The sequence below is a fragment of the Centropristis striata genome, chromosome 2, assembly GCF_030273125.1.
Source record: "Centropristis striata isolate RG_2023a ecotype Rhode Island chromosome 2, C.striata_1.0, whole genome shotgun sequence".
NCBI lineage: Eukaryota > Metazoa > Chordata > Actinopteri > Perciformes > Serranidae > Centropristis > Centropristis striata.
Window position 1 is genome coordinate 13,061,936 of NC_081518.1, and position 72,089 is coordinate 13,134,024.

At 41.0% G+C, this 72,089-nt stretch overlaps 1 protein-coding gene across 1 annotated transcript; it reads right to left on the reverse strand.

Moving 5' to 3' along the window:
- Positions 1–7,154: 7,154 nt before the first annotated feature.
- Positions 7,155–41,376, reverse strand: tle3b (TLE family member 3, transcriptional corepressor b). Its single transcript, XM_059347044.1, is given in 23 exon segments — positions 7,155–8,570; positions 9,174–9,250; positions 11,169–11,319; positions 11,461–11,608; positions 11,777–12,024; positions 12,848–13,097; positions 13,188–13,264; positions 13,881–14,053; positions 14,651–14,786; positions 16,194–16,349; positions 16,752–16,802; positions 17,874–17,996; positions 21,009–21,025; positions 21,738–21,882; positions 21,884–21,943; positions 24,291–24,326; positions 29,197–29,301; positions 30,453–30,515; positions 36,821–36,865; positions 38,970–39,033; positions 39,248–39,348; positions 40,147–40,375; positions 40,927–41,376. Coding segments are annotated over 22 exon segments (2,358 nt in total). The 5' UTR covers positions 40,171–40,375; positions 40,927–41,376; the 3' UTR covers positions 7,155–8,462.
- Positions 41,377–72,089: the final 30,713 nt, after the last annotated feature.

Here is a 72,089-nt window from a genome sequence, read left to right on the forward strand (position 1 = left end):
TGTTGGATTTTTGGACTCTTGCTTGGACAAAACAAGCAACTGAAGACTTCACCTTTAGCTCTGGAAAATTACAGTGGTCATTTTTGCAATTTACTACTATTTTCTGACATTTATAATCTTTCTATTTTTATTCCGAACATGTTGCTTTTCGTAATTAATTACAGAGAAATTTAGATAAGTGTTCTAAAAATGTGTGTAAGCTAATAATTACCCATACATACTGAGCCCGACACAGAGAAACATCTCACTGGAGTTGTGTTTCACTTTTAGCTCTGTTTTGGCCTCCACCAACTCCTGTTAAAAAAAGTCAGGGTTTGTCACTGCTGTGGTTTAAATGTTGAGGTTGATGACAGTGTTGAGACTCAAGGATACAGTCTGAAGAGCTGGAAATCCAACAGAATATCATATTATGTACATATCATTATATACAGAGGGTAAATATTACTGTTAATAAAAAATATTGCTTCAGGAGCTTGGGTTCTTGAGGATGATATGGAAAACATGTCGTGATAATGTGAAATTAACAGTATTTTTAAGTAAACTCATGTTCCACTGTACAGAACATCTGAGTTTCTCTTAAGTAGCTTTTGATCCGTGCTCCTAATTATCTCTGAGCACCTCCTCGTTACAGCTTCAGCTGATGGAGAAGGAAGGAAGGAAGTTTATAATCATGTTCAATTAGCGGTCCTTCACATTTTATCTGAGCCTTTCCACTGTGCTAATGACTTATTTGTACCAATTATTTGCTTTGCTGAGCTTGTTAACCCTCGAGTTCACCTTGGCAGTTAAAGTGATTGCTGTGAGGAGCGTTTCACAGTTTCCCTTTTTACACGTCCCGTGAAATGAACAAGTGATCTTTCTGTTTGTATCTCTTACTGTACAATGCATCTTTATCTATATGTGTGAAGTCATGACTCAGCATCCTGTCTGCTGAGACTAAGACTGTTACTTCCTTCACTTTTTATCATCAAAAACCCATTGTGAACCCATTTCCTGAATATAAAATCCCCAAATCTTCCTAATCACACGTCCTGTATGTGATTTAATAAAATCACCAACATCATGTTTATTTCTCTCCGTTACAAAAGGCAAACAAACAAAACACAGAATAAAACATGTTCCTTCTCTTTGTGTTTTCCACCTCCTCAGGATGAGTCGATTTATCCTCTGAAATAAAGGCAGGCTTTGTTTTTTTGTACCAAACTTTTGAATCCCATTTCTCCTTGAAATTAGAGGAATAGTTTAACATTTTGGAAAAGGTGACATCACAGATACAAAATCACCCTACAAAATATTAGAGTGGTATCAATCTTCTCATCTAATGTTTCGGCTAAATTGAATGCGTAAGGTTTGTAGACAATTTGTGAGGCTGATGAATCATAGAATGAACTTGCTTTCTTGTTTTTGTTTTTGTTTTTATTTCGTCATGTTGTCTGTTAAGGTCAAGGTCACAATGATGTCACAAAATACGTTTTTGGCCAAATAAAATAATATGATGAAGTGATGTCATGTCATGTTATATTAAAAAGGTCAAAGGTCAACTTCACTGTGACATCATAAAATTCTGCAAAAAAAAAAAAAAAAACACTTTTCTGGCCATTATTTATCACCACAACTCAGGAAAAGAAGGGGAAACGTTTGGTGTGTTACTGAATTGTTGACACTTATTTTGTGTGTCCACCTTGGTGATTGTTTAGATGAGCTGCCCGGGTTGAAGAGGGTTGAAGTTTTAGAATTTGAAACTTCTTTGAAGCATTGTCTAGTGTCATGGCTACATATGAGTCAGGACAGACATGGGTGTAAACTGCAACTTAGCTGGTTTGTGGAGGTGTACAACCGTAAATCCTACATAGGAGGCAAATAACTGATGTTGCAATGAAAACTATAGACTGTAGGATCAGTTTATTAATCATTATAAAATAATTTGGAAAGTGGATTTAGAAATACAGTAAATTACTTCTTAACCCTGGATTCTAGTTTGTGTAGTATGAAATAATTCCCTGTTGATTAGCTAGGGAGAGTTGGAGTTACATCAGTAGTTCCTTCAACCTTAACGAACTGAAACATTGCAAAGGTTGTATTTGTTGCAGATCCATTGTATCACACTGTGAAGTTTCTGTTATTCTGGTCACCTGCTGTATATATACAGTCAATACAGACATACTTTATATTCAGTATACAGAGTGTTGTTATTTTGCTGCAGGAAGCCTCCTCCTCTGTTTTGTTTTGGGTTTTTTTACCTGAATCCTTTCAAATCCCCCTCCAGTGTCTCCCGGACAAATAATTTAGAGTTTAGGCATTGTTTCACCGGTCTGTTTGATCAAAGACCAAAAGGAAGGCTTTTATATCAGTGAAAGCATTGAATTATACATAACTATGAAAACCCAGCACACAAACACTCTCACACACAAAGCTCTTCTCTAATTTGTGCCCCTGATCCTGAGTGGGCTCTTGTGTCCGACGGAGACTGATGAAAGCTTCTAATCTTAAGGACAGGTCAGAAGATGGAGCGAGGCCTGAACACTATCAAAGGAACCAAAATGACCTCTGGGAGCTGAAGCACCGGCGCTTCCACACAAGCTCCCTTTAATCTCACACTGCTCTTCGCAACCACTTGGTTATCCAGAGAGTGAGAGAGAAAGGAGAGCTTCTCATTTTTTATTTCTTTAAAAAAAGGGGAAAAAAAGATTCTGCACCATCATACACTCTTCTCTGTTTTCCTTCGGGCTACTTGGTTCAGCCCAGTCGATGTGGATACACAGAGAAGACAGATGTGGAGAGGGGTGTCACTGCTGAAATTGGGATGGAGGAAAGGAGCCGGTGGAAGTGGAAGATGAAAACATAAAAGGCCTGTCTCGGTGGGAAAAAAAGAGAGAAAAAGGCTCATCATTTTGCCCTCCATTTCTTCTCCCGGTGCTATAAGAGAGAGATGAAATCAGATGGCTGTCAGGTAAAAGGAGAGTAAAACCTTTGCCTCCCAGCTGAAATGGACCGAGGAGAGAAAATGGAGAGGAGCGAGGTAGAGCGCCCTGCATCACTTCTCCTTCACAGCAAAAGCTCTCGACTGTCAAGAGAACAAAAAAAACATCATGCATCAGGATTTTACAGGCCGAGCTTTTCGAAGTGGAAGCTTTTTACTGAAGCACAGTCGGCTTTTAGCAGACGTCAAGGGAAAGTGTTTTTATTAATTGGGTGAAATGGCTCTTCAATGGAAAATAAGACACATCAAGATCTTTTCATTTCATTTGTATTTTTTGGAAACACCTCAAATATCAAAACACTGATACTTTTCAGTGTATAATTTTTTTTTCTTGAAGTGTGTCTTTAAACCATACTTGCATGCCCCATATGTACACTGAAACATCCTGTTAAAACTGGCTGTGAGGGGATCCTTTCCGATGTCTCTTCAGCGCGGTAGACAAAATCCTCACAGTCCTCTTTTAGCAAAGTTTAACCAAAAGTAATTTGAGGCTTCGGCAGTTGCCATTAGTCAAATGAAATGACTATCTTCCAAATTTTTCACACTTTTTTGTTTCCCTGCAGCTCTGAGAGAACATACTGACTGGGGAAACAGACAGACAAAAAATATAATTCTACCTAAATCTCTGGAAAAAATAGCCACTTAATATGATTAAATCAGCCAGTCGAAGCTTCAAATGTTTTTCAATTGAGTTTGCAACACTGAATGCCCCAAGAAAGCCCATGCTGACATGGGGAGAACGTGCAATTTTCACACAGAAATACCCCCCATGACCCTCTTCCTATGAGGTGAAAGTGCTAACCATTACACCACCTTGTAGTGTCATAGTGAAAATGTCACAAAAAAGTCAGAATAAAGAAATATCATAATATGTCATCAAAATGTCACTAAACACGTAATAATAAAATATGACATCAAAATGTTGCAAAAAAACAACAACAGCCTGATTGTAGAGTTTGAAGTCAAATCTCATAAAAAAACTTAATAGTATAGTATATCATCAAAATCCCATAGAAAACATCATAGTTTGTCAGAAAATTTGATTTAAAAAAAAGTCATAGTGTACTGTGACAACAAATGTCATTAAAAAACGTCATAGTGTAGTATGTTGTCATAATTTCATTAAAAAAAAAGTCATAATATCGCATATATAGAGTATGTCGTAAAAATATCATAAAAAACATTGTGGTCTGTTGATACAGGTAGTAGTATAGTTTGTCCAAAAAAAGTGTAAAAACACCATACACGGGATGTCCAAAAATGACCCCCTCAAAAAAAAAGTCATGCTATAGTACTGTATGTCGATTTTGTCAAAAATGGTCAAATTTTAAAATGCCTAAAATCCTAGAAATGTGTCAATTATAGTCTGTTGAAACATATTGAGTATGATATGGCCAGAAATAACAGGAAAACAACATATTATGGGATGTCCAAAATTGACCCCCTTAAATGAAAGTCATAGTATAATATGTCGATTTTTGTCAAAAATTGTCAAATTTTAAAATGCCTAAAATGTTAGGATTGGCCCAATTATCTCTTGATAGTCTGTTGATACATATTCAATTATATGTCCAAAAATAGTGAAAAAACACCCTTATGGGATGTCCAAAAATGACCCCCGCAAAAAAAGTCATAGTATGTTGATTTTTGTCGAAAATGGTCAAATTTTAAAATGCCTAAAAATGCTAGTAATTGCACAAATATGGTCTGTTGATATGTCAAAAAATAGCGAAAAAACACCATAATATGGGATGTCCAAAAATTACCTCCTCAAAAAAAAAACATACTATATGTTGATTTTTGTCAAAAATTGTCAAATTTAAAAATGCTAGAAATGGGTCAATACTGGTGGTCAAAAATGTTAAAATGAAAACCTTGATAGATCAGCCACAAGACGCTGCGAGCCGCACAGTACTGGGTAAAGTCAAGTCAAGTCAATTTTATTTATATAGCCCAAAATAACAAATCACAGATTTGCCTCAAAGGGCTGTACAGACTGTACATGGTACGACACCCTCTGTCCTTAGACCCTCACAGCGGCCATGGAAAAACTCCTCAAAAAACCCTTTTAACAGCCGCATGCGTCTTGCCAGTCACGGGTTCGCCACCCCGGTAATGTATACTGTAATAGTGTTTCTCAGTATTTAACCAGAACCACTGTTTTTCTTACCTCGACTTCAGTTGTTTATCCACCTTGTTATCACTCGTATGTACAGAATATGTACATGTATGTACGTATGTATGTATGTTTGTATGTATGTAAGTATGTATGCAGAGCTCAGCCATACTGTATGTACTGAGCACAGTTAGGTGAAATGCTTGGCAAATACATCGCCTCATATTCCCTCCCTAACCACCCCCTCTCCCCCCTCTCCCCCCTCTCCCTCCCTCTCTCTCACACACAGTCAGAAATCACAGCCTTACAGCCAGCACCCCCACAAGAGTGAAAATGAATGCACTCACCCCCTGTGGTGGGAGCAGAACAAGAGAGTGAGAAAGGACGTGGGAGAGGAAGACGGAGAAGACATGGCAACTGTTCAGGGAGGTGAGTCAGGAAAACAGAGACACTTACATTTATAGTATATATCATGACTAAGCTATGGAAGGAAATACATGACAGGGAAAGCCAAAAGTTGCAGTTTCATAATCACGTTGTCCGTTATTGACATGTTTTTAATTTTATCTTCAAATCCTGTTTCATAATCATCGGTGAGATCAGCACAAAGCCACAAATTCCCAAAGTAGTTTGTCAGTTTTCTAAGGTGTGTGTGTGTGGGAGTGTGTGAAATGTGAGTGCGACTGAATGTGTCTGCTGGTCCTGTGATTCAAGTGTGTGAGTGTGTGTGTGTGTGTGTGTGTGTGTGTGTGTGTGTGTGTGGTTTGGCAGGCCGTACAGATCCTGAGCTGTGTGTCTCATCCCTCCCACCATTACTCCTGTCAGCAGGCCCAAAACCACAAACCATCCCGTCTGGAAACAAAAGCCATTAACTCGAAACAACCGTCTCGGTCTCTCTCACACCCTTTTTACTTCACTTTAGATCTCCTCTCACTCGGTCACACTCTGCTTGTTTCAAATCAGTGTGTGTATGTGTGGTGACAAATATTATTACAAGTTTGTGTGTCACAACCATGACATTTAACAGTTCCAATTACCAAAAATTACACCCACAGAAACAACTTGATTTCTCTGTCATTTGGTTCCTGTTTTTGTTTTTCATAACAATCAAATTTTAATGTGTGAATTAAGTTAAATTTACCAAACCAGACCTGTTCCTGGATCCAGTACAGAACCAGGCTGGTGGTTGGACTGGCATTTACACTGATAGGGAGATAAATGAAGACTCTCTTGAGTCAACTCATTACAGATTTTTGTTAACCTGTGAGATGGTTATGAAAAATGTGTTAAAACTCTCTGCAGCAGCCTTGTTAGTCAACCTGTCACACTTTCTTATTTCACCTTTATTTAGGTTTAAAAAATAAATACTTCACTGATTCAGATGTAAAAAGTAAAATATTTAAGACATGCATCACTCCAATTCAGCTCCAAAATGAGACATTATAACATTCATGAATATTCATACAAACATAACTTCTAGTTGATAAGATTTGATTAAACGAGTCAATCAACAGAAAAATATTCGCCAAATATTTTGATAATTGATGTATTTTAGTTTTTTATGCAAACTGGCAGAAAATGCAGCATTCAGCCTATCAAATAAAGTTGTTTTGATACTTAATTTGTATTTTAACTGATTTCTGGACAGCTGCTGTAATTACAACACTTACATAACAACAATTTGTTTCTATTTAATCAAACATTTTACTAGCTTTTGTTGGGGCTGAACACATGCCAACAAGTGCCAAGACTAAACTGTTGTTAAACAAGTTTAAATTTCTTATTTATTCAGCTCATTGCTCAGCTTTCCTTCCTCTTCATATTTAGTGAATATGAAAGTCTAAATGCAGAAACCCTGATTTATTTATTATTTTGTTACTGAATTTAAATGGGGGGGAAAAAGTGTCATTCAATTTTCGTCAGGAAAGTAAATAAACCTATTACGCAAAATGTGTCATTCCTTTCATTGTTAGATGTAAAGTTAGATACTACAGCCGACTTTTCATCTTTTCAAAGCGACTGAGGAAACGTCATCAGTGGGTCAATCACAAGGAAATGGGCCGTTCTACAAAAACCGTTTTATTGATTTATTAACAACTGTACATTTCTTTTCAGTGCTGACAGCATTTGCTACATACTTTGGTGTGATTGGTGGCGCATTTCGCCGATTTTTATCTTCTTGTGGGAAATGCTGACAGGATCCGGAGCACAGTGTACAAACCAGAATTATTCACTGTCTCCTTAACGGCAACATGGGAGACACTTGATTCACTCATTTTTTGTTTACATTTAAGTGCCGTTCCCTCCGTCCTCGTGAGCATTTACATGTCCCCGCCAACCAAACATGTTCCAGGAATATTACGATACAAAGGGCAGAAGATTCCAATAGCGCAGATTGAACTGTTTGAGTTTAGCCAAGAAATCAATGGTGCAATTCAACAACATCCATGTTACGTCATGTTAGCAAAAAGCACATTTTCATCCAGTTTGTGCCTGCTGCAGTGCGTCTGCTGCCAACTGAGGTCCAAGGGTTAGGCTAAACATTAAACGTTCTCCATCTCCCATCATCTAACAAGGTAAAACAAACAGGGAGAAGGATAGCACAGACAGAGCAGTACACTTTAAAAACGTCTTTTTTATATATATGAATTAAATTTACATCAATCTCTTCCTGAATCATAGTGTCCCGCTCCGTCCTGCAGTGGTCCAAACCAGCCGAGGCTCTGCCGGAGTCAGAGGACTCCACGTGTTCATCGTCCGGTAAGAGCACTGTGACAAAAGGCCATTTTAAAAATCTCCAGAAATCGTCTTTCTTACAAGTCTCATGCTCCTCTGTTTGATTTCTGAAAAGGTCAGCGCGGAGAATGTGCTTTAAGAAAATCAACAAGTAAAATTGATAAAAAGTTCTAATCTATGTTCGGTTCTCCCACTCAGATATCATGGCATAAGACAGAGTGGGCCAAAAAAAAAAAATCATCACAAGTACACCCAGGACATGAAAATATATATATTTTTATAATATATATAAAATGTCTTTTATTTAATCCGATATGTACACTTTTCACAAGACGTCAGGGGGAACGAGGTTCTCAGAAAGAAGCGCCACTTATTCGGGTCGCACCCAAAAATTCTCAAGGAAAACAATTCAGAAGTCACAAAAAATGTGTAACCCAAAAATAAACCCTCCAAAACAAAAAGGGCAGAAAAAAACGTCTTTCCAGCACAAACATCCTTTGTCCAACAGCTCCATCGATTTCTGCCAAGTTCAGATCAACAAATCTGTAGTTTCTCTCAGCGTGGTGTAGTCCACAGACGGACGGAAAAGTCATCTCATGTGAAGTGCTGCAGCGGGAGCCTCGTCTCTCTCTAGTAGATGACCTCGTAGACGGTGGCCTTCTTGTCACCGGATCCTGTCACAATGTATTTGTCATCTGCTGAGATGTCACAGCTCAGGACGGAGGACGACTCCTTCGACTGTGGAAGGAAGGAAGGAACTCAAGTTAGAGGAGTGCACATTTTCATTTATACATAGTTGTTGTTTTCTTGATCCTTTCATTAGTTTCATGAAGGATGCTTAATAAACCTCATGAACATGTGTATTTGTCCGGAACAGTTCAGTTTGGTACACAGCTTTATTTAATATAATTACTGATGAATTAGCTTGAATACAGTCTAATTAGGCCTTTGTCTCAAAACATGCAGAACAAAAACTCAAGTCTTTCTGGCAGCATTATAGTTCAGTCTGGTCCAGTAAGTAAGTATGATATTGAAAAAATTGTCTGTCAAAAATCTTAAACTATACTGCTGGCTCTGTTAGATTGATTTATGGTCATTATAAAATCGCTGCACTTAAAGCTCAGAAAAAGCTTGTAAATGGACTTTAGGTGAGATCATTTTGTCCCAAGCACAGTATAGTTGGAGGGTTTAAGAAAAATAGCATTTGTGCTTCTATTTTCTATGAGACAAAATAATGTCTGTTCAATCATACATAATTCATAAATCACCTCCTCCATCTTGATGTAAGACCACTTTAAAGTACTTTTTAAATTTAACTGTGTATCTGATTGTTGTAGTTACCTGGAATATGCTGGCACCATAAGGAGTCCTCCATGCGTTCAGCAGATTGTCTTTTCCTGTGCTCACAAACCATTTACCTGTAAACACACAACAGACATCATGAGAACATAATCTGAACACACACACACACACACACACACACACACAAACAAACACGCAACACACAACACACACAAATAACCTCATCAATGGACATAAAAACCTTATTGAGGAAAATGGCATTAGACCAACAATCAAAAATGAAGAAGACTCACACCATTTCCACTCTGATAATTATTTAAATCACCCTCTGATTAATTACCCAACTCACTAGCTGGCTAATGATTTAATTAGCAGCAGCAAGAGCTCTGAAGCAGCGAGTTTCATTTGAATTAACCAGTTCTGCGGTGGCGGTGATATGAGACGGTGCTGTGGGGGGTCTCGTGAGGAGAAATGAACATTGACATTTCCGGGGGAGAAAAAAAAGTGAGGCGATAGTGAAACCTCATTTGTCTGAGCCTTAAACTTGACACCAGCTGGTCTGCCCAGCGGGCACAATGATCTGAACTGGAAAAGCAATGACAAATTTAATGAGCAGATTTGGAAAATAACAGCTTCCTTGTTAATGCGTGCAGCTACAAGCCTTTGTTGAACTGCAGTGTAGACTGAACAGAGTGACGTGAGCGAATCTACATTTGATATTTCACAAATTCTCACAAGTAAATGGCAGTCATTAAGAGGACTTCAGATAAAATATGTTGTAGAGCAAAAAATAATTTTATTTGCACCCTTAAAGTGACTAAGTACTAGTCACTGGATGTTTGAATAATGTCAACATCTACAGAAACTGTTGCTTCCTCATTTCTTCGTGCAGAGAAGTAACCAAACCGTAGCAGCTAAATGTCCACATAAATACTGATGTGACAGCTAATACTCATGTGGACTCCAGGGTCAAGGATCTGGTTTCTAACAGACTGCCTGTCAAGATGATTTTTTATTGATTTTGCAAGACAAGACGGTAATAGAACTGGAGAAATCCATGTTCACCACATTTAAAAGCAGGATGGTAGCTAGGATTTTAGATCAGAAGTCAAATATTCCCTGAGTATAACTTCACCCACCGGAGAAATCCCAGACGAGCCAATAAACCGACCATTACAAGTCCACATTTATTTATTCCCCTGGTGAAGCCAAATAACAACCAAACAGCTTCACACTCAACAATATACCTGTCATGGCTCAGTTGTGTCCACTAGAGTTTCTAAAGTATGTTTGCATTCATTAACAGCTATTTGGGAACAGGTTGTTTTTGGCAACTAAAACTCATCGCTGATGAATGAAATGTTTGCCACAACATGTAACATGTAATGTATCCCAGCATGCCGTTTTAACAGTTAATAGTCGTCCCCTCTCAATACGCTGCAATGTGTGTACATAGTGCACTCTAATACACTTCACCACACTGCACTTCTTTGTGTTCTTGGCTAAACACCCGCTAAGTGTGAATTTAATCGGATGAGCTTTTGACAAGACAATGACAGACCTCTATGTTCAATGTAACTGCGATGTTCTAAGTGTTGTTTCAGAAACTTTTCTACGTGCCGTGTTTGTATTGTTTTGGACAAGTCATTTTTATTTTGGCCTCACAACAATCACTTTTTAATGATTTTTAGTCTTAAACATAGTGTTAAATCCCCCAACATATGTAACATGGGTGTTGCGGTGAAATGTTAATTTTATCTCAAGTCATTAAATCCAAGAAATATTACCAGGGACATGACCTCTATGTCCTCCTATGACTCACTTCGACTGCCCCATGTAAATGACTCAATGACCAAATAAGTGCTAATATATTTTGGTCTGACGTGACTTAGAGATTCCTGGTCAGAAATCATTTAAAATCATCAGTCAGAGTGAACCAGGAATATTAACGGCAAACATAATGGCAGTCAGCCAGAGTTGCTCTAGACTGAACATTCCCTTACAAGGTAAAAAACACAAAACCCCGTTACTTACCACAGTAGGCGAACTTGAGTGAGAGGACGCAGCTTTCGTGCAGGTGCAGCTGGTACTTGTCAGGCTTGGTGTGGTGGAGCACCTCCACGTTGCTGCTCTCCATGCCGACAGCAAGCCACTCTCCAGTGGGACAGTAACCCAACGAGAAGATCTGCAACAAGAAGACAACAGAGATGGATCAGACACCAATTCAACCAGCAATCTCTTTAAAAGATGCACTGAATGCATTCGTCTGTGTGTCCTCAAGACACCCTCGATTTAGTTTGGTTGTTTTCTACAGGCTTCTCTCTACCTGTGAGGTAAAGTCGTGTTGCTGGAGCTGCCGTCCCTCCCTCAGATCCCAGGAGCGGACAGTGTTGTCGAGTCCTCCGGTCCACAGTTTGGTCCCGTCATGGGAGATATCGATACAGCTGGCTCCATCTGTGTGGCCCTGGAACTGCCTGAAACAACACAAAACACCAAAACAAAAAGTCAGCAACAGATTCTAACAATAAGATGCTCTATTTCTCTATTTTATTCTTCAAACACAACAAGCTGTGTATTAAAGAATGCCTGTAGCACATCCAAACTATGTGCTTAAAGTGAGCATAAAAACACAAAGTACTGACCTAACGAGGGTCTGGTTGTGGAGGTCCCACACGGCAATGTTTCCATCCGAGCAGCAGGAGAAGCAGACCTTGGCGTCGGGGCTTATGGCCAGTGCGTAGCAGGCCGGAGCGGAGGAAGTGAGCTCGGCCTTTATGCGTGGCGTCTGTGAGGCCAGGTCCCATATGGTCAACGTGCTGGCCTCGCCACCCACTATTAGGGTGCGGCCGTCAGGCAACAGCTTGCAGGAGCGGATGTAATTGTCCCTGTTCTGGAACAAAAAAACAAGTATCGTCATGATCTTGATGGCATTTATCTTTAAATTTATCTGTAAACATGAAAAGGACAATTTGAGGTGAAGTCGATTACAATTCTGTTGAGATTAGCAGCAGTGTGTCCACGTCAAGATCGGCTCTACTTAAACTCGAGAGGAGCTCTTTGACAGGCTGCTGCTGTCTCTTTTTCGTGTTATAGTAAAGATGTGGATGTCAGCTTTAACAAGAGATGCAGCGAAAGAGAGAGCATGGGGCTGCAGCTGCTGGCCCGGCTCCAAGAGAGCAGGAAGACAAATCAATAGGACTGTGGAAGCTCTTGGTCGAATTAAAACAGCACCCCGATGGCTTTATAAGACCCAATTGCACTCTGGACGCACCTTAAGGGTGTTGGAGGCCATATGAGTTGAACGGCATGAAGCAGCAGTATCAAAATGAGAAATGGGAGGCAGTTGGGAGGAAGTAATGAGCTGGGTAATGGCAGACAGGGTTGGCCAATCAGAACATCATTACTCAGCAGGCTTTTTTTTTTCTCACCGCGGATTATTTCAGCACAGCAGTGAGACACTTTGCTGAATTATTCACATCTCTGTCTGTTGGGATCCGGGGGAAAGCTACGGTGGGATGTGGAGTCAGGCTACATTTGATGCTCAAGAAAATCTTAATGAAGGAGGCCGATCGCAGAGACCTCATGAAACATGAATACATTATGCTTCTGTTCTGGTCGGATGCCTTTGAAACATCCACAGTAATAGCACAGATCTGAAACTCTTGAACAAACACACTTCTTGTTTAAAAAAAAAAATGATGGTGACTAATTACCAGGCAGTCGAGTTGGGACACTGGGCTCTTGCTGCCTGGTTGGCTGATGTCCCAGATCTTGACACAGCCCTTCCCGCCGGTGTAGACGTGGCGTGTGGGGTTGCTGATGGTGACAGCACACACCACCTCCCCGTGGCTCAGCGTGTTGATCTGGCGAGCGTGGCGCGGGATGCCCGGGCCTATCAGTGCATCTGGAGGGAAGGGCACGGGCTGCATCTGACCATCTGCACTCACATGAAAAGAATAAGCTCTGCAGGGGACAAGAGGGCGGAGAAGATGGTCAGTTTGAGCCAAGACCTATATTTGTCATAAAGTTAAATCTAGAAGTCCAGATACTCACGGTTTTCCTCCAGAGATGGACGTGAGGCTGGCTGGCAGGCCGGGAGCTCTCATGTGAGGATGAGGGTCGAACCCCGCCTGCATGAGCAAGAACAGTGTTAACAAACAACTGATAACCTGCAAAGATAAATTAGGCTAAGCTAATATTCAAATTAAAAACTACGCTTCACTTTATCTGCCAACACCCTGAGGAACTCTCACACCATCGTTTCCAGGCAAATCCCTTGAAAGGCGCAGATTCAGCTTCACTGCATACAGAGAAGCTTTACACGAGGCTACAACACCCCACTTGCTAATGCTAATGAAAGCCTGGGAGATTTTTAAACACGGAGATGCATTTTCGGGGAGAGCTTTTTTTTTTCTTTTTTTTAAGCCTTTAGAATGCTAACTAACTAACATCAAAGTAAAGGAGCTCGGCCGTCTTTGTACTTTCTCATTATGTACACACAACAAGCTGCAGCCAGCCGAGCAGAAATATTCACAACGAGTTATGGAAATACAGGATGAATGCTCAAGTTTCTCAAAGTCATTTTGCAAACTGATTCTACAACCTACAGCTGCGGAGGATAATTCATACGACACCAGCGAGGGCTTGTGGTGTCAACCTGATGGAATATATGAATGAAGATGCTTCATTCATTCATTCATTCATTCATTGGAATCATACATTCTGTAAAGAAGCTGGAATACTTACAATCGGTGAGCGTCCATAGGCGGCTGCAGCTGCAGCGCTCATCTGTGGCGAGATCAGACCCGGGTAGACGCCCGGGCTCGTCAGGGATCCGTTCATCTCATGATGGCCCATCATCGCAAACGGGGAGGCGTAGGAACCCGCAATGGACAGAGGCGTACGCAGCGCTGGGGCGGCTACAGAAGAGAGAAGAGCAATACTCTAAGATCAATTTGGAATCATGCAACTATGATTCATTACAGAACATGTGATATGATCCAAAGCTCCTGAAAAGAGCATGGATGGAAGAATGGATGTTTTGTTTCCAAGGTCAAGAACTACAAAAACTTGTAATCTCAAGTTTATGTTATCATATATTAATCTTTTTCTGGTACAATCTGGTACACTTTCTTGCAGTTTTTTATGACATAAGGAGAACAAAAGCACATTGTCTACTTATTTGGAGAAGCATAATTTCATTAAAGGCTGGAGTACGCTGATATTATTGGCATTATGGTGTAAAGAAATCCATAATTATCTTCCAGCATACAGTCATTTAAGTGGTGGAGAGAAAACTAGACTTCAGCACCTCCACTTGGCTTTGTTTTTTAGCCTTTAAATCTAGCTTGTGGAGGGAGACTTTGGCCAAGGTGGGCTATATTTTCAAATTCTGGGATTCTTTCACCTTTTCTAAAAAATGGCTTACTCAGCATTATGTCATTTTCAAGCAAAAATACTTAATAACAAAAATAGCTTTTAAATAAATGACTGAATGCGTGCACTTTTTTACATACCTAATGCCTCCATGCCGGGTGGTTTGCCCATCGTAAGAGGTCGTAGTCCTGGAGTGGTGCTGGTTCCGGGTGTAGGTGCCTCGTTCCTCGGTGTCGGTGTGTTGGACTTGAGGCTCGGTGTGGACGACTTGTCATTCTAAAACAAGAAATAGCTTATAACCTCTGGGTGAAACCTTATTTTGAATCCGCTTACTGAAAGTTGTAAATTCACTCACTCTCAGACACACACGAAAAAATGTAACATGCCAGAATTGGAAAAAAGCCCCCAAGTGAGTCAAAAATACCCCCACTAGCAGTGAAATCCAGAGTGACAATCTGAGTGGACGGCTCAAGGTAATCCAATCTAACACTGACACTTCATTACAGCCTGTGTGTGTGTGTGTGTGTGTGTGTGTGTGTGGTGGGGGTATAAACCTTTGCTTAGAAGTCAAGCTTGTTAAGAGCAGCTAGACTAGCGAAGTGGTGGCTGAAACACTTCTCTCATAATTAAACCACCTTTCTTCCTGTGCAGAGTTAGAGGAGTGTGTGTGTGCATGGGGGGTTAGCCTAGTGACACACACTAACAAGGGACAGCGCAAAGCTTGGTGTAATGGGAGGTGAAGGGTAGTGACGTGGACTATAAATCTATGTCTAGGTGAAACAGTTTCATGTAGAAGTTAGTTTAGGTTAAGTATCGCAATAGTTCATTTTTTAATGCATGCATCGATATAATTCAAATTCATTTAAATTTTAGTCCTTGCAGAGGTTGAAGGACATTTTGTTTTATTGTAGTAATCTATAAGTAGTGTGACATCAAATCCATTTGAAGAAAAACAAAGCTTGAAAAGCAGAGAAAACTCAGACTTCACTCTGACTTTGGCCACTTTAATTTAGCTTGAACATCAAAAAATTACGTAGCAGTTAATTGGAAAGAGAATTTTCTTCTATGCAGTATCTGTATAATGCTGCTGAAATAAAACTCAAAGACTGGCTGATATGTGATGTGCATTGTTTTTGGAACTATGCCTCACTACATACATATATTGAGTGCATCATTTAACTCTTCCCCCATGGTTTAGTGCCTAAAGGTAACCAAAATTCATTTATAATTTCTTTACTTAGATGCTGATTGGATAAGTATTGTGATTATATCAGTAACCTAATAGTATTAAACTAGTTAATAAGCATATTGTGGCAGCCCTTCTGGTTAGTGACAGCTTTAGAGAAAATGAGAAGACGAGACGAAGCAGGAAAAGAGGGAGACAGCAGCTCCCTCGCTGCTGTGTCTCTGGGTTATTTACAGCCTCAGGCCGAGAAAGAAATGACCATTTATTGGGTAAGCCATAAAGGAGATTGAGAGGAGTGAGCCACAGGGTTTGATTTCCTGAGAGTGCATCTCTGCCCCTTCAAGCTCCTCGTCGCAGCCAACTGCTAAGCCTCCTGCGTATTAGTCCTTCACACAGACGCCCACTCCACTTGACAAACGCCCTTTAGCCTGTCAGTTCACCCTCCACTGTAAACGCCTTATTTCCTCTCCTCTCCAGTCTCTCAGTGTGTCACTCACATGGGCGTGGTCCTTTGCTTTAGACGACGGCGTGCTTCCCGAGGAGGTGACGGAGGCGGGGCTGTTGGGGGCCGCGTCCTTCTTCAGGACCCGTGATTTATCCAGGCCGTTTTCTGGAGGCGAGTGAGCCGGGCTGGCTCGAGGGGTGGCTGGATCCTACAGAGATAAACGAGACAGACAGAGAGCGAGACTGAGCAAACAGACCGGAGGAAAGCCACTGGCGTGTACATGTAGGTCAAACAAACTGGGGCCTCATGTGCAAACACAGATAAATATACTTGTGCATGCTCGCACTCTCCCTCACACACATACACACACGTTTCATTCACCTGTCACTCCCTTTTCTCTTTGTATTCTTTGTATTACTTTCTGCATGAATGGCAAAAGAAATACAGCAAGTGAACACACACAACCAATATTATGACAGACTTTTTGGCATCGCTGTGAAAGGTGTTGAGGCTTCTACAGACAGATGACAAAAGAGCGCTGTGTTTAGTTTCTGTGCGGTGCTGACACTGAGGAATGTGGCAGAGCAGCTCGGTTCAAACGTAGTCTTACCTCGTTGGAAACATCCACCACTAAGTCGTCGCTTTTGTCTCCGTCACTGTCCTGAAACGAAGGAGTCACAGGCTTTACGTTAAAGTGAGCAAAAATCAGAGCAGTCCAATTCTTCAACGACTAGATCAACATCAAAGAGCAGATTTGTGGACTTTGTAACTTCAGAGTTAAACGTGTTCTAAGAGTAAAATGTTAGCACCTTTCAAACATTTCAAAGGAACCTAGCCAAAGATTTGTAATGATAAATGCAACTGCCAAATTCCTCTATACCCACAGCCATCAATGTGTTTATTTTATCAGCTGTTTATATTAAAGTTGATTGTATGTTTTGATCACGATTATTTAGTGCTTGTTAATTTCCAGATTAAAGAATCGAGGGACCTGGTCCCAGAAGCCAAAAAAACAAGTATGACTGGATTTCAAATCTTAAAAGATTGTTTTTTTTACATGAGTGATTATGGTAAGGTTATTTGTCTCTGAAACCTGTTTTTAGCATTCGTTTATTATTGACTTATGATATTGTGTAAAGATATGAAACCACTGGGTAACGCTTTATTTTACAGGTCTATTGTTTCCTGATTACAATTTCTTGATCGTTTCCTGGAAAGAACTGTGTAACATGACAGTAGTTAAAGGGAAAATGAAGACATTGTTCTTGGATTGTTATTATTTCAGTTTCAATTTCTCAGAAGAAACGGGTCCATTCTCTATTGAAAATTAATTTATAAATCTATCTTCCTTTATTACAGGAAACTTTGTTGGTCTGTTCTCATCTTGTAGACAAACTGCAAATGTTTGCATGTTCAGCTGATGTGGTCACATGTGAAGTGTACCAGTTAAACACGTCTCAATTTTACCTTTAATTAATGTCAAATAACAACCTCCTTTCTAGGAAATCAGACAATAAAACTGTGGTGGTTTTATAACTAATAGTAGGTAATAAACTGGTTGTCGATTAGTTTTCTTTGTGTATTTTAGTTTGCATGTATTTGGCTTGTGATATAATTAACAGTGAGTTAATCAAAGTTTGAATGTCATATAACTCGTATAAAATATAAGAATAGGAGAGCCACAAATGTATTAATGAAAACACTTAAAACAATAATACCAATAAAAACTCACATATCGGCTCATGCTGTCTTTCTCGTCCACTTTGCGTTTCTTGGCGTCGAGGCTGTAATCTGAAGAGCCACGGTGTTTCTCGCTTGCTGCCCGCAGGCTGTCTGATGGCGACACGGAGTTATTCTGCCGACAACAACAACATGCAGCCAGACCACGTCAGTGTGCTACACCTTTGACTCTCAATAATCCCAGAATATTAAAAATTACAACTAATAACTACTGATATAAAGTATGTAAAGTCTGAATGAAATTAACCTGGAGTCACAGACTGAACCTCACACAATGACCGACTAGATAGATATTGTAAGAAATAATAAAGGTTTGAAGAGAATGGAGAGAAATACTATATTTAAAAACATTTGCTACTTTTGAGTTGAAGTGAGATGTCCCTGTCTGGTTCCCTGTGTTCTATTTTTGTCTTTTTTTCTCCTTCTGTTCTCAAGCCTCGGGTTGGGCTGAAGGGCCGTATGTACATACATTTTGTAATTTGCATGTTGTACTGTGTTTACCAGTTTTCCAACATGAAGTATAAAGACAAGGATTCAATATAATCCCTTTACACACTGCATCGTATCAGGATAAGCTTCTGACCAACACTTTGTGTTGCAACCTGTAGACTTGCCGCTTCAGCAAGAATCATATGAGGAAGTGAGTTCTGTCAATACTGTCAATGTCATCTTGCTTCATTTGACCTGATCCTGGCATGATAACAAACAGTGTGACTCTCGAAGATAAACAACATTTAGTGCAAGATGTAAGTGACCTAAAAGAGTAAGCACAACCCTGCTAGTGTGAGTCTTGAGTCTTAAATACAGCAAGTGACAAACCCTCAGAAACCAGAAACAACCAAATGGTGCATTTAAGTCCAGACAGGGCTCTGGAGCCTTTTTCCTTTGTCAGTGCAGCGACAATATTGACTGTAAAGCTAAAACACACAATGCTCCTGGACTGAGCTTGACTGATTTGGGATAGAAGGTGCAGAAGAGGATTCTGGGACAGCTTAGCCCGGCTGCTGTTGCTGCTGCCAAGGCAGCGGAGCAAGGAGGAAACAGACGAGGCAGCTGAGCAAACCAGCAGAACGCCACTGGAAGACAAAAGCATGAACTCGCAAGCAAGGTGATGTGTAGGACAGATTGAAGAGAGGTGGAGGGAAACTGTGAGAGTGCAGCATGGGATATTTGCTGTACACACACACAACCTGACATCTAATCCTGTTGTCGACCCTCACAGTGACCTGGTCAGAGACACGCTTGAAGCAACATTAACAATTTAAACCAAAAAGCTTATTTTCCTGACTTTCTGTCTGTGACCTTCAAATAAAAACAAAAGTAACCTAAATCTGTCACCATTTAACTGTAAAACCAACACTAACGACTGCTGGAGACCCACTTTGTGTGTGTGTGTGTGTGTGGCAGGTCAGTGACTAAACAGCAGAAAATGACAGCAAAGTTCATGAAAATCAAGCAGAATAAAAAAGAGGAAGGAAAGAAAGAGGCCATTGAAGGAACCTGGACAAGAGTGCAATGTGAACACACAAAGAGGGTGTTGCCAGCAGAGAAAAGAGCCATGAAAGAGGCAGAGTGAGAAAATAAGAAGAAAAAAAAAAGAAGAGGAAGAAAGACAAGAGAGCAAAAACAGGAAAGGAACTTGGCAAGCAATGAGAGCGTAGCAGTGTGGCAATGAGTTCTCCCCACTAGTGGGAATGCCCGGACAGGCTGGCACTCTTTCAGAAGCTGCAAACAGGGTTTTTGTAGTCTGGGCACTGGTGTGGTGGGGTGGCACTGCCAAACAGGCCGACAGGCAAGAGGGGAGGAAGGCAGGGAGGAGGGGTGAAGGCGAGCAATCCCTGAGGCCAACCGACACTGTCGGGCAGCTCAACAAATCCCTGCCTTCATCAGAAACAGACAGATATGGTGAAAGGAGAAAGAAGATGTCTGACTTCCAGGAAGAGCAGCAGAGAAAAGGTAACAGCTTAAGTGAAAGGATGCCTTAAAAAAAAAACTCCTGAGCCGAGGAGAGTGAAGTGTGACGATGAAAAAACACTGCGGTTGGACAGTTAATGGCGCACTTTCTGCCAGTTCCACTTCCCTCCTTCTCGGGTCAAAATATGGAAATTTGTTCAGCTACTGTTGTGGAAAAGAAAAAGCCACACAGAGAGTCTGGCTCGGTGTGAAGATGCCGCCTGACGGACAAAAATCTCCTCCAGCATTACAGCCCGTCTGTGTATCTGAGCCTGTGACCTTTAAAGGATTGCTTAGACTCAATAACCCTGCAGTTGCCTCCAACTCTGGTATCAGATGACCTGAGACAACAGGACAGGAAGACTCTGCCTGTGTGTGTGTGTGTGTGTGTGTGTGTGTGTGTGTGTGTGTGTGTGTGTGTGTGTGTGTGGAAAGGAGAGAAGGGGGAGGGCGGCGGGGAGATCAGGTAAAGGCAGTATTGGCAGCCACTCGTCACCATACGAGATGGGGGAAGAGTTTGGGTTCCCTTCAGACATGAGTGGGCCCATTCAGGATGGCCAGTCAATGGGAACTCAATCTGGCCGAGCAGATCCAACAGAGCGTTACGCTCCAGCTAACTGAGAGCTTTAAGCCAGTCCAATAAACACGGACTTTAACATGAGAAGGAGGAGAGAGAGATAGGGAGAGACGGGGGGGGGGGGGGAGAAAGAGAAGTGGAAAAGAGTAAATGAGTGAGATAAGAAGAGGAAGACGAGAGGGCAGAAATAAAAAGAATGCAAGATAGAAAGAGGCAGGCAGACAAAAGGAGTCGGGTGTTGGACACATGCAACAGTGAATCCTCTAAAGTGGCGAGGGAAGAAGAGATGGAGAGTCAAAGTCTCTTTTAATTGTGCTGAAATTAAAGGAGGTAGCTGACTGCTAATCCTCGCCCAGTGATTGGAGTCATTTTCCACCTGGATTAGATGGCACTGGCTTATTTGGCCAGACTTCATTATTTGATTTCAGTCGCCCCTCCTGGGGGGCGACTGAAATGTGTGTGTGTTCCTACACAGAGCGCACAGATTTCTATTGGACAGTGGGCTTATGTCTATGTAACGCACACCTAATCACCAAACACAGGGAGCCGGAGAGCGGCAAAGTCAAGAGACAGAGAGGAGATGGAGAGTCAACATACCGTGCTCGACTCGCGTTCTTTCAGAGGATTGGCCAGAGGCGAGTGAAAAGATGAGGGACCAGGAGAGAGAAAAGCAAAACAAAAATTAGTATGAGAGTCACCACAACTCAACCAGATAACAGTTATACAGCCATAAGATTGTGAACCCTAATTAATAATTAAAAGAATGTGTTACAGAACTGATGCTTTATAACCCTTGTGAATAAATATGTGTAGGTGCAAATATCACATATTTATGACGGTTTGCACTGTTCGTGCTGGAAGATGGTCTAATCTCTGTTGTCCAGCTCTTTCTGTATTTTTCTTTTCTTTACTGGGGACAATCTACCATGGTGTTAAATGGTGCAACAGTCTCTTCAAAAATAATAAAGACTGTAACATGCTGTAAATGACCAATCAGAATTGAGTATTCAACAAAGCTGTGTAATAAAGTTTCAATTTATAAAGCCTTTACATTGGGCTTGGGGCTAACATTACCACCTATGTTTCTGTTCAATGACAAACTTAATCTGGACTGAATTTTTTTTACACTGTACTTAAGTTGTCTGTTCCTAAAACATATTTTACCTCTAGACAATAGGTAGTGTCTCTTAAAGTTTTAATGTCAAAATCTGCAATTGGTCAGAAAATGAACCAAAATCTGCAGAAATATTTCCTCCCACAGTAATTCTGTACACAAATGCTTACATTTAAAAAGTGTGTTTATGTGTGGCAGGCTGTGCTCCTCACCTCTGTGCTCCAGGTCGTGGTGGTTCTTCTCATCCTTTACAGGCAGGTGGGCCTGGCTGCCAAGAGCACCCAGAGCCAGCAGGCCGGAGCCGGCGCCAGTCACAGGGGGGATGCCGGGTGGCTGCAGTCCCGAAGGGTGGGGGGGGCAGCTGCACAGGGGGGCCGTGGGCCGCGTGAGAGAGGTGCTGAGCCTGAAGCTGCTGCTGCTGTAAACAAACGCAGAGAGACAAGACAGAGGACAAGTGGGTCGGCTGGGAAGTGAATCCATGAATGACCGCACTCTACTCGTGCATTAGAGCTGGCTTTGACAACATTTAGTTCAAGGCCAAACCGTTTATGCATAATAGCAGACTGACAGCGGCTGCCAACATGCTGATCCAGCTCATTCACTGTCTGAGGGGAAAAACTGATTCTGTTCAGAGCTGTAAATGTACTGTGCGGTTATCGTCTGGCTGAAAGCGTTAGATAACTGAAACAGAATACATTAATTACATTAATTATTACTTTATCTCCCATTCTCAAGGTCTTTAGCATTTGGCTGTGCAGTATTATCCCAAAATAGACTACGTTTTGAATCATAAGGCAGCAAAATGTCACATTTCAGCAATTAAAACCACATTCTAGCTGATTTATAACATTAATTACACACTAATAATAGTGTGCTGGGACAGAGTTACTACTGAGTAGAACTACTTTATATTCTTTGGGTTTCTACTCTCAGGATTATATATATATATATATATATATATATATATATATATATATATATATATATACTGTATATATGGGTCAGGTTCTAGTTTCATGAATGAGTTGTGCCTGCAGGTTTATGACACGGCCCTGGTCCTCTCTTCACTGTCACACTGTAGTTTTACAAATTGCATATCGCTTCTTATTGATGGTCCGAGAGCTTTACGTGACAACTATCTTCAACTTGACAACATGTCACCTCCGGTCATTAGAAATGATAAAGACTGCTTTTATTTTGCTCTCTCTTTGCTCTCTCTCAAACCACCGTGCTTCAAATCATAGTTGGGACGGTTAAAAATCAATAGGTCTACACTTGAAAACCTCAAAACCTTTCAACACTCTGGAAAACCAAGTAAGCATGCCCACTCCTGCAGCAAAATGCTGTTAAGCACAGACACAGTGCAGAACACACACACACACTTCCCAAGAGGCCATGAACGTCTGTGTGAGAGAGGCAGCCGGAGAGCAGCGAGTAGATAGACAGGAGTTAAATAGCCACTCAGGCAAGAGGGAAGCAAGTGCTTTAAAACAAGGTTAAATAACACTTAGCACATCCATCAACTGCCTCTCCAAAGAAGAAAAAAAACATGATTGCTATTCTGCTTGCTGGATAAAACTTCAATAGCCTCAACCATACATTCATTACATAAAATGGAGAAACTAGACAAGGGTATATCTGCTGGCTTACCACATTTAAAGGTTTATTTAGCAGCTGGCCATTATTCAGTCAGCTCATTATGTCAAGCTAGACCTGAAATCGTACGATGGATGGAAGCAACTGAGGGGCGGCATTGTTAATCGATATTGCACTGGTGTGCCTATTTGTTGTGAAAAAGGAAAAGCGAGCAAAAAGAAAGAGAGAGCGAGAGAGCGAGAGAGAGAGAGAGAGTGAGAGAGTGAGAGAGAGAGAGAGAGAGAGAGAGAGAGAGAGAGAGAGAGAGAAAGGGGCAGCCAGAACAAGAAAAGGAGGGAGAGGCGGAATCAGAAAATAACAAGAGAATGAAAGAGAGGGTGAGCGAGGGATTGAGGCAGGGACGTCCCTATTGAGTGTGCCTAATGAGGAAAAGCGTGCAGGGATCATTATCAAGAAGCCTCATTAACGAGCTATGGCTGAGGAGAGGAGAGACGAGGGAGGGGAATGGTGAGGAGGAGAAAGAGAGAGAGAAAGAGGGGGAAAAATTCAGAAAATAAATTGCCTCCAATTCAATATTCATGGATAAAGAGCTGGCTTCCTTTCACACTTATCTTTTTTCATTATGTGTAAATGCCGCCGCCGCTCAGGCAACTTCCACAGGAAACAGGCAATTAAAGTTAACTAGGCGAAGCTGGCTCCCTGCAGAACAGTACTGTCAGGTGGAACAAGCATCAACAGAAGCACCAGCACAAACCAGCTGGCAGACTGGCTTAATAAGTCTGGCAATGATCGCCACATTACCTACTTATCCTGTGCTTTACAACAGCTTCTGCGGCTCATCATATTTTCTTCAGTTGTCGCGACAAAGATTAGACTATATCTCACGCTCAAAACAGACCTGAGTGAGATCAGTATTGGAAAGGAAGGATTGAGACTCAGGGAACGTTTTTTTGAAGTTAGAAATAGAGTGCCATCAAAATCTACAACACCTGAGCGAGGAAAGAAAAGGACGGGATGCCAAAAATATCCAAACACACTCAAATCATGCTTTGTCTCCAAAGGGGCATCAGCTCCTCTTCACAAAGACACACGTAAGACTGCCAGCAAGCAACTCAAAACACTTGATAAATACAGGTTGTTTCTGTGTGTCTGGTAATCTGAACACTGACCATGAAGGCTGGGTAGACACTATGAGGCGGCTGCTGCTGTTGAGTCAAAGGAGAGAGGAAGAGGAGAGATTCAGCCAGAAATAAAACAAGCAAGAAAACTGAAGAGGACAATGAAAACTTTCCAGAGTGCAAGGTGACGTCTTCAAATGTATTGTTTTGTCCAATCAACAGACCAAAACATCCAAATATTCAGTTTACTACAAATGAAAATTAAGAAAAAAAAATCACATTTAAAAAGGTTAAAAGAAGAGATTTTTGGGGGCATTTTTGTTAAAAAAAAATAAAAACCTTAAGGGATAATTCTGATTTAATGAAGTTCGGTTGCTCGAAGTACTTCTATAAAGGCAGTGTATTACCTACAAAAGATGGTGGTCAGCACAACGCCAGTTTGGAGAGGAAGGCACCAAGGTACCAACACAAAACCTAAGCAACATAGTGTTGTGGATGGGAGCAGCAGCAAAACGTCTTTTAGCCTCAACCTAACAAAAAAGTAAAAAACTATTTTTGTTCATATTTTCATCACTACCTTGTCATTGGACAGCCTTTTCCAAAAATGAACTGAAGCTGTTCTATGTTCTCATCAAAGTCACCAGACTCCATTGACAAAAACAGGAATTTTACCTTGCAGATTATTGGAGTTGCTGCTCTACAGCTGCCTGCATGTTTTTTTTTTTGCCACTTTGATGTTTTAAAGGGTTGAAGGGATTCATACTAGTCACACAATAAAACAAACACACTAACCGATTGAGGCAGCACTAGAACAGCAACTTGTGTGTTCTGCGAGGTAAAATTACTGTTCTTGTCAATGGAGTCTGGTGGCTCTAAAGAGAGCATAGATAACAGTTTCAGTTCTCCACCACAACTCAAACAGGGCTGTCTGAAGGCAAGGTAATTTGGTGAGATTGAAATACACCATACATTTAAACATATTGATTTTTTAGGTGTCTAAAATATGTTGTGTCAGTACTCCTGCCTTCTTCTCCAAACTGAGGGTGTGTCGACTGGCATCTACTGTAGGTAATACACTGACTGTGGAGACGTACCTCATGCAACCCCACTTAAAAAAAAAAACCCCAAATGATCCCATTTGAACAATGGATTATCAAAATTAAATTACTGTATCAACTCTAATGAAACTAATTGAAAACACCATTATCACAAAGCTCAATTTCAGGCTAATATCTTTGAAATAATATTAAGAAAAATGGTCAGCTACCTAAGAGTAAATATACAACACCTCTATGTACCAGCATCCTGAAACATGACAAAACCTCTGACATGAACAAACATGTAGAAGCTAATAAGTGACAATGTGTGTCAGAGTGGACACTTTTACTTTATAAAAAGCCTGCTCACTCAAACCAGATGGAAATACAACCTTGTCTGATAAAGTAAATATGCACATGGAAATAAAACATGCAAATAGAGGAGATGAGTGTGAGCAGACACAGAACCAGGCACTGTGAAACTTTACATCGTGCACCGCAGCATTTGGATAAGGGTTGGTGATGAGCAGCAGAGCACCTGTTACTGACTTGTTAACCATTATATCAAAAGGACAATCTCATCCCACGTTGACATCATGGAAATGAGACAGCACCTCTGACACTTGTCAAATCAAACTTAATCATGTGTCGCCTCGGGGCAGAAATTTATGTAAAACATATTGTAGGACAGACGAGACTAGTTTGTACCTTTGTCTCAGTTTTCTAGTTACATTAACACAGTTCAGCCTGCTGGAGTTGTAGGTAACTCATGGTTGTTTTAATTTAGTACAGTGGAAACAATAAGTTATACAGAAAGCACCATATTACATATTAACTACTAGTTTATTTTGGAAAGTCTTTATACTTCCTGCAAGTGTTCCATTCTGTCAGTGCCCATGTCTTTATCAGTCCTTCCCAATGAAATGAGCATGTATGCAGTTGACTGAAGAAAAAGGGCAGCTCTCACTGTCAGATTTTAGAGTGCTCAGACTTTTTAAGAACCCCTCCGGTTGTTTCAAGTTAAAAATCTCTAACTTTTAAGAAAGGGCTGGTATCGTTGTTGTCGCTCCTTTTAAGAGCAAATTCACAACAAAGACAGTAAAGCCCATTTGTAGCAGGAGCAGATTGACCGGATACTGAAAGTTGCTGGTTAGCTTTTATCACAGCACGCGTTGTGACCTTGCTGTTAGCTGTGGAGTCAACCGTCTGTTAAGAATTAGGGCTGAAACAACTGATAATATAATAGTAAATTTCAATCAATCACTCCTTCAAGTCTATTAAAGATCAGAAAATTGTGAAGAATGTTGATGAATGCCGAGTCAAGGTGACTCCTTTATACTGCTCACTTTATCGACCATCAGCTTAAACTCTAAGATATTTAATTGAGCAAAGAGAAAAGCAGCGAATTCTTCTCTTCAAGCAGCTGAATCTGGTATTTTTTTTGCGCTATAAATGTCAAGATTCTATTGATAATCCAAATAGTGGGCGATTCATTTTCTGTTGATTGACTTCAGCCTTAGGTAAAACAGCAATATTATGTCGTAGAAGTCTCTAATTCACATCTTCTATTCCGATATTCTGATTTTGATCACGATAAACATATATATAGTTTGTACAATGCGGTTTGACATTTCAAAAGAAACTTTACAAAAAAAAAATAATATAACATTTTTATATTGTTTTAGGGAGCTGCCAGAGTCTGACACTGTCTGAACATCACAGAGACTTTAATGACAAGAACGCCACAGCAGCACCGCCTCCCTCACACTGCAGGGACATGGAGATTGATCACCTGCCATGTCTTCGCTCCTATAATTAAAGTCTGTTTTCCTCTGCGTGTGTGTGTGTGTGGCCCTGCCCACCCTTACTGAAGGCAGGGTCAGTTTTTTTTAAAGAAAAGGAAACAGGAAGTAATTACCTAGAAAACTGGGGGTTGTGCTCCTGACTCATTTACCTTAATTGAATTTCGATATCTGCCTCTCATTAGACTTGACCCCCAACCAGCGGGACCAGCTAACCGCTGACTGACCTCCAACTACAGAGGGCTAATCAAAAGGGTCAGTTATCCATCTGCGTAGAAGCTGGCTATTCAAAAGCAGCTAGGATGATAGTTTATAATAACAGCAGATGTAAAACCAAATCACTAAAAATTACATTTGGCCAGAGTGGATTTTTTTTGTACGTTTAGGATTGTGGCTACATTCAAAAGATTACTGGCAGGTCTCTGAAGTGCGCTCAATACCTCTATTGAAAGCTAAGATTGGTACACATGCTCTCAACTGAATGAAACATGAATTTACTTTTAATAGGGTTAGGGTAAATTACAAGTTTAAATCTAAAAGATCCTAAAAACCTACTGAGGAATAGTAATACCTGGGCAGACATAGTGCTGTTTGCGTCATTATTGTTCAAAACATAATTACAAGCAGCCAAATGGGAAATAACATTCACAACTGTCTCGGAGTTAGAAGATATCCAGGATTTTTAACAGGTACGGTTAAGCTAAGTTGTAAAAGTGACAATTTGGCAGCAAAATTTGTACTCTTGGGCGGCAGCTGTGGTGATCAGCGGTATTTGCTCTCACTTTTTAAGACTTTTTCATTGTCTGCAGTCAACCCCATCACCATTTACTCAACGCAAACAGTGACCAGAAAAAAACAGTACATCTGGATAAAGAGTGATTTAACAGACATTTATTAAAATGAAAATATTCAAGAATATTACTTTAAAAATGAGCTATACACTATTTTTTTTCACTAATACGCCAACAAATCACAAATACAAAACAACTGCAGTGATCCTGTGGATCAATTAATCGTTGATTGATATGCATTTAATTGCCAGCTATTTTGATTTGAGTTTCTTAGATGGGATATAATTCTCTTATATGACAGTAAACTGAATTGTTGGACTGCTGGTGGGACAAAACAAGCAATTTAAAGACGACACCTGGGGCTTTAGGAAACTTTGATTGCCATTATTGTTTATTTTCTGACTATTTATAGACTTAATGATTGATGACATGAATGGCAGATTAATCAATGAAAATGATCATTACTTGCAGCCCTAAGAACAGCAGTTAGTAATTCAGGCTACTAATGTTGTCACTAGAGGGTTAGCAGTGTGTGAAAGCTCCTCAGTCGGAATGAATGCAGCTTAAATCTTTCACCCGCTACACCTTACGAATGTTCAGCGCCTGCTGCATCCACTCTGCAGTAATCTCTGTTACTATCACAATGTTTGTCCCCACCTGACCTGCTGTAATTCCTCCTGCTGCTGGGTCAGAGGTAAGGGTAAGCCTGTTGGCTGGAAGCTTTTATCAAAAATTAAAGTGCAGCCGAAGTGAAATCTGAGAAACTCTGTGATCTGATCTGAGCCTGGACTGTGTGACTGTATATCTGATGCTCTCTGACTCTGCCTGAGGAGGACAGCTGCTGTTAGGAACTACACCCAGAGTGCTGACAGGTCATGGTTCACCAACAATCACAGAAGTTACAGCGGCGAACACAGCATTGACAGCACCATTGCAAACATTGTGAACATAAATACAAACATAATAAACCACCGAAGACAGGGCAAGTCTGCACAAGTGAAGAGGACAGGGTGTTGCTAGTTTGTATTCAGTCTGAACGTTCAAATGCCAAAGACAGGAGGAAGAAAATGGTTGCAGATTAATACCCTAAGCTACTTTTATTCCCTTTTCACCCCTATTTTCCTCCTGAATCTATTACCCTTTCCCAGGTTATCCTTGACATGCAACACTTCAGCTGAAGCGCATCAAGGTGAAATAAACCCTGTAAGTGTAATGTAGCAAGCTTGAACAGTCAAAATGTCTGTACTGGAGTGCCGGCCCTCATCTACGTGTGCAGTTTTGCCCCTGGCTTCGGGTCAAATGAAGTAAGAAAAGGGGGTATACACACAGTCAGAGGCAGATTGGGAAGTCCACGTACCCCGATGATCGCATTCAGCTCTGTCATCGTCACCTGCTTGGCTCGTTCAACAGCCTGAGCCACCTGCTGTTGATGCTGCAGGACACAGAAACACAAAGATTAGATTCTTGATGGAGAACAACTCATTACAACAGACTTTTTAAAAAAAAAAAGCTTATATCCAGGCCTATACTGGAGATTCCCCTACACAAATCTACAAACAGGATCTGTTGCTAAGGGGGAAAACATGCTCCACAATCCTGCTTCAAATCAAAACAGTCCCATGAAAGACATAGCAGGAACAATATGATCTTTAAGAACAACGATCCATAAATCACTGTGAAGAATTTAATCAAGAATGTATTAACCAATAAAAGGGCAAAGTTGGCACAACAGTTTCTGTTCACCCCTGAGGCATTATTTCCATTTATGTTTTCACCAGGTAGACCAATTTCTTAAAGCAACAGTCAGGATAATTGCATCATGCCTTACTGTGAGAAACCAATAAAAAACAGTTCAACTGAAATCTGTTGCCAGGAGGTTGGGACAGACTATTTCAGTTTCCTACATGATAAGGTCATTTACAGGCTTATTTTAAAGTTCCTTGCATGTTTAGTTTTACAGATTATAGTTATTTTTGTTTTTGTCAAGTTATGATTGAAATGCAATATTCAATTGGGTGTGCTGCTAAAATCTTCAATTATTTTCATGATAAAAGTTATTAAGTAAGAAAGGTTTAAGTCATTTTTCTATAATCTCTATTCCCTGAGCAGTTGCTGGAAAAAAATATTGGCATTGTACGTATTTGCAAACCCAATGAAAAGTCCGCAGAAGGAGGAAGTCGGCGTGGAAATGTCAAACAGACACCAGACTTTCACTCAGGAGACCACAATTCTTGTCCCATGTAAATTTAACAGTCAAACTAACATATCTTATCCCAAACCAAGATATTTTCCTAAGCCTAACTAAGTGCTACCCAGTGCATCAAAAAGTGACACCAAGGGCTTGTGACAAATGGTTATGTCACATTTGTTTGCAGAAACGTACATCACCAATACTTTATTTCAACGACTAAGTTGGGACCCCACAAAATCAGTAATCAGGGTTGTATATTAAATGCCTTGTCATTCCAATTCTTCCTAGGGTCTCTGCACAATAGCCAGCCTCACAATTTCCTGGACAGTTACTGTGCATGGTGTATGAAATTATTCTCACTCTTTAATGCTGCGAGCTGAAGTGGCACTCACCTCTTGTGACAAGAACGGCATGATCTGAGCCAGAATTGCATTGAGACGCTTGGCAATCTCAGTCTGTAGGAGAAGAGAGAGAAAGTGTTAGAATGATGCACTGCACGCTACAGGCAACACTAGAATCAAGAAGTTGAACCTATAAAACAAAAGGGGTGTGCATTTGTGCAAGCACGTAAATGTTTGCAGCGTCCATCTGGACAGGCCCTGTATTTCTTAACTAAATTGGGACCGCCTTAGAACAAATTTACTCTCCTGCCTCCATTAGACTTGGGCCTTATTTCATTAGGAGGCTGAAATATGCTAATACCATCTGGCTGGACAGACTATAATGAGGTCGATACTTCATAATTATGGCCCATAGAGAGGGGGTGGGGCAGGCGGAGGCAGACAGGTTAACTCTCTGCTCCTATCTATCAGAGGCATCTCTAGTATCGACCACAGAATATTAGCTGGGAGAGTAAGATGATACTGCAGGGCTCGACAAACATAGAGCACTTTACCGCGCTGCATTTGGACAAATGGATATGCTACGCTGCACGTCTACCGCACTCGAATGTCCCAAGACATTTTGCCCAAACCCATTTCCTTTTTTAAAATCTGTGCTTTTCATGGAGAGAGGAGGAGGAGGAGAAGAGTAGAGAATACAAAAGCAGAATAAAGGAGAAGTGGTGGGGGTGATGAATGGTGAAGTGAAACGCTCTGATTTGACACTAAGGTAATGTAGTTTGACTGAACCGGGGGAGGTGAACTAATTGATTCTGAGAGATTAGGGGTGGAGGCCCAGCAGGTGTGGTGGTGGGGGGGTGAAGAGGTCCTTCCCGCCGTTTTATACGCTGGTGCATTCCACTCATTTTCTCCTTTAACCTTGTTTGACTGTGAAAGCGGGAGGGAGGAGACAGAAAGTGGAAAAGGGGGACAGGAGGTGCCAGTGGCCTTTTGCACAGCTCTCTGTGTCACTCTTTTTCATTTTGGAGGAGGGGAGACAGAAAAAGAAGGAGAGAGGAGGTGGGGGGGCAGACCTTTGCTGGCCTGTCAGGAATTATCTCACAACCTCCTGTCTGACCTCAGACGCACTGTGCTTTCTCTCTCCATCCAGCCTCCCTCCTCCTCCAAACACTCCTTCACACCCCTCCCTGCTAATCTCCACTACTCTCCTCTGTGTCCTACCCTCCTTCCTCCTCTCCCTCTCTCATCTTCCCCCTCTCCTGTTGCTGGGGCAACGCTATCTGGCACGGCTGATCGTTATGTAAATTGGGCTGGGGCCCTGACCAGAACAGCCTGTAAAATCATATTAGGCGCAGCAAAGAGGCAGGTCATTAAATTGAATTTTCGGCCTGTCGATCTGATCGGCACGGGAAATTAATGAGGGATAACTGGGAGTGGGGAGGTGGGGCGGGGGCTGCACTGGGGGGGAGACACAGAGAGAGAGGAAGAGAAAGAGAGGGAGGGAGCTCTGTGGAGACTCATAAACCATCATCATTAGCGGGGGCTGGATACAATGACACACAGTAGGATTAGAGTGTTTCAGTATCACACCACTTCTCTGGAAATGGCTGCAAGGGGAGCAACATGGGGCTTGTAGGAAACAGCGGTATGCTGATACACTCGGCTATTAGAGCAACAACATTACAAACCCTCACCACAAACCGATTCACAAAGAAAGGCATCCATTTGTTCATTGCAGATCACCACTCCACAGCCACCACCGGAAACCCAAAACAAAAACATTCATAGAATTCGGGTGCACTTTTCACTTTTGTGTTGATTTGTTTTAGTGCGATGTATATACATTTTTTTAAAAAAAAGGTTTCTCTCAGCAATTTACTCTGAAAGGCGAGCTGGAGAACCAGGTGCATTGAGAGCAGAGATCATGTTGAGCTGTGTTCACGGGTTTTTAAGGTTAAATGTTCCCGAAACCCCGAGCTTCCTCTGAAATTTACCCCAGAGTCAAAATATTACTTTGGAGCCAGGAAATAAAACAATGGAACAGACTTCCTTTGCATCCCTTTTTCTTTTTCTGGCCCAATTATTAATGCCGTACATTTTTTACCTGCTATATCTCAGCTACAATTTCAAAGAATGTGAGGGCAAGCATGACTCACGCATCTACCGTAATCGCCGCCTTTATCAGCCACATCTTGTCCTTTCCTTCTCAAACTGAATCATCCACTCTGTTCAGACAGAGTTCACACATGTTAGGGAGGGCAAATGGGCACATGGCTTATTTACAAGACTTTTTCACAGCCATTTGGTGGAGAAAAATACTCATAACACATCACATCCAATGACACGCAGCACTCTTAAATTACTCCCGCTTTACTTTGGAGGCTCTATTTTCCACAGTGCTTTTAGTAGCAGAAACAGGCACTGGAAAGAGTTTATTGTCACTTAAAGCCACTGAAAACAGAAGCCTTTGAGCCGGCAGAAGCTTTTCACTGCAGCTCCACAATTACAGGTACTCAGGGTTGTCTAGTAGCACCAGAGCTTGGAGAGGCTCTCTCCATTGCATCCCTCTGTCAATGGTGCATTGAAAGCCATTTGGCTGTTTGTCGCTCCAGGCATTAGCCCCCAAGTGGAGAGCAGAGTCTCTGACGAGGATTCAATTGGCGAGAAAACCAAGTGGCATATGATGGTGGTGGTGGAGGAAGATGGGGGGAGGGGGTCTGTTTGGGAATTATCTTCTCAGCCAGAGCAGAGGAAGAAAGAGGCACTTAGAGGTATCTTGTTCATTACAAATGCATGAAGAATATTTTGCATGTCATTCTATTTTGAGCTCATATACACAAAACTGAAGTGACATCCTTTTCTGCAGGGGAGCAAATGTAAATTAGCTATTTTCCACCAGATTACATCTGATTTCAAATCAACATGTAAACAATGTACTTTTTTTAGAGATTTCATTTTGAATTATGCAGCTGAGGAGTACAGACACACACAATGTATTTTCTTCCATTTAAATGCATCAACACTAACAAAGAAAACCATCATCAGCTGGTAGAGTACACACACACACCAACACACTAATTGTGTAACACTGTTCTACCAGCCCTACTAACCTGGCTATCAAAATAAAGCATGTCTCACAGCCTCCAATAACCTCGTCAAGCTCCCCTGAGAGACCGTGTGTGTTCTCGTAGTCAGTTTGTTTTGGCTTAGAGACAGGTCGGCCATCATCACCTTGGCAAACAATTCCAGGAATCCTGTATAAATTATTCATTTGCACAAGCTCTCTTTTCTCCCGCCCCTCTGCTCCTCCTTTAACCCTCTTCCTCCATCCAGGAAACGGACATGACTCTCCTTGATGAAGCTATTCTCTGTTTCCCTCGTTCACTCAACAAGTGAGGAAATGAAGACACAAAATGGCTACCAAAGGTGCAACAAAAGCAAGCAGATAAATATAACAGTATGGTATAGGATGCGTTGGTGGTTAATCACTCTATTTATGTTCCTTTTGCTTTCAATTTACTGAAACAGAGAACTGAAATCAGGCTACAGGCAGGCGTACGAGAGAGATAAACATGGACCACAAATGAGAACAGAGGTAGTGAAAAACAAAGCAGCCCCCACCACACCCACACCACAAAGTCAGCAGGGCATGTTGCTGAGGCAGCCTAATGAGCTGCGCTAATTAAAATCACTTATTGACAGCAAGCGAGGGTGATTACCTCCACCCTGCACTCTTTGCCATCATAAGAGACACTGTCAAAACAAATTACCCCCCGGCAACCACACAGATCCCTTCACTAGCAAGCATTCAGCTCAGCAGTGGCGTACAGGAAACTGTGTGTCTTTTGGAACTTCAATTACAGTGTGTTTGTGTGTAAAGACACAACCACTGTTACCGTGTAAGGGATATGAGTATTTATTTATATGCGGATATATATGTGTGTGTGTTTGTGACCATTCGCCTGTTTTTCAATCCAGCTTTGTAGCGATAACAACACAAAGTGAGTTTATCACGTCTTTTTTTTCACACTGCAATAAATCTTCAACGCAAGCGAAGTAATGTGCCTGCGTGCATCCAATAATCCAGCCTCCGCTCCCTCCCTTCCTACCAATAACAGGGACCGCTAAGGGCTGTCTGTTTACCTCTCGCTGATGTCATCACAAACACTCGTTCACCATGGGAGGGGAGAAGGGAGAGAGAGGGGAAGGGAGGTGGCGGGAATCATGAATTATTCAGAGTGCTCCGTTGACTCCACCGGGCTTATTGATAAACAAAAGGAGATGCACAGGAGAGGACCAGTCGATTAACCCATTTACCCCGAAGCCTCTCACTCCTTTCCTGTCTCTATACCCCCGCCTTTGTTTTGTCCACGGCCACCAGCATCCACCCACAACAACCAGCTCCACCCCCACCCTGCAACCTCCTGGTTGGTGATAAGTGCCTGACAGAAAACGCAAAGAACGGGGGGATGTGGGTGCTCTATCAGCTAGTTAGCACACACACACACACCTACAAGTAACGTCTACACCTGATGAATTGTGCAGTGTGCTGCTGTTCCGACTGGGCTTCCCTCCCACTGATGCCATTAACCTTCTGGATCTGAGGGCCATGAAGCCTCCGCCCCACCTCTCTCTTTTCTCCCCCTCTGACAGACTCCCACTCTCATACATCATATCACACAGCTAATGACACAAGGGCCATCATTCACATCACATCGTTGGGGTGGTGGTGCAGACATGGGAGGGGGAGCAATGAAAAGACATAAGGGCACGAGGAGGAGGTGGTAAAAGGAGAATTGAGGAGGCGAAAGGTGACTGAGGGAAACAGAAGGCAAGGCAGAATCAGAGAAAATGGAAATGTAAGTGTAGAAAGATAAAAGAGGGGCATCTCGAGATCACAGTAATCTTTTCTCCTCTTTTCAAGTGAACTGAATAAAAGATTATGCTAATGTCTGTTAATAGAAAAGAAAATGTGGGTTTCACACGGCTGACTAAAAGGCCTCAGGTCAGATCTTTCGCCAAACAGATTTGTTTTGCAGCATTGTTTACAGGTGTAATCTGACTCTTATAGAGCAATTAGGACTTCTGGTGTCTGCCTGAGCAGATGTCTCATCCTAACCGCACTAAAAGTTAACCAGCCACACAGCACACACACTCCTCATCCTGTGGACACGCTTTATCACTACGGGTGTAAATCACAAGACTAATCTAATACAATATATGTTGATTCTGGGGACAACAATACGATATTTGCGGATAAGACCATATCATAATGCCAATTCCCAATCAAGTTACATTTATATCCACTCACAAAAAGTAACTAAAATATGATTTGGATTTTCAAAGACATATCTGTTTCCGGCATAAATATTGTCTGACGTGGCAATATGAAACCTATTTTACACCACATGTAATGCAGAAAACGGTGCTTGGGGTGATTTAGGAATGGCGGTAGCTATTTATTCATTGTATTCCTTATTTTCTCAGTCATTGCTCAAATTGGTTGAATTAATTTGTATTTATAATGTATGATATGGTTAAATATTCTTTAATCAAGTTAGTTGTTTAAAAACACAGCCTTTTGAGTTCTTTTCAAGAGTCACATCAGTACAAAAATGGGGCTCAATCCACATATGGATCAATGGTCTATTTTCATTCCATCTTAAAAATTGATGTTGGAACAGATTAAGCTACTGAGGCTTTTGTGCCTTGCTCAGGGACACTTCAGCAGGGTGAATTCTCTGTAGGTTTTAAGCTAACCAAGCTATTTGGGTTGAGGGATGGTTTCCACAAACCAACATGCTTCCAAAACTTCCAACTGGAAGCAAAGCAACAATGAAGCCTCATGAGAAACACGGTCACCATTTCTAAAGCTAAGATATTTTAACATATCTACCCTCCCTCTTTCTTTCATGCCTCCAGACTACAGAAATGGCGCCTTGGGTGTTGCGGAGGAAACTGCAGATATTTTTGCCCTATTCATCTGTAGAAGTCTTTCCACTGCAGCATGATGCCCAGTGTTGGGTGGCAGCTGAACTAATGAGCTTTTAGCCCGGCTGGCACTGGGGAGGCAGACACAGAATAGTGCAGGCATATGTGCATACACACACAAACACACAAACACACACACATTCGGAAGGACAAACCACACAAAAACACATCCTCTCAGACAGCCTGCCAAATACTTCACTTTAATCTTATCAAGCCATCCCCATCAGGCAGCATGCCCTTTGTGTTGTTTAGCCTGTCAGCATTTTCACTACAGGAAGCCAGTACGTGTATGCCTCCTAAAGCCATTTAAGGATGAGGGTAGAGAGTAAGGTCAGGTATGTGTGTTTATATTCCTCAGTCACTAGAGGGGGGAAAAAAAACAACAGTGTTTTGGCTGCACACAGACCATCCCTGATATGGCTACATACCTGTTTGTGCATTTCAATGTTGAGCCCATAGGACATCTCATAGTACTGAAAAAAAGAAGAGAGGAGAGAATACATTAATACATATTAAATTTACCTGAGAAACATTGATTCAAATAATTTTCAACTATGCACTATGTAATAAAAAGAGCATAACGGTCCATTTAGGATGAGTGAGAGGGGTGGTGGATGGGCCAAACAAACCTCGGACTTAAACCTACATAATAACGTCTCATTCTATGTAACTCACATAACTGCATCAAGTATGCAAGTTGGTTTTTTTAAGCAACATTGTCTTTCTTTCCTAACCACAACCTAAGTCACTTTTCTTTACTGAGGATCAGAGGCTTTTTTGGTGCAACAAGGCTGTAAAAAAACAGATGTTGACCGGTTTGACTCGTCTTTTAAAGCACTCAAATAAGTTGAATACTTGTTGCAGCACTAGGGTTGAGCTATTAAAGCACAGAGACATTAACTTAAGAGGTTGACAACTTCATGTTCTTTGTGTAACCACAGCTGACAGACAATTGGCCACTGTTGTCATTTACTTCTGCTGGGCCCTGCCAGTCTTTGAGCTGAAAACACTGTCAGTGGCTTCAAAAACACAGGAGAGCGCCAATACTATCACTGAAAACAACATTATCTGCTGCTGATTGCCAAAACCATGTTAGCCCACCAACAGACACAAACTAAAGCCGAGTAGTTTGTCTGTCTTGTTTATCAAACACATAGCAAACAGCTTCCATTTATTATAGCTACTCCCACCACCTTCTGGTTCCTCGCAGAGAAAATAATATTTAACAAACGTACTGCTGCGTTTGGTTAAAGTCATTCCTTTCATGTACAAACAAGATAAGCACGCACACACAAACTAAGAAAGAGGTCTAAGTTACAACACTTGCCAGATAAAGATTGTTCTTTTTCCATGCACACAATGCAGCTTTTACTTTATTAGAAGGAACCTTTGAGTTGGGTCGTCTTTGCAGAGGCACATGTGTCTTTTTTGTCTGTTTTTGAAACTCAGGGAGCTCTGAACTGAATGGAATGTGTTTTTAATTGCGGGAACAGTTTTACACTTAACCTCTTCACAACTCTTAAAATTAAACACCCATCTCATCTCTCAAGTTTTCATAAAAAGTCCACCCAACAACAAAGCAAAATGCCACACTTTGATTGAATTATATTGTAATGATATTAGGGCTTTACCCACTGATTCACCTGCTGACATCTTTCTCATTTAACCTATTAGTTATTTTGTCTCCATTGTGTCAAAAGTAGTGGAAAGAAATGCTCATCACAACACATTTTTACATTTTAGAGGCTAGACCCAGCAAATGTTTGGCATTTCTGATTTTAAAATGATTTAAACTAGATGATATGACATCATATCTTTGTCTTACAAAGGTCTGTTGTTCACATTAGTGATTTAGAGCATGTTTCACTGATTAAATAGTAATGGTAGTGTAGTTCATATCACTGAACATTGATTATTTGATTACATTTGATTATCTTATGTGAGATTTGGCATTCATTTCCTGTGATCAGATATCAAAAGCTGCACATATATTCTCATTTTACTGTTTCATTGACAAAAACTGACTCCAACAAGAAGTCTATTATCTTTATGGTTGTTTTCCCCATATCTGAGAAACCCCTGGGTGGGTCAAAAGTGTCTAAATGACCCCATGGTTCACCTTAGGGGAGTTAAGAAGTTTAAAAAAAATACAGGAAGCCCTGTGATTCAGGCACAAAGCCGGCAGACCAGTCATTAACCCCCAGTGGGTCATGTTGGGTGTGTTCGGGAGGGGTTGTAGAGGGTCATAAAGAAGACCCCAGAGCCATAGAAGGGGGTCGTCACACCCCACAATCAATAGTTGGACATTTGACCCCTGCTAGTTTCAACCATCCCCTCCCCACACACACACACACACACACACACACACACACACACACACACACACACACACACAGCACCTTCTCATCCAATGAAAACAGAAAACACAGGCGTGAGTCAACAATACCAAGCAGGGGCAAATGCTAACACGGCCTTTGCAAAAACACAGCGGCTGCACCACCTGTGACTGTTCACCTGAGGCTAAAGGGAGGATACGGCATTAAATCAGATTCACAGCTTTACGATGGCTGCTCTTACCATGACGTAGTGACGCTGCATCTCTGTCTTCTCATTGGCCAGTTTGTCGTACTCCACTTTAAGGCTTCAGGAGGAGAAGAGAAAAAAAAATGAACGGCAAGTTGGATAGGTTACATATATTAAACTGCATTCTTGATTTGTTCAAGAGTCAGAACAGATATATTTATGAGTGTAACATCAGTACATGAAGTTACAAAAATGGAACAAGACAGAAGCAGCTTCCTCTTCCTGATCTTTCCAGGAAGCCAGGACTGTTTACACTATAGGCTGGTCATTACCTGTGGTACTGGGCCTGCAGGAACTGAAATTCGTCTTTGATCCTGTCACAGGACTCTGCTACTGTGAACTTGAAGCCAGGCTGCCCTGGCTGGTGAGGTGCCTGAAAAGTGCAATGTTGGAGATACCACAGGTGTAAATAACGCCATCACAGTCCAGATAACAGTCTCATCTCTCTTCCTTCCTAGTAAGCTGCGTTTCTTTCCTTTTGATCGTTTATCAAAACCCAAGATGACATGTTTAAATGTCTTGTTTTGTTCAACCGACTATTAAAAACCCCAAATACTCAGTTTCCTGTCATAAAGGACAAAGAAAAGAAGCACATTTTCATTTTTGAGAGGAAATAACTACCAAATATGTAACACTTGTGATTTAAAAAATGACTTAATAGTTGTTGATTAATTTTGTTTTGGTTGACTAATGGTTTAAACTAGAAGATACATTTCCCCTCAACCCAGACAGGCGGGAAAAAAACGTTCAACATGTGCAATGACAGCAGCAGGTCATGTTATCCCTCCTCAAAGTTAATGTCAGAGGATGTTGAGAGAGGGATGAAACCATACATAAAGTTGTGGTTTTTCCACTATGAAGCACAAAAAACACCTTCTATCAGTGTAAAAAAAATGAGACTGCAACACACTGCACAGAGAAATGAAGTCAGATTACAGCAGGAGGTGATGATCTACTTTCCTGAGTTCAACCAAAAAGCTCTGATCCTGTCGCCAATAAACACGATCTTCCAGTTTCTCTCCTGCCAGAGTGAAGCTCCTCAGCAGCACCGATGCAGACCATAAATAGTAAGGTGTGGAGCAGCAGCTCCACACTGACGAGCTAATTAGGCTACTTTGAAGGGCGGCGCATTTGCATCATTTCACAAATAGTGACAAAGACATCTACTTACCGGATGCCGGCCTTGTGGATACATGTCGCGTCCTTTACACAAGGGGATTCAATGTGTTTTCTCTCCTCTCTGTCCGTAATCCCAGTAAAGGTGCGATAAAATCACCGCCACCCCCTCCCCTGTATGCGCAGGATGGCGGCGGACAAAGCCTTGTTCTCGGCTGCGAGGCGCACTCTCAAGACCCCCGGCCACTGGATGTATCACCTCGTCGGCCTCTCTCCCTTTGTACCTACACAAACAGAAAACGAGGCACAGCTGAGGAGCTGAATCACTTTCGCAGCAAGCGACCGTAGCACCTTGGTTGTAGCCTGTATCGACACAGAAATTAAGCTTTTTAAACTTAACCGGACTGATTTATCATCTACTCCCTGATAATAAAAAAAAATGTTTATTTTAATATCCAAAATGTGCATTCATATTTTTTTTTCTTATTTATTTCTGTCAACAATCTAAATCCTCGATTTGCATTGCACGGTGGTGGGAAAAAAACAAGCAAAATGTGTTTGATCCAATGTATTAAAAAATATAAATCCCAAAGTTGATACTTTTGATCACCTCAACGACGCGATGCTTTTGTTTCTCTCGTAAATCTAACGACTCGTCTTCCACACAAAAAAGGGGAACAAGAACACACACAACGCTGTTGTTTTGGTGGTCCAGGAAAAAAATATATCAGAAAACAAGGAGCTGCTGCTTTCAAAGTCGGCTGCCATAAAGCCACACCACCACCACCACCACCACCCGTCTTGTTAGCGGCTCTCTTCATGTCGCCCTTTTTACCTTTGTCTGGGCTGATTCCTCCCCTCTCTCCTCTTGCACAGGTAAAAAATATAGTATCCAGCCACACAAAAAAATCTTAATATCCTTCAGCACAGAGTAATAAGGGCGGAAAATGTCCGTCGCCGTTGCTATTTTTCACACACTTCTTCTTCTTTGCCCCTTGAGAGTCCTTTAAAACCCCGGTGATCCCGAGGCGGAGAGCGGCTCTCCGTCCGTCCGGTCGGACGCTGGAAACCCCTCGATCGGGACGAGTTGTTGACCGCATACAACTTCAGACAATATTAGATCCAGTAGTAGTAGTACACGACTCTCTCGGTAAGTCCAAAGATTATTAAATGCCGAGTTAACGGGATTTTTTTTTTTTTTTTTTTTTTGAAAATGTCGGCCGTTGTGAAATATACCACGAGCTTGCTGTTGGGTATACCCAGTTCCTCCGCCGCGCGCCTGTACCACACACAGACTGTGCACTGACACGAGGACCCGACTGCCGAGAGAGGGCCCTGCTCTCAACCAATGGGGTTCTCCGAAGGAGTTTAGCAGCGCTGACCAATCACAGCATTGTGTCCCCCACGTGGGGTTCTCAGCACACTGGTGTTCTGATTGGGCTGCTGATACGTGACCTCACATGTGTCGCCATTTTGGATCTGAAGTGACATTCGGTGCAACTTGTTCAAAAATAAACTGCAATAATTCATATATCTGTGCGTTTCTACATGTTTTTTTAGCGTCTCACGTTATAAATGTTAACGTACCAGTTGTATATTTAAAAACTACGCTGATTCAAACACTATATGGTGGTGTAAACTGGAAAATAACCTCTCTAAGAAATAATAGAATTTATCAGCATTAGGCTGCACATGTGCTACAGGCTTATGATATGTGAACAATCACACTTGAAGGTAGCCTGACCCCCGGACAATTGTTTTTAATCTGCAACAGGAAGATCACACGTTCTGCTCTCAATTCAAGGAGAGCCAAGAATAAAGAAATACATCCTGTAACCATGCCAAGAAAAATAGGAGCTCATAGAAATTCATTCAAGACCCGAGGTGCGCAGGAAGATGTGAATACTGCTTAATCTACAGTAGAGTGTCCTTTGAGTGACTTGAATTGATCGACCTATTTCTAACTAGACCTCAAGCATCTACAAGCTTCCCTATCAGCAGCACTAGGTAGGCTACAACACGTCTGCGCGTCAGGATATGAGCCTATCAAGTGTTGCTTGCCGTGTCCGGCCCCCACGTGGGTCCTCTTCCTTGCCTCTCCGCTGCGTTCTAGCCAATGGTGTCGCAGCTGTCTTTCAGCGCGGCTTGTGATTGGCTCAGGGGTGGAAAAGCTGTCAGTCAGGAGCCAGGGTTGTCAATTAAACCCACGTTGGGTACGGCGCTGACAAATGCCTGTGCTACTCTCCCTCCTGCCTGCGAATAGTGCCTGGAATGGCTGCTTAATTAGCTTCGAATGGCTTTTCCTTTCAGCTCAAACAATCTGTCACTACCATGTGGTAAAAAGAGCCTTGCATAAAACAAAAGCAGGAAAAAAAAGCCAGTAGGGGCTAAATATCAGTTTGATTCTCCCCCCCTCCTCCTCTCTTCAACCCCTCCTCCATGAAAACATTTGCTGAAAAACAAAGCTTTTACCTCGCTCAAACATTGGCTCGTTTCACTCATCTGTTTCTGCCTTCATTTTCTTCTAAAATTGTATTTATTTGTTTATCCGGGTGTCCATTCTGTCCACTCGCATACAATTTTTACAAATGGGGTTTCTGTATTCCCTGAAACAAGTACAACACATTTGGCTAGCCTATATTACATTGATAATATAATGTGTTTATTATTATGTTAAATGTTGGAGTCAGTAGTTTGATTGCCTTAAGATACTGATGATTTACTAAGTAAAAAATTAAAAGAACCAGAGAATAATTTAAAAAAAAAAATTAAAAATATTATGCGTGCCTCATTTACAGAGGTCAACAGGGAAAATAAACAGAAATGAATACGGTCTGTGAAGAATATGATATGAAAAGCTGGCAAAAAAAAAAATCTTGGCTAAATCAGTTATAAGAAAATTGTTTGTAAGTATAACTATAGAGAGCGTAATCTTCACAAAAACATAAAAACATTTTTCCCCCTGAAAATTATATCTCAATTTGATTTCTTTTATTTTTTATTTGTGCTTTTAACGTGCATAAAAGTGTCTCTAAAATGTAGATAGAAATATTCAGGCACTTAGTGTATGCCTGGGACTAAACTCAATTTTATTGCATTTATATTATTTGCAGCATAACAAAGTGCCTTAAAGCCCAAAAAGTATACTAAATTTCTAACACAACTGTAGCTAGCATGCTGCGAGCTTTAGCTGTTGCTTAGCAACAAATGCATCCTTCTGCAGATGCGCTGACATGAGTTGGGATAATAACTCATAAACCGAGGGCATGTCAGTGAGCTGCACACTCACTGAGAGACTTTAAAGGAGATTTTTTTTCACACAAAGCTAATGATAAATTATCTTACAGTCGTTTGAGCAGACAGTGTGAGCAACAAACTGTACATAAACTTTTTGCACTTCAAGCTCCCAGAGGAAACTTTATTATTTCTGTCAACGGCTCATAACAACAAACAGTATAATCACAATTAGAAACTGAATTGCCAGCCATCATTATTATATGAAAAGCCCACTTACAATTTAAAGCTTATGTAATGTTGTGACATCAATTGTAATTATAGTGCAAATATGCAGGGGCAAGATTTCAATGCTAACTTGTCTTTTCCAGAAAATTAAGTTCTGTCAGATATATAATCCACCTTAAAGTGAAAAAGGATATTGCATAAGCAACTTTGTAAAGTGACAACAACTGTGAAGGGACTTAACACAAGTAAAGCGTAAGCAGGTGCAGGGATGACAGATATACGACGGATTAGGCTTTAGTTTGATGCAGCCTCGCCCACAAATGTGGAATTATACTAAAAGGTTGCACTAAAGTTCATTGTCTAATCCGAGCTATAATATGGTGATATATTCCAATCTTTAATATGCTTGATATATTTTAATAAATGAATGATGAAACGTTCATTATTGAGTTATGGAAACTATCAACTTATCTTTCTGTGAAAGAAAAAAAAATCTTCCTGAAATAATTTCCTCTCTGCTTCTCTGTCGTTTGACCTTTGACCTTAAACACACGTACTTGCAGACTGTTCTTGTTCTGGTTGCATGTGTGAGAAAAATGACAGATACACAAATTCAGGTTCCAGAAAAAAGCTTAAGAGGTGTTTTGTAACTAAAGAGGCGCTTCAAAATGGCCGTAGATTACCAGTGCCACCTAAACATTCATAGACATCTTAAAAACCTCCTAAACTTGTGGGAGGAACCAAAAACAATATGTTTTATTTAAGTTTTTATGTTCATTTGCCTATACTGTTATCATGAACACCAACTCATTTACACAATTGTTCTGCCAGTTTATGTCAACATTATCTTCCTCTTCCTCTTCTCACTTCATCTCTTCTGGCTGAAATGTCACTTTCCTGATGGTATATTTTCAGGTTCTGTATTTTATCTATTTATACAAGCGTGTTTATCGCACACAGCAAGTCTAATGCAGAAATGATGGCAGAATGACATTAACAAATCACAAGAGATGGCATGCTGATATGTAAAATCTATAGGAACCTTCAAAATCCAATCAAATCAAAATCAAAATTACTTTATTTATCCCAGAGGGGAAATTCAGTTAGTCTGGTAGAATCTCTGGAAGAATGAGACAGCCTGATGACTGTAGGAGCGAAGGATATTTTGTATCTGTCCGTCCTGCAACATATAGAGAGGAGCCGTCCACTGCTTTTTTTTTGGTCCATAAAGGTTTTGTGTAGTGGATGATCTGGGAATTTCAGGATGGCCTGGAACATCTTGACCGTGCATCCCTCCACCACCTCCTCCAGTGTGTTCAACCTGGCTCCAACCACAGAACCAGCTCTTTAGACCAGTCTGTCCAACCGCCTTGCATCTCTGTGTCTGATGCTGCCTCCCCAGCAGACTGCAGCATAAAACAACACACTACCACCACAGACTGATAAAACATCTGCAACATCTTACTACAGATGTCAAGAGATCTGAGCTTCCTTTTTGTAGAGAGCATCAGTGTTTAGGGACCAGTCCAACTTATTATCTAGGGATACACCTCGATACTATATCTTGGCACCACCTCGATGTCCACTCCACAGGTATTCACTGGCTGAAGAGGGGGCTTGAACCTGCGGAAATCTATGATCATTTCCTCAGTCTTTGAGGTGTTCAGTAGGAGGTAGTTCTTCTGACTCCAGTCACTGAAGGCTTTTATCAGATCCATATATTCCGAGTCCTGTCCATTCCTGATACACGCCACTTCACTGTCTTATTCTAAGTTTAATATGATATGAAGCGTGATGTCTTCCTCGAGCAGCGGCTAAGTCGAAGTTTACCGACACCTGTGACAAAAATCATAAAGCAAACAAAGCTGAAAGCAGTCAACGGCACATTAAGCTTTGAACCATTCAAAGTAAAAAACATTTCTTTGTGCCGTTTATAACACTCGCACTTTGTGAGATGTACTTTTAACAAATACCCTGACCCACAGACACTTAAATGTGCAATGTTATATCAAATTGTATTCATTCAGGGACAGCCAACGTTAAGAAGCTTTCAACAGCATGCACTCGCCTTTAAGTGCTGTTTTGTGAAATGCATCAGGAAATTTAAGAGCACTCATAGAAAATGCTCATAACATGATAATATAAACTGATAACGATAGTTATCGTGAGACAGAGCCCTGATTTTTTCGACGGTGGTGACACAGTAGTTGGTGGTTCACTTCACCTCACAGGCTCTCTCTGTGTAACGTCTGTTTGTGTTTATTTCAGATCACAATAAGATTTATTTGTCAAGTAGGTTGACACTTGCTTCAGTATTTGGTCAGTGTAATAAACAAATATATTAAAAGTTTTTAAAAAAAGAGACAAAGTATGGTAACATTTAAGAACAAAGAATAGAAGTATAAAAAATACTATAAGAATACAAAGAAGATACAATAAAATAAAAATTTGTATAATAAAACTATTTTAAGATTAAATAAAGCTGTAGAGTTTAGTGCAGGATGTGCAAAGATGTTGATCAGGGGACGTGCAAAAAGTTAGAAAAGAGTGACTAAATTACTCAAAAGATATTGTTATGTAAATATATGTAAAGGTGTCTCTATCAGAATATGATGACCTACATACAGTATTCTGGCAAATACTGCAGCCCTTAAAATTATTAAATGTATATGTGTACTCTTGTGTAATGAATAGTTGTCGGGTGATAAAAACAGAATAAACCACAGTTGTTTTGTAAAGTTTGCCAGACTGAAGTGCCCAGGAAGAGTGGCAATGCTTAAAACCTCTTCCTCCACCTCAAGTATGGGATGTTACCACGATTTAAAGAGGGAGCAAATTACTAAGTATTTTACGACCACTTGTTAGTCACTCGCCAAGGCACCATTTCAACCTACTTATTTCCATGTCACTATACATGAAAACGACATCGGCTTTTGGGAAGTTTGTTTAATGTTTAGAAACGATGTACTTTTATTACTGTTAGGGGTGTGACGATACTCTCAGCTCACGAGATGACACAGGACACGATATTGGGTTCACGAGAACGAGACGAGACGAGATTTTAACAAAACTACAATGACACAATATATGACTGGACCAACAGATTTTTATTTAACCGAGTTGCACATGCATTTTGAAATGTTTTATTATAACTCTTTACATGCATGATGTAGGCATGAGCTTTTAATAAACTTATTCGTCCACAAATTGAAACTAAAACTAAAATTTATAAAAGTTAAAATTAAATATATAAAATTAAATATTTCTTTCTTTTTTTCAAGTGGAAACAATATGTGTTTCATTTAGGGGGAAGAGTGGCCACCGGGAAAGTCTCAAATGTCCGCTCAGTCTGCGTGTCTCCATTACAAAAGTGACGTCATTTTGGCTGCTTGCTGCTTCCCTCCTCCTCTTCTTTTCATTTTACTGGCCCCACAGGTCACAAATAGAAGTTTGGATAGCTCACAAATCTCGCGAGACAGATTTTTAACGTGACGAGAAATATTGTTGTGTTTAATCTCGCAAGATCTCATGGCACAAGATCTCGTCACACCCCTTATTACTGTTATATACTTTATACAGGTTTCAGGCACCTTTTATCTGACTTTCCCACAAGCAAAGTGATTTATCACATTTTGCACAGAACACTGAAAATCTACACGTCTATCCTATTCAAAATTGACTCGTGGAAAACCTGTCTGAACATAGTATGCATAAATTAATTTTCAAAAATACAAAATAAAAGAGAGAGACTCTCACTTAACGAGCAGCCTCTGGTCAAATTGGCAGAGATACACGCCATTTTTCACAGTTCACACTTTCCATCTTGCATCAAAAACCACATTGGTCTCGAGTTATGATTTTAACAGAACACATGATCAGATAGATACACTTACAAACCCAAGACCTGCGGCATGATAGGCTGTTCTCATCCACTCTTTGTAGGTAAACCTATGAAAAATAATCCACTGATATTCGTAGGAAGCCCATGTCATCATGAGCCAGGAGGTGCTGCTTACCTGATGTCAGGCAGGGACCTCTCGTGGCTACAATAATTATGAAGGTAGCAAGGCCAGCAAAACAGGAAGAGAAGGCGTCGCCAAGAAAGTCCCTTTAGGCTGAGCAGGAAGGTAAATGGACATGCACTTATATACTGCTCACTCAAACCGCTTTACACTACAGACAGTGCTCATTCACCCATACATTCATACTGGTGGCAGAGGCTACCCTAAACAGTGGCACCTGCCACCATTGGGAATTCATTCACACACCTCTTGCCCAAGGATACTTCTACATGTAGGCTGCCATGTTTAGGGATTGAACTACGGCCATCCGATCAGAGGGCAACCGCTCTACCAACAGAGCCACATCCGCCCGAAGGGTAGTTGCTAAAAAAGGACTTTGACCAAAGAGACATCTGCAAGTAAAAGTAAAACAAATAGTTTTGTTGCCTAACTTTACCACGGTAGTTTTTTGCCTAACCTTAACTAAGTAGTTCTGTGTTTCAATATTAGTGTTAAAAAAGTAGCTGTTAAATACAACGATCATATTTCATAAAATATCATATGAACCTGTTCATGAGAATACGTTGGGTAATAAAATAGGGTACTACTCAACCCGACCTAATGAGACTGAATATAATTTAGATCTGTCCTTATTCAGGTCCTGGGTCAGGTCTCTGTGGATATGACCTGTGATGACCTCTACTGCAGTGCTAGCTGTATGTCAAATATGTCGGAAAGCTGTTTTTTACGCTGTCCAAAACCAACTGCTAGCATATCAACACCATTTTTCATTCTATTCTATCTTGTGCAGTCAGGTACTGTTGATTTATGCAGAATTGCTGGTCAATTGATTGCTGATGTCCGTCGGTTTGCTCTGCGCTGAGGATCTGGGATTGGTATGTGTAGGTGCAGCGTAAGGATGTGGGTTATCTGGGAACTGGCAAACACAGTGGCGGTCTCCACAGGCCCGAAACTGTGATTCAAGAACCACATACAAACAGACATTATCATACAGCTCCATCTCACACATTGAGGACAGTGGATATGTCTCACACACACACACACACACACACACACACACACACACACACACACAAACACTCACACACAGATCCACTTTTCATCCCACTCAATAGAGAGTGGCCTAGATTAGGCAGCAACAAAGGAGTGGGCTTCACCTCTGGGATAAGGGGGGCCGGTCCACCCTTGTAGACCTCTGCACTGTTTATTTGCACTGGAAACCCAGAGGCTGTGAAACTCCCACTCTGAGGCACTACACAAATATTGGGGCTATTTGTAGAGGTGGTTTTAATTCTTTACGGAGCAATGATTGGCTCTTTTCACTCCCATCTCTGCAAGAGCTCGGCCAATGGACTCCTCCAGCCTCCTTCAGCCCCCTCCCCATGCACCAACTCACACCAGCCCCAAAATAAATAAAACTGATGTATATTTTCAATAGCTTTAGTGGCCACTGAAGACTCAAATCCCATTTACTCTGCTTATGGTATCATATTTTCTGCACAAACAGCTCTTCAGTACCAAAACCGCAGCTTCTATAGCGAACCGATGCTTGTTCCTGCTTCTGCTGTATACGACGATCTTGATACTTCCTGAGGAGAGATACCATGTTCAGTCGCCTTTTAGAGGCCTGCAGCATGAAAACAAGGAGGAGCTGTGTGAAGCAATAAAGCTGTTCTTGAGATATTTGGTGTGGCATGTGAGAAGGTTATAAATGAAGAGGGACTGCATGCTGCTTCAAAGGCTTAACATTGATTAGTGCTTTTCTTCTTGTGTAAGTATTCTCACCTTTGTGAAGTTGTTTGATTTATCGGCATCCATCAGATGAATTACTTCATCCATTCAACTGTCCTCTCTTTCAACCATCCCACTCACTTTTTCCTTGGAGGAGTGCAAAATGGGGCCTATTTCCACAGTGGTCTGGTTGGTGGGATGGTCGCAGCAGTATTGTGAAGCACCCACTGACTGGGGATTATTGACATGCTTTCACAGGCGGGTTCAGGCCATGAAAGGAGACATTCCTCGCCACAATGAACCCAGTGTGTGTCGCGGGGGCTGCAGACATGAATAGGGCCCCTAAGTGTATCACTGTGACTCGTCAGCCTGTAATCAATGCAAACAAGATGAAAGGGCCTTATCAAAAGAGACAAACGCAGACATGAGCAATGTTGGAACAAAAAAGGTGAAGGCCTTCTTTGGCTAAAGTCCATGCATTTGTTTGTCCTATTATCTGGTGTATAAACTGTATGTGTGTGTGCATATGTTGGTCAACACACATGCATGTTTGGAGTGGAGCTGAGCACATACAGCCTTCTATGATATGATCAGTAATTTCATCAGGCCGACAGAGACAAGCATTGTCGAAGCCAGCGGGCTGCCTAATGCTTGATTAATGCTTGACACATCAGCGAGGGTCCCGATTGTCGGCACACACAAAGTGATGTCACACGTTTAAACACGTTGCAAACATATGACAACTGCAGTACATTTTAAACATGATGATAGTTGTTATAAACACTTGAAAAACACAATTTAAACACTTGATTAAGATTAGGCACCACAAACACTTGGTTGAGGTTATGGAAAAAGAACAGGTTTTTAAAAAATTCTACTTTTGGACATAACTTCCTACAACAGGAGGATTGAAAGTCCTAGGATGGTTGCTGCCATCTACCTCCCCTCCTGCCCGCCCTATAGGAAGCTTATGTGGTTTTTATCGTTACATTGCTAAATCAGCGGATAAAAATCTGTGGGAAAGCTACAAATTCCAGCACAGTACCTTTCATAGGAATAACTAAAAACCGTCATGAGACCAGCCTGATCTTCGCTGGGGGTCTGGTACAAAGGGTTTTCACCTGTCCATGCATGTCTGACAAGTGTATTTCTTTATCTATGTCATGCATTGATCACACAAGTATCTTACTTCCCCTTACCTTGCCTCTGTTTATTTAGGAGGCATACAGACCATCTCCTTAATCAAACACAGCAGTTATTCATCTTGGGTTCCCATTTGAAACAATAAAATAATTCTATTCCTCTGTAAAACCATGTTTTTTTTATAAAGAATTTAATACACTGCCCCTGACAGTTCGGGAGCATATTAATATGCCGCAAGGAGAAGCCAACACAGCAAAGAGTAGGAAAAATCCAAACATTTCCTTGTCACAGCTGTGCATGTTCGAACAACCATTCACAAGGAAAACATAGCTGCGACCTCACAGGTTTGATATACCAGCAGAAAACAGGAGCAAAATATTCTCCAAACTGTATTGTATTCATTAACAGAGGAAGCCGAGTTACAGAGAAGAGAATTTCAAACACAGAGAGGATGTTGAGGAATTTCTTGTTCTAAAATCCTATCTGGTGCTTTGCTGTAATCCCTCCTTGAAAGAGGGCCCTCTCCTCTGCAAAGAAAACCTGTGACAAGTAAGCTTTTTAAAAACACAGCTGTCTATCAGGGCAATTTGTTAAGGTACTAAAGGTAAACAAGAGTGAAGAAGTGAGAAAAGACAGGAGGCTCCTCAAAGTGCCTTGACAAATTTTCCTTTTGTTCCTGTCTTTTAAGAAGCTCCGAGATGTTAACACTCAGAGCTGGAAGACTGCCTTATTCCAGCTTGTATATTATTGGTAAAAGATGTTCGCATTTACTCTTAGACACTTTTTGTGCATCAGTAACAACTGGTATTGTTGAGACAAACAGGATAATTAAGTCATCTACAACTATATGAAAGCTGAAATATATGTATTTTCTAAATCAAATCATTTGAATTTGAGTCCTTTGTAAAACCAGCTTACATGTAAATGCAGGTTAGTTGTATTGCTGTTGTGTTATGGACCATCGCCCTGAAATGTAATATTAAGCACTCATGCAATTTGAGTATTTGCAGTACACAAAGCGTCAATTTGAAGTTCACAGTTGTTGATACAGAAAACATGATTTTTTTATTTTTTTTCAGACTGCTCTGCCGAGTATTAATGAATTGAGAATGGCTCTGCCTCTGGTGCTGTTTGTGATTAATGAGCTAATTTAGTCGGCACTCATCGTGACCGGGTCTGCAGGCCAGCCCGGTGTGAGATTCTTTAGTGGGTTGGTGTTATTTTTTGTGATTACCGTCCAAGTGGCTGCTGTAAGAGGCAGGTCAACAAAGTGACCTTATCCTGTCCTTCAGCTGGAGAGTGAAAGAGAACCTGGTGATGATGGTGAGGCCCACTTTGCCTTTACCGAGTGAATGATAACACAGCCAGAGAGGTGAAAAGTACTCCTTCTACCCATACTGCCAACCGAGGAAAACGGGAGCCTGGTCCAGCAACCATGTCTCCTAGAAATTACATATATATACAATACTAAATTGTTTTTCCAGGTATGTTGGGCTGACAAACAAATGATGGCTTAATTATGTGTACAGAAATGTTATTTTTGGGAGAGAGGTAAGGGCAGGTGGCCTTGTAGGCTTCATCCACACTTATATGTTTTCATTTTAAAACAGGTATTAATGCCTTTATCATGTCTGAAACTTTTTGTACCATGAAAATAAATTCACAGACTAGTGAAACTTGCTTGAGTTGCGTAATAAATCACAATGAACATCACCGTAATTTTCAGAATGACAGTTTTGTCCTTATCGCTCTCCCCTTGTGGGTATGTTGTAAAACAGAGTACTTTGCATCATTACTTATAGTTATACTGGTAGTTTCAAAAAGGTGATATGAAACCAGAACGGCATTTTCTCATTATTTGTGTATCCATGTCATTAATAATTTTGTAGTATCATCTCCAATCCACCCATCTGGTTGTTTGTTCATGTGTCAAATCTCATCAAGTGCCAGTTTTGGCGTTGACGTTTCAACATTTTTATTTATTTTTTATTCTCAGGTTTACATGGTGGTTTGGAAGTCTTCTTAGAAAACCAAATCACAAGAATGATTGAGAAGATGCAACTCTGTAAATCGGAAATTGTTCATTATTGGCCTTCTTGTTCCAACACATAATATCCATTAGAAACGAGTGAGGAAAAGGATTTACACATATGTGAGAGCTCCCTGACATCTTGGTGGCATTTCAAATGTCTTCTCTATGTAATGATCTTTTTTCATCAGTCACTCGGCGGGCAACCAGAATCCATTATGGACCAGAGCAAAATATGGTTTCCAAGGGAACAAGCCCCTGCATGCAGTGCCTCGGGACTGGAGGCAAGATGAGGTGTTTGCACTCATGTATACTTCAGAGGGAATTGTGTAGCATTTATGCACGCTTATTGAGAGTATGCAATGCTGTGCGTGGCCTTGTGTTCTGTTCCTGCATGTGGACCCACTCAGCCTTGTGAGATAAATGGAATGAGGTAAATCACCTGGGAGATTGCAGCCAGGCCATCGATTTCATGGGTCATCAGATAACACCGGAGCTTGCAGAGCACATGCCCTTCAGCACCAGGCGAAGGCTATCATTTAGCCAGATCAATAGCTCTAATTACCCTGCTCCACCCACTGCAATAAATTCAGAACCTCTCATATTTTCTTCAAGAAACTGGAATGGGTACAGTACAGTATGTCTGGTGTAAACATCAATATTACAGTGTTGCAATTCTTATTACATCCACCAAGGTTTCTGATGCGGTTTGTAGGTTTTTCTGTCTGTAAAAAAAACAATTTTTATTAAACTTGGTGGAAGGATGTGGCGAAGGAAGGCCACATCACATTTTGGAGCACAAATCATGGAGCGGATCTCCAAATACATTTTCAACATAGCATGATAGGGCATTTGTGCTGCATTCATCTGTAGTTATAATAATCAAAAAAATATGTTCCTAATAGGGAAAATTCACATGAGCACTCAATTTGGAAAAAAACATAGGGCCTGCCTTGGCGGAGGTCTTTTTTCTAGTTTAAAGAACAGATTGTTTTAGCTTCATATTTAAGGTCCATTCACATGAATACATAGTTTTAACAAACTTTTATGTGCAGTCAAAAACTATAATGACGTTGGGGTCACTTTCAGGGCAATTTGAAGAACAATAGAAACACTGACAAATTATAAAAATGTTCAAACTCATGATAGTTAACATTATGGCTATAGTACTCGATGTAGACGGACCTTTAGACTGCATGGCAGTTTTTCTATATGTCTGATTTCATTTATAGTCAACACTGCACCAGCTGATGTAAAATTAGCATAATGTAACATTTCAGCCTCATGATGTCCCAACAGGAAAACTAGCGTGTTAGAAAATATTTTGCCTTTCATGACGAGTTCTTTCACATCTGTGACTTTGATCAACAAGAGCACAGAGTGTTCCTCCATGCACGACTATAAACATGGTAAAGAGACAGAGGAATAATATTGGTGTCACAGGTGGAATAATGAAACAGAGAAAAGGTAACATTTGTTTTTGCTTCTTTTTAAGGCTTTCAGTCAGCATTATACACACCGCGATTGTTTGTTTACATTCTTGTTTCTAAAGGTTGGTTCCTAGCACCTCAATCCTGACTGGTCCTGGACCAACGTATAGTCCCTCATGTCTCTTGTCCATGTCACGGCAAGAATTTATGACTCTATAATTGTCTCTATAATTACCTCAACTTTGCAGAAAATGGAAATTGGTTCTGAAAAATCAATAACAATGACTTAACTAGATGGATATCTAACAAAGTGTTGTGATGAGTAAAATTATAGATAAAACAGTCTGGAAGACAACCACAAAGCAAAATAAGAGTCCAACTTTAATTCTGCTCACTTGGTTTCTTCTTCTAACATCAAGGAAATACAAGACCTTTCAATGCCTCTTCAAAATGTGAAGTTGGTCTGGAATATGGCTGAGATTCTGTCACTGTTGTGTAGGTTTGTTAACGTGAGAATGGGAGCTAAAAACTAAACACACCTATTAAGGAAGCAACACAGGCTGTTTCAAAACTCTTGTCAAACAAAGCAAAGTGTGGTTTTTAAAGGAGCTGCATGGGCTAAGAACAGAAAGTAACTGTGAGATAAACATACCGCTCACGAAAAATGTGGCCTGTCAGTTGCAAACGTGGTTTGTGTTTTCTGAGAGACTTCACCGGATTTGGAACAAATAAGCTTGCACGGTGCAAAAAGGAAGTATGTGGCAGAGTTTCACCTTCACTCACTGGTCTAGTTAGATTCTCTTTGAGCACCACTTCTGCTTGACGTGTCATTAACCCACTCTCACTGAGCCAAACAGCATCTCGTGTTAATATCTTCAAGCCTCCCACTTAAAAGCAATGCTGTTGTCAGTGCTATGCCCCCCTCCGTCTGTCCCTCACCTCTAACATGCTGAGTGCTGCCATCCTGATATCAGGTTTCTCCACACTCATAGCTCTGCAGTGGTCCACTTTTCACTGACGCTGGCACGCTGCCCAGTACCCATCACTTACTGTCTCTCACTCCCTCGTTCACATGGAGGAAACAGCTCTCTCAGATATTGATATTTATCATGATATATATGACGTTGCTGTTTTGTTGTGCTTCAGTATCTTTGAATATAAAAATTCTCTATTAGTTGATTTGGAGTCTGAATAATGATCAAGAGTTACATGAGCTGCATACGGAGACTATTTCAATAATTAAATAAGACTGAGTTAGAGAGTTAGACTGAAGCCTCATAAATCACACAGTGTTATATTTTGACAGCTCACATCTTGGATCGGCTACCTTCATCTGTTTTTGGCACCACTAGGTCTTTCACAATAACCTGATTTTGTTGGATTATACATTGTCCCAGAAATAATTGTGATAAATGATATTTTTTCATTTTAAGATCACTTAATGTCACTGATTTATTGGTCCACCCTTTCAAAGACCAATGAACTTTTATGTGTTCATGGAGTAACTGGCTGAAACAATCCCATGGTGAAACTGACAGCCGTTACTACTATAGATGGAGTAATTTCCCTGACATTTAAGCTGAAGTTTAAACCGAGTGCAGTCGACTACCGTAAAAGAGAGAATACACTCAGAAAACAGTTAAAATTAAGCACATTTTAACCAAGAAGGTTAAACACTGTCCCAAAAAATATTTCATACCCCACAAGAGTCGTTTGAACCAAATTGCATTTTAAATACTACTGAAATCAATGTTCCTCTTGCACTCAACTCTGTTGTCCAATTGAGAAATGTGACTCCCTGTGTAATGTTTATAACATTATTTGGTGGCTAGCTTTGGTCCGTAGTATATGTGCTACCTGGCTAGTTTCAGTATGCTGCTGGTCAATAGTCGAACAGGAAAGAACCAGACTGATGCTGAATCCAGCTGCTGTTTTTGAAAGAGGAGGTGGTAATAGGCGGGAGCTGGCAGGATGCAACAGAGTGGAAGTAAATCAGTTCAGATCAGAGCTTAAGACAGCAGCAACAGCTGACACAACATAGCAATATGTCATTTTAATGTGTTTAATGTGTTTAATAAAAAATTATAATTTCAATAATGTGTTTACAGACTAGTAGTTCAGGTGAAAGATAGCAAAAATAATCTAGTAGCTATTAACAAGAGCATTGTTAAGCAATGTAAACTTCTCAGTGTAGTATATTATAGTTCATATCAATCATATCACCTGGCACTATCAACAGTCCAGATTTATCAAAAGAAAGTGAGGGGAATTGGAGGTGCATGATTTTATGTGTGTTTGAGGGACCTTGGTAAAGCCAGCCGCTCCAAGGTGTTATCACTCATCATGTCTTAAGAGAGAGCCAATATAAAATTAATACTTTTTAAAATTTGGGTAGTTGTTTTAACTAGGGATGGGCGTTTGGAAGAAACCTGCCAACTCGAGCATCTAGAACGTTAACAGTCAATTAATCGATTAATCGGCATAATACATGGGCAAAATAAAAGATATATATACAGTACATGTGCAAAAGCCTGTTTTGATAAAGGACGCTTATATTTTGAAAGGACGAAAAGAGACTTCCCGAAGATCGTAAAACTAACTCAAGTGGGGTTAAAGTGTAAAGATAATATCAAGGAGGTCAATGCTTTTGCCCCTGAACAGGTATGAAGTTGGTTTTCACAGCAATCTTGCAGATTTAAGTGTGTTTTCTGTTTAAATAAGATTTGGATAAAATTCATGCTAGCAAGGTTTGATACAGTAAGCTAGCTCAAATTAATACTCAACTTTCAGCTTGCAAACTGTGGCTTTATCCAACTTAATTCTCAGCTCATTGGCTTATTGAAGTACGGCCGCAGAACTGAATGGCTGTGTTTAAGTTCAGTGATACTGATACGCAGTCATAGATAAAATTAAAATTAAAAAATACACAAATCAATTTAAAATTGCACATGACCAACCAAATTCTTAACGACCATTAATCGATCATCGATGAATTATTCCCATCCATAGTTTTAACCCACAGTTCTGTCTGTGTTTAGGCCTCTGAGTGTAAATGTGTGTGTGTTCACCACAGGTCTATCAAACACTGCTGCCCCCATGCTGGCAGGCCATCGCAATGCAGGCGCATATCCAAACACATCCAAACATGCCCAGCAGCTGGCCTCAGGGCCACTGTAGCTGTTTAGCCCATAATAGTGACTGATTAGAATACCAGTGGCTAGAACTGAACCCAAAGCAGTTGTTGACAAGGGATATTAAGCAAAGTGGGGAGTCCAGCCGAGGGGATTTGATGATGCCACCAGGGAACATGTGCTGGCCCGCACAGGGGCTCTCTTTAACACCATAGCATCCAACAGCTGATAACTCTATCCAAGAGAGGAGGGTTACACTGCTTCACCCCACCGCCCTGCAATAGGAAACCAACTGATGAAACACCATGACAACACTGTAGAGAGGCAACTTGTGTCACCACTCTTCCATGACATTGTTTTTTTTCATTGTTTTGTTGGCAGGATTTTATCTTTCCTCTACTGCTCCCACAACAACCACCACAACAAAGTGGAGTGCCAAACCAAAACTGCAAATTGTATGCTGTTACTGCAACTACTGCTTAATTATACTTAATCATGTCTTACCAATCAAGTTCCTCAGTGCCAAAGGGAGGAAACACTTAAAACCACATTTATTAATTTGTTGTCATCTTCTCTGTCCCTGCATGTCCAATCTCTCAGTGAATTCACACACTTCCATGAAGCTTTTTAGACCCTTTCATACTTCACATTTTACTCTCGCCAAATAGGCAATTAAGATCAATTCTCAAACTATTTCTTTAATACGACCACAACCCCCTGGGTTTTTCTTAATCTTGATAAATGCATTTATGCAAATTATTTGCTGCAAAAAACCCTCCTCCAACCCCAAATTTTGTTTTATCATAATAAAGAAACAATTTTATTGAACATATATTTAATTTGTCATGATCAATTGATCATTTGCTCTCAACACAAGGTGGTAAGGAATCTCCTGGAAACTATTGTCAGTCAGCTAGTTATGGTGAAGTGTTCCAAACAATCAAATCAAAACATGGGCAGATACATCTGTGATAATCTTTAAAAGAATCTTAAAGGGAGTTACAGCAGATGTAAGGTAACATCGATGTTGAAGGAAAGACCACCGGCAGCTGGCGTGTTACTATTCTATGTTATTTAAGTTGGCAAGCAGCTAAAGGTGTAAAACTGCCACAATATTGCCACACAATACTATGCTGTATTGATTTTTTCCCCCACTTGTAATTGTTGATCGGCAACGGCAATATATTTTGCTTGACTAAACAAGCTAACAAACTAAACACCTGGATATGGAGAGGACGCTGGCACGTTTGGCTGCCGCGTTTAGCTGCCGCTTCTCCCTCCGAAAAAAGTTTGTCCTGTTTCGACCCTCACCCGAGTGTGTCGGAAACCCTTACCCTGTTCTACTGGAGGCTACCCCCAGCTCGACCACCGCCTGTCCCGGTGTGGCAGACCATCGCTGGTAGGACAACTAGCCTCTAGCTTTCCGCCGTTGCTGCGTCCACCACCGCTGTCGAAGGCATCCCAGGGACGGGTCTCCACCTGTCCCGGTGCGGTTAGCCCTTGCTGGCTAGGACCAATGCCTTCCTGCATCGAGCCTGGCTCCCAATCAGGTACCGGCTTGTTTTTCCATTAACGATGCTGCTGTTGGCCCTGTTCTATCTGCTGTCTTCTCACCACCTGTGACAGCCATCCACCGACTTCTTCAACCTGACCATGGCTCAACGCTACACAACCACGCAACTCCTCCGGCTGAATCATCAATTGACTCCCGCTATGGAACTTATCACCGCAATAAAAAACTTCGGACTTCTAAGACGCCGGCACTACATCCATAGAGGCTCCCGTCGCAAGTTTATTTACAACTCCACTGCAGCAAACAGTGTCCCATCTCTATGGACCGACTACAGCTCCCGAACTTCCTCATTCCATCACCACAACAACTGGTCATCAGGAAGTCATCACCACGTGAATGCCTCGCAACTTCTTCCATGCAATCTTCAAAACAAAAGCCTCTGAAAATAGCCCTGTTCAACACAAGATCCCTCAACAATAAAAGCCTCATCTTAAATGAATTCATCACTGAGAAACAACTGGATTTCCTCTGTCTGACTGAAACCTGGAAAAAACTCATGGAATATTTCACACTCAACCAAACCAACCCTACTGGATATTCATACATGGACAACCTTCGCTCTAAGGCTCTTTCTACAATAAACAAGCTCCTCAAACCTATGGACCACATCTCACACTCCTTCACCCCAGAAAAATGCAATAACTTTCTATCATTTTTTTATTCAAAGGTTGACAACATACGCAGCCAGCTTGCCACCTCCTCCTCCGTCAGCCTCAACCCACAACTTTCAACTCCTTCACTAACAGACCATAGTCTTTCTTCCTTCTCAGCCTTAACCGCATCCGAATCCGCATCCGCATAACTGCAAATCCCATATCATCCCTGTCTCACATGGTGTCCCCCAGGGGTCGGTGCTTGGTCCCCTCCTATTCATCCTGTACATGCTACCCCTCGGTCACATCATAAGCCACCATGGACTACAATTTCATTGCTATGCAGACGATACCCAACTCTACCTCTCCACAAAAAACATCACTCCTGCCACTCTGCTCACCATCACAAACTGCCTCACTGACATAAAAACCTAGATGAACAGCAACTTTCTCAAACTCAACTGCAACAAATCAGAAATATTCGTCATTGGCCCCAAATCCCGCCTCCCCTCTTCCCAGGACTTCTCACTGAACATTGATGGACACACAGTCACCCCCTCCCCCTCTGTCCGAAACCTCAGCGTCACCATGGATCCAACTCTCTCCTTCAAATCACACAACAAGAACATCACCAAAACATCCTTCTTCCACCTCCGCAACATCTCACGTCTTTCTTCCAATCCTGTCCTCCTCCGCTGCCAAAACAATAATTCATGCTTTCATAACCTCCAGACTGGACTATTGCAACAGCATTCTCTACGGCCTCCCCTCCACCAACCTTCAAAAACTACAATATGTCCAAAACTCAGCTGCCCGATTGCTCACCCACTCCCGCTCCAGAGAACACATCACACCCATCCTTCAGCACCTTCACTGGCTCCCTTTCCAGCACATAATCCACTTCAAGATCCTGCTCATCACCTACAAAGCCCTCAATAACCTTGCTCCCCCACACCTCACAGATCTTCTCCAATATCACTTCCCCATCCGCAATCTCAGATCTTCAGATGCCAACCTACTGACCCCCATCACCAGGACCAAGCACCGCACCGTTGGCGACAGAGCCTTCTCCACTGCTGCCCCAACCCTCTGGAACTCCCTCCCTACTCCCATCTGCAATTCTGACTCCCTCCAAGCCTTCAAAAACCAACTCAAAACCCACCTTTTCAAAATAGCTTACAAGACCTGAACTCGAATCTCTCATCTCTGTTTAGTTCTGTTTTCTTCTGCATTTTGTGTTTGTTGTGTGTCTAATTCCTGTTATGTTAAGCGACTTTGAGTTCCTTTAAAAGCGCTATAAAAATTGAATGTATTATTATTTATTAGTATTGACTTGCCATAGGATTTAGTAATAATAATAGCTAAAAAGCAATACCATATTCTTAATTATGCTTTTAAGTTCACAAAGGCCTCCGAGTTTGTTTTTGTCACCAGTCAAATTAGAGGGGCTGCTCTCACCCAAAAAAGGGGCAGGGCCGTGATGGAAGGGTAAAGTACCTGGATGTGCTGCTTTTATCTGTAGTGAACTTGATAAATATTATACCTGTAAAACACCAGCATGCTAATTCTGTCATTGAGAGCATGTTGCCTGCTCCCATTAGCATTTAGCTCAAAGCACAGCTGTGCTGAAATACGGTCTCACAGAGCCACACACGATATACTTCTACAATGCTCATCCTCTGCACATTATAAAGACATCAGCTGCCAGAGCCACTTAAAAACAGCTCGACCCTGGATGAGGTGTGTGTGTCTGTTGTCTGAGAGGCACTTCAGTCAGTTTCTAAAACACATTTGTGAGTGATGCCACAAAGAGCATGAACTAAAGTACATACTTCTGTAGGTGCTAAAGCTCCACATCGTGACCCCTGAGAGGCTGTTGATCACGTTTCGTAACAATCTCATCTTCTCGAGCCTGGAGGATGGAACGGCTCAAGGAGTTGCTCTGTCATTCACTAACAACCACTTGAACCTCGCTACCAAGGAGACCCAGGTACTCCCCAAATCCCAATTAATGAGAGAAAGGCTTAAAGAGGGTGTTCTTGACTCTGGCTGTGACAGCTTAATTGTAATTTTGGCGAGGCCCCTCTGGCAACAATCTTCCCTACTTGACAGCTCTGTGCTCATGATTGAACTGAAAGCCCTCTTTTGCATATTCATGTGGTTACAACTGAATACAGTAAAGTGGAGGAACATATGTCCACTGAGAGGATGTGCAGTTGTGTGTTTGTAGGCATTATGTATCTACTCAACGTGCATCCACTGTGAATAATTAAAATGAATCTGTTCATACAGATGACAGTGACACAAATCTGATGCTGCGATTTTTAGTCAAATGTGATTAGTCCTCAGGAATATATCTTTATAACTGTGTCTTTTCTTTGTCAGATAATGTGCTAATAATGTTACACAAAGACATAATCCACTTTGAAAATAAGGGCTATCACGCTAATAGAAGGAGAGACAGCTGGTCTCTATATTCACTGATATTAGAGCTTTTGTTTACCATTTAATTACTGAAACCCACTTGTATCTAACTGTGACTACAATTAAAAATTACTATAGAAACAACGACATTTTGATGTGAACCAATTACAGTAGTCAAATCAGATTCACAGATAATTATTTATACATACTACAAGGAGTTTGTAACTGGTTATGAAACAGCCTCAACGTAACACTGATGCCTCTATATGATTTACAAGACCATCAACAACAAGAAGGCTGGCTAATTTCCATATAGTTATTCCTAATGCTTGTTCCCAGATCTGATTCTCCATGAAATTAGACAAAGCGATTAGAGTTAGGTAGAGAAGAAGAGCACATGTTTCCCAGGTAAAGAAAAGGAGATTTTACTTTAAAAAACTTTATTTTTGACGTTATATTTTATGGTTATGGCTGATATTGTGACAGAATCAACAAAGAGAAAGAGTAAGAAAATCTCTTTCAATAAACAAACTAAGGCTTGGTAAAATTCAGGAATTGATCATGACCAAGCTCAGATTTTAAAGAGGATGGTCCATCTCGTGGCTGCCATGTTTTTTGCATTGGAAGTCTTACACGTGAACTCAAAGTAAATAACGTCATCTGCTACAAAAAGAATTTCGCAATCAATTTTTCATCTCAACAACAGATTAACTGCCTCACAAACTAACAAATGTGGATCTGCATTGGCCCCCTATAGATCACTTTGGATCACTATCGGATCGTTGCATCATGGTTGCTTATTCTATCTTACTTAATATTAACACACTGTGATGAATTAAGATATCAATTAAATACGTTCCTGTACTGTATTCATTCATATGTGTAGATTTCTCTGAATAAATGGGTCTTTAGTCTTGAATTAAAGACAGATCTGCTGATGTTGGCAGGGAACTTGTTCGCCTTGTCGCAGCGGGCTGTGCCCCGAGCTGTTTGCTTCTGAACATGGGAAGTGAATGAGTAATAATATTTCCTGTGTGAACAGGGTTTAAGTGGATTTTATATGGTGTGCATAAATCAGTGACTATAGTAAGGTCATGTCATTTTCTTCTTGTGAAAATGACTTTAATTTATATATTCACTGGGAAGTTTTCTGTTTCACTTGGAGATTCAGCTGTGTTGTTGTAAATGTGAATGCTTCCCATTCTGCTGTGATAAATGCAGTGCTGCTGCTGATTTAGTGTGTGTGAAAAGGTAGTGTGCGCAGATAAATGTGGTGTTAATATGAGCAGTTTGTTCTGTTGATTAAGTTACCATGGTAACCTGTGTCACTGCTTTAGTATATAAAGTTGAGACGGCATTTACATTTGAAACAGGAAAAATATTTTTTTCTGCAGAGTTTTTCAAATGTTTTGAGCCGCAAACAAATCTCCATTCATCTTCATTGTCTCAAAGGCAAAATTAGTTTATATTGTTGCCTTAATGTTTGTGTAAGATCTAGTCATTATGTAGGAAAGACTGTGCTTGCATTAGCGTTGCTGCATAGTGTGGATACGTTGGTGGAGCGACCTTGACTTCAGATCAGCCTAGATGGACCATTACCATCAAATGATGCATTCAGAGCGAAAAGGCAGCAAGGTGCATTAACAGTAGTCTTTTTGATGTTTGTAGGCACATATTCTTCCTTTTATGAAGTGCACTATATCTCGCACGATTGCTTCTCCTTATTAACATAATATTAGCTTTGAAAAGACGGGAGCTAAATGCGTTTTTGGCATGAATAATGCAAGTAAGAGACATGTCGTCTTTCACGTTTCCTTTCCATGCACCGTGCAGCTCTTCCTCTCTGAAGTAGATGTCCCTAAAAGCCTTTCCTGGGAGAGTGCAGTGAGGTGGACAGCAAAGCAGAACAAAAGGTTATTTTGTTGAAAGAAGCAGAGTGGTGACAAATTATGAACAACTCATTACACTGAGGTGGCACTTTGTAGAGCAGCGAAACCCAATCAAACATTGAGGATGGATCTCTGGGGGAATGTTGGAAGGTGCTAATAGCTCTCTGTCAGTGACAAAATGAATTACATTAAATTTCCCCAAAGACCAAAAACTCATTAATACTTTAGCAGATTTCATGTTTTAGGATATCTTTTTATGGTGTTTCTGCTCTGTTAGATACGATACTTAACAACTTTAGAAAAACTTACAAAATACAGAAAGTGATCAAGGAAACATAGGGTGTGTGTGTGTGTGTGTGTGTGTGTGTGTTTTGTTTCGTTTCTAACCTTCTAACCCTAAAAAGTAGATACAACCCCAACTCTAAGAAAGTTGGGATGTTGCAATAATTTGCTAATTAATCTACTAATCTAGATTGTTTTAGTGTGAGTTGCTGAGTGTTGGAGGTATGGACCAAGGAGATTTCTGCCTTCTCTCAAAAATACATTAAAAAAACATCATGACCTAGTTACTCAAGATAATCCAGAACCTTGTTGTGAGCAGTTTTATGAAGGAAATATACTAAAAAGAAAATATTCAGCTGATATATCAAACTAATTCAGTAACACGCTAACACTGCAGAGTGCTCCCTAACGCCAATAATGAAAGTAAAACGTTAAAGAGCTTCGCTCAGCTGTCATATTACTAATAAACTGATGCATGTCATGTTCATGTCTCATCTGAAGTAGAGTGGACACTGTTAGCCAACAAACTGACAGTTCATCCTGAGTGAAGCATGAATCTCTGTCAAAAATGTCATGGCATAACATCTGATAGTTATGAGCGCATTTCATAAAAAAGCACAAAATGTCAACATGCTGGCAGCGCAAGAGGAAAAGTCAGGAATCTTCCAGGTGTCATCCTCTGGGGAGCATGAACGTCTGTACAAAATTTCATGGCAATCCATTTAACAGTTGTTGAGATATTTTAATCTGGGCCAAAGTGACGGATCGACCGACCGACAGACTGAAATTACCACCCCTAAAGCCGAGCAGCTGGTGTGGCTAAAAATGGCTCATAAAGACGCTCATAAAACACATTTATATTTATAAAGTGACACATACCAAAGGTCACAGTTTAATACTGAATTAAGAGGTGGTAGTTGGAGAGAAGAGCTTTGGCCTCACTGCCAAGCTGTTTTAAGCAGTAAGATAGCAGTTACAAAAGCCTGGGTCAACAATTAAATCTGCACTAAACCACATCATCTGCCTTAAAGTCATTTAGATGTGCTCCCAAAGATAGCAGTTAATGAGATTAAAGAACTGCAATCAAGCTGTGAGTAGCTGGCTGAAGTAGGCGGATAGAGCTGAAGACATGCTGTACTGGCTCAGAGCATCAGCAGTGTAGGGGGAATGCTTTTATATCAGTGATTCCTCCAAATTTAAGTGCTCTATTATTGTCAAATGAGAGAATCAGAGTGAAAACACAGATGTCACCATTAGTCATACAGTATAATGAAAAATTTGTCAAGGGCATTTATTTGGGGGATCTATTATATCAGGTTATGTATATAAATATGAGATGGATTACGGTGTTTTCTTTAAAATGGAATCCAGTAAATTTATATTTTTAAAACCTGTTCATGTAAACATCTATATTTGATTGCATGTAAAGTCTTTTTTATTGGGGTATTGGGGAAGGGAAGGTGAGGGTCCCCAGGTAAAACAACAAGGTTTTAACACAACAAAATTAAAGTATCAACTCGCCAAAAAACAACCAATTAGTCCAATCAGTCCTTTGAGAAAATGCCCAAAAACAACAAAAGTGACAAAACCCTCTAGTGGTTGTTTCCTAACTCTAACTTTTCCCAAACGATATTTTTGTTTTACAACTCTTTGTCTCTCGTTGGGTTTTGGTCAGACATAGAGGTGAACCAATTAATTTGAAGCCATTCTTTTGGCCAGAGGGAAATTGTTTCAGGTTTTTTCCCCCATTTTTCTCTGACATACTTTTATCAAGTAATCAACTAAGTATTCAGCAAATAAATTGATCATGAAAATAATCATTGCATGCGGACAATGCTGGGTATTACTTCAAAATCACAATATCAATACCAGTACCAATACCAGTACTCTTACAGTGATAGCAAGCATTCAGTTGCATTAAATGCTACCAACACTCCTCCCCCATTACACACTTAACTGCCATCTCATGGGCCAACGGCACGTTGCACTATAGAATGCGACATGAGCTCGAGTAAGCATCAAAATAAGCTTGATTGCATGTTTTTCCGTTGGAATATCCAAACTGGCCGGGAGCAATGCAACCCAGTGCTGTGCGACATTATAGAGCTGACCTTTTGTCTTCTGGCTGGAGGGAGACCACTGGTGGTCGGGAAGTATAAAGCATGTGTTTTCTATAGCCAATAGGCTAATCAACCGTATGTCTCCAGTCTGATCTTGAGGTTTGTTTACATGACGTAGAAGTGCGATTTTAACAGATTCAGTGTGGACAGCAAGCCCGATGCATCGCGATAGTATGACGCTTGCTTTCTATTAGGACACAGTTTTAAACTGGTCATACTGGTAATTTTTTTTGTAAGTCTTGCTACATAAATGATTAAATGCAGGTTCATCATGTGACTGGAAATGTTTATATACTACTTTTTACTGCGTTATTTCATCAATAATCTAAAGATATCGGATACCCAGCCTTAGTTGCAGGCCTGCTTCAGATTGAAAGTGTGAACAAATCTTTTCCGTCCAACTTTTCATAGATGTTCTTTGCTATTTGCCATTGTCTCACATGACCTCAGGCATGTTGTTGGCCGGATGACAACTTCAAAGTTTGGTGAGGAGCGCTGGAACAAACCAGAAGCCACAGATATTTATTATGTCAGAGCTGTTGTTGAGCAGTTGTCAAGGGGCCAAAAACTCCTGGTGGCACCCCTGTGACTGAAGCTACAGCAGCAGCAGCAGCAGCAGCAGTGTGCCTATGATGATTCATCCCACATCTGCCTATAGTGCAAAACACAAAAGGCTATCTGTCTCTGGAGGCTCTCCTGTGATACATTTCTAAGTGTCAGTTCCGCAACCTTGCTGGAAAAAAAATCCCCCTTTGGCTTCTCTGTTGTTCCTCTACTTGTTATTGCCACACAGAGATACAACCAAAACCCCTCCAGGCACACAACTTCACACGAGCCCTTCAATGCTTGGCAACTGACACAGGGGGCCTTGTTAAAAATACCCTTGCTTCTTTAGCAGCATGTACTGTAAGAATCGCTGCATCGCTTTCAGCCGCTACACTGACAAATGTGAGTGGAGAGAGCAAACAGATGGGAGGACAGGATGAGGAAATACATTAACAATCAATAACTTTAATCAATAGTAAACGTCTCAACCTGGAGAGGAAAAGGAGAAGGCCAATTTCCCTCAAGTCCTCTTGACTCACACACACATAAATGTCCGTAACCACAGCAGTTTGTGGGAAAAATATGAGATGCATTCCCTTCCAAATCCTGATTGATAAAATATGGATTGCAGTCTTTGTTTCCAATTTAACCCCATTACACATCCAGCACTCCAGTTTAATTATCTGACTTCAGTATTATAACACCTCTCTTTGCTGAGTGCCAGGGCTGTAAACATCTTGATGTGATCTGAGGCTGACACACTCTGAGAGCGATTAAGCAAATCAACATAAATTAATGAAACTAATAAATCACCGCATGTGATGGCAATTTTCTCGCTTGTCTATGCTGATGAAGATCTCAAATACACTTTGCCTACAATGCTTTAATTATGTGCTTGTGCCATGAGATTTCTGTAAAACAGCCCCACTACGACGCTGCCACATACCAAACAAACAAAAGCAATTATGATGAAAAGAAAGCTGGAAACAAAACTTAAGATTTAGTCCTCTGGCTAATGGGATTAATTTACTGTATGTGAATATTCATTCAGCAGACGTCACGCTGTGTTCCCACACGTTTTCTTTCATTCATCCAACTTCTTGCATTTCAATTAAGCTTCTGGACCATCCTCAGTGTTAAAAAAAACTACAAGAACCTTTCAAACTAGGTTCTCAGCCAACGCTGACCATCTGTGCTCCACATTTTGAGCAAAGGTTGAAAAAGCCATGAGTATCAAGGAGATTTTTCCTTGTGCGCCTCAAGCAGCCAACACTTAAAAGGACTGGATGAAGAAGTGCAGGCGCAATCTGGATATTATTCAGAAGATAGTTTGATTAAAAGCAGCAGCTGACAAGGCGAACAAGCCAAGAGTCTCCTCACTGTCTCAGTCAACCGCAGTTTTGCTTTTCAAAACAGCACTGACAGGCGGGTTTGCACATAATTGGACAAGCAACTGATTACATTTACAGCTGAGTGACAACGCACCAGGAGAGGAAATGAAGTCATGAAAGTTTACCCTGTGCAATTTTGTAAATCATTACTCTGAAACGACAACTAAGATCACATTTGCTGGCACTGTGCTGAGTGGACTGAGCCAAACATCACATTTGGGAAATATAAACTTAAATCTACGATACAAGGAATTCGTATTAGCGAGTGCGGCTGGATTTCGTCAAATAATTGTGCAGTTTATGGACAATTTATGAGACAGAAAGTCCCAAGCAATGATGAGAAAACAATCTCAGCATGGCAGAAATGCTGAGGCTTTAGGCCCCCGAGAGCTGAAGCAGTGCAGTTTGCTAACTTCCCCTCAGATGTACTCACCAATACTATAATTTGGTTTCCTTTGAGAGCTGCAGTACTTAGCCCTGCTGCCAAGGCTGAGTGAGCAGCTTCCCCGCTGGACATCTTAATGAGATCTGCACAGGTGTCACCATAGTTTCACAGCTGTCTCGAGGCTCCTACATAAAAAGGCAATGCACAGAAGTGGAAAATAATATCAGCACAAATATTTCATCAAACAATGGACTGAATCCTGCTTGAATTAAAAAAAAACAATGAAAGCTGAACAAAAGCCTCCACTCTGTACACAGGTTCAATTTCTCTATATCTCACTATGATCAAAACTGTCAAGACCGAATTGAGCTAAGTAGTATGCATTTATGCGTCAGTGAGTCTACAGCCATGCTAGCTGCTCTATGAAGCTGTATCCAGGGAGGCACAGAGCTAAATGCTAATGTCAGTATGCTAACATGCTCATGTTAAGCAAGTATAAGGCTAACCATGTTTAAGGGCTGTCAAAATAAGCCAAAAATGATGTTTGAATAGTCCTAAAAAAGGTTCACACTATTCAAATATTGATTTTTGCCATAAGTGGGCAAACCAATACAACAAGCAACCATACCTACATATTACAAAATTTACAAACAAAACAACATCCTGTACCATTAAGACTTAATTTAAAGACAGTAGATCTCTCTCTGCGCCACAGTTGGAGCTATAGCAAGCCACGGCTGCTAAATGAGTAAAGTTTAACAACTTATGATTTATTTTGTTGCAGTGTAGGAAAGCACATTGTTATCGCCACATGACTTTGTTTGGCTAATCTCCTGTAACCAGTGTAACATGAAAACATGGTACAATTAGCAAGCTAGCTAACTAGCCAGCAAGATGACTAGCTGCCTTATTATTCCACAATGCTTTCATGCTACACTGGTTACAGGAAATTATCCGCTTATCCCAATTCAGGTCGCGGGGGGCTGGAGCCAATCCCAGCTGACATTGGGCGAGAAGCAGGGTTCACCCTGGACACGTCGCCAGACTATCGCTGGGCTGACACATAGAGACAGACAACCATCCATGCTCTCATTCATTCCTATGGGCAATTTAGATTAACTAATTAAACCAAAGCTGCATGTCTTTCGACTGGGGAAAGAAACCAGAGGACCAATGCTGACACAGGGAAAGCATGCAAACTCCACATAGAAGTGCTCCACTCTGCAGTTATCCTATCAAAAAATACAGTATTAGGCAAAGTTAAATTTTGACCTGGTGATGGTGCAGGGGAACATGTATGTCTAGAAAATGTTATGACAACATCTTATAGTTGCTGAAATATTTCAGTTTTGAGCCGTCAACCAACCAAAACTTCCATCCCTAGAACCGTGCTGCCAATTTGGCTATGAAGCATTAAATGAATGAAATATGCGAAAAATCTCCTGCTCAAAGTCTTATCTTTACTCTTTAAAATGTTAACCAGCCAATAAAGCAAAAATAGCACAAGAAGCACATCATTCAACACTAGGACATTGGATTTATATATTTATTCATCTCTATTAAAGAGGAAATTACCCATTACTCTTGAATAGTCTTCAAGAATGATGCTCTGAGACCAATTTCATGCCATTTCAAAGGACAAGCTATTCAGTCCTTGTAAATAGCTAAAGCCTATCTCTAACAAATGAAAATGTAGCAGGATAGGGTAGCAAAAGGCATCAATTGGAGAATCATGAGCCTCATTGCTGGCACAAATTGAGTATTCAGCTCTATGCCAGTCTGCTTTTGTGTCTCACACGAGTGAATCCTTTAAGAGCTGAGTAAATTTAAATTTCTTCTGGCATAAGTCTATCATTAAATGTCAAGGTCAGTTGTTGATATTTACTTTGATAGGATCTCTCATGGTCCGTCATTTCACCATCTCCAGCTTTCACCTTCTAGTTAAATATATTAGATATGATTGATATTAATTAATTTGGACCACATTTAAAGGCAAAAACACAAGTAAAGCGTTCATATATTGAGCATTAAAAACTAATGGGGATACATTTTAACATGTGATCATGTTTATATGCTGAATCATAGGAAAACACCATAATGCCAAATTACTTTTGGTAGAATATATTTGATTTTCAGCATCAATGCATCTATAGCACGAAAGTGCTACATGTATTACTGCTATTAATAGTAACAACAGGCCAAATAACTCATATGGAAGTATCTATTTGATTTATTGTTCGGCCTTACTGCATGGTCATCATTAACCCACTAAAGTTCCCATTGTGTGGATGGCTGCATTCATGTCATTCAACTGGGCACTTCAGAAGTGTTCTTATTTCTCATCATTATTCTTTAGCAAATCTGAACTATAGTTTCAAAGAATATTCCCCCCTGAACAGAGCAGCATCCTTCCATGAAACTATATGGAGGTGTCATATAATCGGGACAAATCCAAAATATTTCAGTCTGCATGAATTATATTTGCCCAAAGCTAACTCTGCAGTGAGCAGAGTAGTAAAATCACAACTGAAATGTTGCATAAAAGGTTTCTCGCCATGCCAAATTACATGAGTTCTAGCATTTCAAATACTGTTTCCTTGTAGGACATGAAGACTGTGGTTTCCAATACTTGTTTTGTGTCTGCAGAAAAAGGGAGGCTCTCATCACATCCACGCACAAGTTAATCTTGTGTCAGCACTGAAAAGCGTGGAAATTGAAGCTCCAAGCTGTTTACCTCTGAGGAAATCAAATGAGTGGAGACTTCCAATTAAGCCAATATCCATGGATCAGAAAGGAAGTCGACTCGGTTTGTTTTGTTTCTCTCAGCCCTCCTCTCTCCGTGCAGAAGAGCGTGTGTCACAGCACTTTTTCCTGATGAGTCCGATGTGATCTGTCGTTCTCTCTGTCATTCACTCTCTCTCTCTCTCTCTCTCTCTCTCTCTGTCTCCCTCTGGACTCCTTCCGTCACTCGTCCGAGTGAGAGAGAGTGGCGTGACAGTGATGTGATGGGGCTATACAGACTGTCAAGATGGATTGCTGCCCTGGGAGATTTGCAAACACACACACACAATGGATGTGTGACACGCACAGTCACACATGCGTGCATTCACCCATATTCATACACACAATCGCACACATGCATGACCATACAATCACAGACTGTGCTGCATGCACACACACACACGGTTCAGTGAACTCCTCGGCCTGTCAGCCGAAGGTCGCTCAATCTGACAAAGTGTTCCAGTTGGAAACAGGCCCAGGGAGGCATCATGGCCTCACTGCCTCCACTACAACATGGAACACACACACCTGAAATCTATTTTTTCCAATGCACAAATGCAGACACTAATTTTTCATATAGTGGCCTCCGTTTGAAGTGCACTTACCAGTAGTCAAACTTTCACAAGTTCACATACATGTTAAATGCTTCCTGTGTGCAATTGCACAACATGCACAAACACATCACCTCCAAACAGATGACATATGATACTGTCACACATCAGATTGCCTTCCTCCATACAAACACACCTCCATGCCCTTTAAACTGCACACACACACACACACACACACACACACACACAGACACACACACACACACACACACACACACACACACAGGCTAGTCAAGGCTGATCAGTGTGAATTTCTGCCAAATGCTGCTTCCTCTCCTCTCTGATGTACACACACAGACACACACACATACACACAGAGGCCTAACCCCACAGGATAGCATGTCAGCCAAAGATCTGAGAACACATTTTCGACTTGGCTGAGCAATCGAGCGACCCGGGGGTCCACTCGGGTGCTGGTCTCTGCCCACCCTCCGTCTGCCCCTCCTTCTGCATCG